The following is a 72,089-nucleotide window of genomic DNA, read 5'->3' as shown; positions in this document are numbered from 1 at the left end:
GAAGCATTGGTGTGGGAGAAGGAGGCTTCTCTGGTGGAGGAAGGTTGGACAAAGGTTAAAGGTAAAAAACACAAACATTCCCAATAATCATCAGATTGTCTTCTTAGATCTCACTCTTTTGGGAGTTGGAGGTCTTAACTATTTTGAGTTGTAATTGGTGGTAGAAACATACTGTGATATTTGCAGGGCCGTCTTGGTCACCCTTTGTTAGTTGGTGATTTGTTTCTCCTTTTATCTGTGGTATCTCGGGCTCTATTGAAAATATTTTGTGTAAAGGGTTTCGAGCACCCTTAAAAACCTATTTTCCTTAATCAAAAACTATTCCAAATGCTCATGGGACATAGATTTCTCACTCATGTCTTGAGATACAGAATGAACAGTTTGTTTGAGAGATCATGAGATTTTGTTACAGCAGATGGAAAGTTGTTCAAGAGAATTTGTGCCATGATGGACCCTTTTGATTCACTTTGTTGTAGTCTATTTATGATTGCACTCATGTTATCACTATTCTTGATGTACTCTTTATGTACAGTTATACTCCTAATGTATAGAATATGAATAGATACTTTCAATGAGAATTATATTATTATCATCAATTACATTGATGTAAACACTTAGGATGTAACAATTATTAATTCTATAGGTACTTTTCTAGATCATTTATGTATAATAGCCATAGTATTTTATCATTAATATTTATATTATGACAAGATAGGCATGAGGGTCTATGTCACATAAATGGGAAAAGTGGATCAACCCTCTCTACTCTAGCATTTGTGATACTAGAACTAGTAGCAACCTTCATGGTAGTAAAGTAGGTTCAAGGGGAGATTAACCATCTCGGGCCAACTTAGAGCGCTTATAAATTGTATAATGGTGTAGAGGCACCCTTCCACCATGAGGAAGATTGTTTCTACTTTACTTTTTCAACCCCACATGCAACGTGAAATATGCCATGACATGAAGCATTTTCTACATCTGAAAGGGATTCCCTCATAGTCCAAAGGTTGGATTCAAGAACCTTCTTGAGACTTGAGCTAAATTTCAATCAATAGCTCCTTAGAAGCATCAATATCAACTAAGATCTAAGAAAAGGTAGAGTGCATGATTTTAGAGGACTCCTCATCTACCATAAGAAAATCCCCAAGAGCGTCACCCACTTCCTCAATGAGAGAATCAACCTAAAGATGAGGGGGGTCGAGGGCAACGAGGTAGGGAATCCTAACCCAAATGGGCATCTTGCCAAAGGATTTCGAAGAGGATTTAAATCCTCATTCCAAGGCTTCGTCATCAATGGGAAACAATTCTCCCAATTGAAATTTTTTTCGCAAAAAGAGTTCATCTATCTTAAGCATCTTGAATCTTGGCAACAAAAAAAAACAATAGCTAAAAGAAACATGTGTACCATATTTGAAATGAGTGACTCTTAGTGCATGGAAATCTAATGATGAAGACCAGGGAGAGAGGGTCAATAGCCTCTAAATCTACAAATGATCACCTAGGATGATAGGTCAAATATCAACTCATTAATATCTACCATAGTATCCACTTCTAATACAATAAATATGTTTACAAAGGTAGTATCATGGGGGAGAAGTTTTAACTCTTTAGCTTTGATTGATGTTTTAGATTGAAAGAAAGCAAAATATAGCAATAAAGTCCAAGGTGTTTTTCATTCCAGTGGGAACTATCGAGTCAACGGTGTTATGATTAGCCTCCAAGTAGGAGGCTATAATTGTGGAGCCTAATTAGTCTCCAAGTAGGAGATTGTTGTTATATGGAACCTAATCAAAATTGATGGTTAATTTTTCTACACTTTTATCTACAAGATTTCCACCTAAATTTTTCTGCAGGGGTTAGGGAGAAGTGCCCCTAAGATGGGGTCATTGCGAGGTAAAGAGGTAGAGCCTAAAATAACTTTATTATTTTAAAATGCATCAAGAGTTCTTTCTTTCTATTAGATGACATATTCTTTATAACTAATATAAGTCTTGTTAGTATGGCTTAGAATTACAAATTTTCACAATGAGAATTTAGTAGCTTCCTGTAGCGATATTCAGTTGCAAGAGATTGCTTCTCTTAATCAAGTGGATTCACTAGATAATAATATTGAACTCTCTATTTGGTGGATGTAGCATGTGATTGGGTAAAACACATTAAATACTTGTATCTTCTTGTTCTATTTTTCAAGCCCTAACAAGTGTTTTATGAATTAACTAAAAACAACTATGTATCAAGTACACATGCAAAGGAAACTGTAAGTACAATTCAACAAACAAGAATTTTATTTCATTAACCTATATAATTAACCTAGATAACTATAGGATGTTGCCTATTGATTAATGTTTTGATTTTTCATTGCTAATGTTGTTAATGCTTTAGAATATTGAGAATGAAATTCACCAAGTATAAGTACTAAAGCTAATAATATACATGTGATAGTTGTATAGTACCAAACTTCCTCGCTATTAGGAGGTCAATTATGAAATTAGATGTTCCCTTCTTATAGTGGTTTCTCAAAATACCTAACGTTACATCAATAAAGCAAATATATGTGAAGATCAAGAAACTAATATGCTTAGGTCTCATATATAAATTGTATTAAATAAAGGATTCAGCTTACACATCAAAATGAAAATTCAATATATTCACAAAATTGTGATACATAAAAGAAAGCACATCAAGAAGAAAAAAAACAATTGCTTCGATTACACCGCAATTCCCACATGAATACACATAATTTCCATAGAGGGTATAAATGACAGCATTATATGCCTTGAAAAGAATGCAACGTGTACAACACTGATGCAGGAGCATCCTAGGGTTTCTTGCAATCCTGCATGTTGGAGGGATTTTGGTTTCTAGTTGGGTACTTGGTCACCAAAGAAGTGGTGCTCAGTTGTTGTTGGACACAGTTTATGTTGGGAGATTAGCATGGTCTATAGGGCTTGGCATGGTCTATGGAACTCGGCATGGTCTTGGAACTGAACACTGTGAGCTCGGCGATGCTTAGGAATTTACTAGAGTTTGGTTTGGTTTTGCTGACACTCAGTTTGGCCTTGGTTCATATTGGTGCCGAGTTTTGTATGAGCCGAGTTTTGGCATTTAATTTATGTATGAGTATTTAATTTATGTTGTAGCTAACTTGTGGCTCAACATATATTTAATATAAAAGATTTAATTTAGTTTGTAATGAACTGGGTTGACTTGTGGCTTAGTTGGGTATAAGTAGGGGGTTTTATGGAGTCTTTAGAGAGTATGAGTAGGGGCATTGTGATCATCCAACTTGCAAAAGGGGATGAAGTGTAGATGTGAATTTTGAAGAGCTAGGGCTGCAACTTGAGATCCAGAGGATTACGTGGTGGACTTGAGGGTACAAGTGTGGATTGTTCTTGGTGTTCTTATCCAGTTGTGGATTTGAACTAGTTATGATTGTGTTGTAAGTTAGATCTTGTGAGATCTTGCAGAACTAATTTTGCAATTGTTGTTTGTATTTGGCCCTAACACGAAAGGCCTTATAGTCAGGCCTATTACATGTAATCAGTTATTTTATGTATAAAGAAGTTATGATTTGGTATTAGATCTTGCATTATTGTTATTGGTTGTTGTGTTTTCGTTGTGTGGTTATTTGTTGGGGGTTTGGACATCTCCTTTGGGGATTCTCCTTCCTTGCATTGCATCAAGTTGTATCAGAGCCAGGTTGTTAAATGTGTGTGTTGACAGATTGCCGAAGTTGAGGCAATTTACACCAGGATCTTGGGTTAGAGAAGGTTGATCTTGTGGAGCTAATTGATCTTCTCAATTGGTGGATCTATTGCTTAGGGTTTGTGAAAATTTTAAAAGATGCCTCCAAGAAGATTGGACCCTTGGGCAATTGATGATCTTAGCGATGTTGTGGAAGAAATGATCTCAGAAAATATTAGAGTAGAATTCAAATTTAAGATTACATTGATGAAGAGTGACATGATTACTAAAATTGTGAGTGCTTTAGGTGGTGTACCTAGGCATGTGGGTACTAAAGGTAGTTATGAGGAAGTTGTAGAAGACTTTGAAGTTGTTGGATCTATTGATGAGGACAAAATTGATCATGTGGAGAGACCTATTAGAACTAGGGCTGGTTAGTTTGCTAGACATGGATCTCAGTTGAAGCTAAAGCATAAGATGGAGATTTATAATTTCTCAAGTACTTTGACTCCTGAAGCCCTGATTGATTGGATTGGTGAATTGGAAGACTACTTTGAGCTTGAGGATATTGAGGATCCACTCAGAGTGGGTTTGGCACAAACTAAGTTGAAAGGACATGTTGCTCTTTGGTGGAAAGAATTGTAAAGAGACAAAGAGGAAGAAGGTGAAATGAAGATCACTAGATGGAGATTGATGGTAACTAAGTTGAAGGCTAAGTTCATTCATGTTGATTACGAACTTGAGTTGTTTAAGAGGTTGCAAAATCTGAAGCAGAAAGATATGACTGCAAAGGATTATACCGAGGAGTTCTATAATTTAACTATTTGGTCTAGTCATAGAGAATTGTCAAAGGCAAAGGTAGCTCAGTACAGTAATGGTTTGATTCAATATTCAGGGTAATGTTGGTATGTTCAATATTTCTTCAGTTGAGGATGCTTCTCAGTATGCCTTGAAGGCAAAAGATAAGTTGAAGAGGAAAAGTCAAGGTAATGCTAGAGGGAAGAAGATGAGGGATAGCTCGACACAAGCTAAACCGAGTGCATAAGGTGAACCAAAACCTGCTGATCAAAAAAGGAGGATAGATAGAGGTGAATTCAGAGGTAATTGTTTCAAATGTGGTAAAGAAGGGCATATATCTTTTGAATGTCTGCATAGTAGGATAGCTACTATTGTGAATGAGATTGCATTCCAAGACAGTCAGCCTGAGCAAGGAGAGAGTTTGCTAGTTCGACGAGTACTGGTTGGTTAGAAGACATTGGATTCTTGTCAAAGGACTAGTTTGTTGAGGACTTGTTGTAAGTCTAGTGGTAAAGCCTACAAGGTGATTGTGGATGGTGGTAGTACTGATAACCTTGTTGCTAAGGAGATGGTTCAAAAACTTGGTCTCAAGAGAGTGAGACATCTGTATCCTTATAGGATTGGCTAGTTGCAAGGTAAGCAAGCTTTGGAAGTGAGGGAGCAATGCTTTGTTGATTTCTAGATTGGGCAATATAAGGATCAAGTGTTGCGTGATATTGTGGACATGAACAATTGTCATGTGTTACTTGGTAGACCTTGATTGTATGATTGTAGGGTTGTGCATGATTCTGTCAAGAATGTGTTTACTGTTGAGAAAGGTGGCAGGAAGTTTTTGCTAATTCTTTTACAGAATGAAGAGCTCGATAGGAGGAACCTGAGTATTGGTAGCCAAGTTGAGTTGGCAGATTCTAAGAAAGTTGGAGATTAGTGTGAAAAATAGATCCGTAGCACACCTAGGATGGATGTGAAGAAGTAGAAGAAGAACAAGAGAATGAGTGTACAAGTTGAAGACTCAAGAGGATGTGTATGTGAAGAACTAGTTTGGGATTTATGTGTTGAATCCCAAAAGATGTTCTTCCAACTACTAGAACATCTTTTCGAACTTGGGCTATATGATGTAAGATCATCCTGGGCTTTCTTTCAATCCTGAATGTTGGAGGGCTTTTGGCTTCTAGTTGGGGACTCAGTCACCAAAGAAGTGGTGCTCAATCACTATTCCAAATATTTTATGCTTGGGAACTTGGCATTCTCTGGGAGCTTGAAATGGCCTTAGAGCTCGACATGATCTATGGAGCTAGGCGTGGTCTATGGAACTCAGCATGGTCTTGGAGTTTGACATGGTCTGTCGTGCTCAGTTTGCACTGCGAGCTCGATGATGCTTAGGAATTTACTGGTGTTCGACTTGGTCTTGTTGAGACTCAGTTTGGTCTTGGTTCGTATTGGTGTCGAGTTGTCTGTTAGTTGACTTTTGGCATTTAATATATGTATGGGTATTTAATTTGTGTTGTAGCTGACTTGTGGCTCAACATATATTTAATGTAAATGATTCAATTTAGTTTGTAATGAATTGGGTGGCCTTGTGGCTTAGTTGGGTATAAGTAGAGGGTTTTATGGAGTCCTTAGAGAGAGTACGAGTAAGGGCATTGTGATCATCCAACTTAGAGAAGGGGATGAAATGCAGATGTGAATTTTGAAGAGCCAAGGTTATGACTTGAGAACTAGAGGATTGCTTGGTGGCCCTGAGGGTACAAGTGTGGATTGTTCTTTGTGTTCTTCTCTAGTTGTGGATCTGGACTAGCTAAAATTGTGTTATAAGTTGGATCTTGTGGGATCTTGCAGAACTGATTTTGTAATTGTTGTTTGTATTTGGCCCTAATCCGGAAGGCCTTACAATTGGGCCTATTGCATGTAATTAGTTATTTTATAAATAAAGAAGTAGTGATTTGGTATCAGATCTTGCATTATTGTTATTTGTTGTTGTGTTTCCCCTATGTGGTTTGTTGGGAGTTTGGACATCTCCTTTGGGGATTCTCATGCCTTGCACTATGTCAGACACGTCATAAACTTACATATATATGTCTTAGATAACAATATAATGTGGTTAGCAAGAACATCGTTCTTCACTTTTTGTTATGAATTTTGGTGGTTTCCAAAACATTCTTTTACCAATTTATTAAAGCAAACCTTCATCTTTTGCACACCATAATTGGGTTAGTGAAGTCTTCATACAAAACAAGAGATGTGTATGAGCTTAAGTCCTTGCCTTTTGTTCGAGTAGCAAGTAGGATTAGAAAGAGAAGAAATTGTTTGCATAATTATTTTTTATGATTCTTATAATAAGTCGCCACACAGAGAAGACAGTTGATAGCAAAATAGGATGATTTGTTTGATAGTTGTTTTGAGGTACAAAATAAGTAGAACTCTTGTTTTGAAGATTAGACAAAACAATTATTAATACCAAAGTGGGTCTTCAGTCTATTGCATGATCTATAACATACATGAACTTGGTGGGTGATAAGTTCTATATAGACTAAGAAGACGAAGATATATCAAGGAAAGACGCAAATTTAAACAACACATTTCTAGAGTTCTATTGCTAGTAAACTAACATATTTGAAAATGAACATCATTAAAATCATTGAAAACAAATATTACTCCCAAACCCAATTTCTAAATTTGCTCATGCCAAAACATCCACATGTAGCAACGGTGTGGTAAAGGGAAAATATTGATACAAAAATCTACACAACTTTTTTATCAAAGGTCACTCAACAGTGAGAACAAATATACAATAAGGATCAGAATAAACCGATATAACATTGAAAAAGATTCTAAGTTTGAGCGAGCCTGACTTGCTACTTTGGGAGCAGTTGTGGAGGTCTTTGAACCACGTGACAAGTTTGCAAGCAATCTATTTCCTAGCAAATGTTGGCATGGGAGAAAAATGATCTTATGAACAATATAAGAAGGAAAGAGGAAATGAATAAACCTTGACCTTTATGAGCTTCCGCTTGGCAGCCTGCATCAGCTTTTATTCTGAACTCTGCTCAAATGCCTTATTAACTTGAATGTGCTTTAGAAGTTAGAAAGGAACGATCCTTATATTAAATAAAGTTATATTAGATTATATTCTTTCTTTAATTCAAGATTCTTTATTTGTTATTTAGCTCTAGTTTACTTTTGAAATATGCTAAGTAGTTTACAATTTAAGGTTATAGATATATAGGATTTTTGTTTATATATCAGTTAAGTTTACAATTATATTTAAGTTGAGGTTTATATAATAAATTTAATTACTAATTAGTAAATTTATAAGTTTATTGTAATAGAATTAGCTAGAAAGAGCTTATCAAGTATTTTATTAATGATATTTTTAATATAGTTTATTATTGTATTAATAATATTTTATCTAATCTAATTGAATGATGAAGTTAGGTAAGAAAACAATTAAGTTATTATATTAAATTACTTACTATTGTGATTCAACAAGGCATCTAACATTATAATTGGCCATGTCAAATTACAATTACAATATTAGGTTATTTAAATTTAATCATTTTTAAGTCATCCATTTACGTCTGGTATAATTTGTAATGTCTAGTCTAATATTTAGTTAAGTGATCATATGAGTATTCAATAGAGTTTCTTTGAATGAAATAAGGATTTGCTAAAGCAAATGGTTTATCTCATGAATTTAATTAATGGATATAATATTTGTTTACAAACTAGTATAGATATCTTAAATAAATCTATTAATGGATATAATATTTGTTTACAAACTAGTATAAATATTTTAAATAAATCTACCTAAAGAAATGCTCATAGATATCCACTACAAAATTATTATAATTTCATTTACTAATCTAAAATTATTTATATTCCCTTTATCTCTATTTATTTAGTTTTTTTATTAACTTAAGCTTTTTATTTTAATTTCTTTAAAAAAGGATGATTTAATCTCCAAATATTATAACTTAAATAGATATTTTATGTGGCATTTTTAAAATTATTTTTTAAAGTATAATCTATTTATAATAAGATTTAAATTTTTGACATGTAAATGGTTGTCAAATTTAATCTAGAAGAATAAAAGTTAACATTAACACACTCACATCATCCCACTCTCCCATTTTGCCATTGTAGAATGCCTATCGGCATTAACTATGAGTCCAATAGCAATGTTAGATTTTTTTTTTTGATGGAAGTCATCCACAAACAAGTTCTAGGTACCTAATACGAGCCCACGCGTGTCTGAAACCTCTTCGGCTAAAAGCCAAGGACTAAGGAGCATCCACGTTGCCAAATTCGCCTAAGGCACAATCCCGGCCTCATCCCTTATGATGTCTTTGGGCCTTGCACTCAGCGAGACTTGATCTCTGGTGGGCTCTTTGTGAGCCATTCAACTTCACCTGTAGACCAGGGGCCCATTGACAGCAATGTTAGATTTTCACTTTAGGAATGGTCCTAGATTAACAAACCTCACATAGCTATTTGTGTTGAACTATTTGTGTTCAACTTCATTCTGCTAGACACATGTTTTTGGTCCAATATATGTCAATCTTTACTTTAGATGGAAAATACTAGAGACTATTTTATTATTTCCATTTGATTGTCTTCCTGTGCATCGTAGCTCATTATGGCCCATTTTGTATTGGCTGTGACAAAGCAATCAAATGATGCATGAAACCACAAAATATTTATTGTTTTTTTTTAACTTCTTCATTCATTGAATCCGGCCACCTATATTTTGAGCAGAAAATTGGGGAATATGTATATTCGACGGGGAGTTTTTTTTCAGAAGACAGCAACTGCGATGACGTAATTCCACAACGGAGCCAAGAGATCAGATTCGCAGTAGTCTGCAGTAGCTTGGCTTTGTGTGTCGATCGAAGGTGCAGGTAACAAGAAGTTGTGAACAACCCCCACTTGCCTGAAGAGAACTACAAGACTGTTTCATTCCTCGGCTAGAAGACTCAACAGTCAGTCTTGTTTTGCTGTTCAGGCAATTGAATCTATTCATGGTTGAACAGATTAGAAATCATGCCATACAGACCTTTGCAAACGAACTTGAGGCAAAAGCATGAAGATGACTGATTGCCTAAACGAACTGACCTCTGACAAAATCTGGGAAAACACTTCATTTGCTCAGCCCTTCACACGAAGATGAGTTGTTTTTTTCTAGTGTGCGAATACACAGTGGAGAAGCTGTAATGGGCACCCAAGAATGCCCAAAAGCTGAACCAAGGCTGAAATTATATTAATGCTAAAAATGTTGCAATCAATTACAAAGAGATGTATTCCAAAGGCCAAACCCTAAGGGAATGACGTCTAGAATGTTACAACAGAGAATGAACGTCCTCTATTGCCAAAAAAGAGTGTGATTCACACATTCAAGCTGTTATCAAATGCAAGGTATAATCATCCGATACAATAATCCCATGCTAAACAATGAGACTTTCACCCCTATTTATCCTATTCCTTCACCCTTCTAGAAAGAACTAAAACATTAATTAATTGCAAGTGCTAGAAGCTTCCCCCTTCCAATAATTAATGCACTCTCTAGAAACTCCTCTCTTGCAATAATTAATTGTGCTTCTAGAGGCTTCCACCTTTCCAATAATTAATACACACTCTAGATGCATCTCCTTTGTAATACAATAATTAATTTAATTAATTAAATATAAAGCCACCTTTTAATTTTAATTTATTTAATGACTTTATAAGAAATTAATTTAATTTTTTCTTATCCTCCACTTAGACTTTGGAGAACGTGAAGGCAAAAGATGGGATCATTACAAATCCGCCCTCTTTGAAATTGCTTGTCCTCAAGCAATTAAGTAACATAATGAACTTCATCCTCCTCCTGGATCCCAATTGTAGTAGTATGTGACATCCTTGTGGACATTATACCAACTACAAATCAGCATCATCAGAACCAACCACATGTCGTGCAACCTAGCACCCAATACTTGTGATGATGGTGAAGAAGTTAGAATGTCACCAAAAGGTAACTTCGTATAAGATCTATGAAATCTCTTCTTCCCAACTACTGCAATACAAAACTGAATATTTGTAGATGGTGAAAACAAAGCCCAACTCCACTCAGGAGAGTGATCAATATCAACCTCAAACATCAATTTGTCATAAGACAATGTGGCATCCATGTTGAACATAGTACTATCGCAGAAGTGAACATCTACACTTTGTTGATCAATAGTATAATATGACTCTGTCACTATATCACTCACTTTGTTAGCAATAATAGGTGTACTATCATCAAAGCACACATCTACAATTGCATGCATACTGCTAAACTCCTTGTTGGATGGTTCAATGGACACAAAAGTGGCTGCTGATAGGATAGTATCCTCGTATTCTCCTAATCCCATTATTGTTGCATCGCCATCCTCTGACAAAGCTTCATATGTGGACTCCTGACTATCACCAATAGCATAGCTCGGTGGTGTCTCGATCCCATTTGAAGAATCAACTACCTTCTGCGCTGGAGCAACATACGAATCGTCAATGTTGATGCCCCTCTGTCTAGCCATAAGTTGCAACATCATATCCATTCAACTATTATGCTCCTGTTGCATCTGATGCCCCTCCTCTAATGAACTAAGTAACCTAAACATTGCATTTTCTTGATTTGGACTGGTATACATTTTGTCAGACTCTTTTCCCTTTATCTCGCTGTTCCAATTTCTCTATAAGAACTCCACAGGATGGTAGGACTAATAGCTCTGATACCACTGTAATGGTTACCCTAGAAATAGCTCTGATACCATTGTAATGGACACCCAGGAATGCCCAAAAGCTGAACCAACTGCTGAAATTATATTAATGCTAAAAATGTTGCAATCAATTACAAAGAGATGTATTCCAAAGGCCAAACCCTAAGGGAATGACGTCTAGAATGTTACAAGAGAGGATAGACGTCCTCAAATGCCAAGAACAAAGCTGCAACTCACACACCAATTTCTTCTCATATTCAACCTGTCTAATGAAGCTACAAATGCTTCCTTTTATTCTATTCCCACGGGTCCATTCAACTCATATGGGCAATGTGGGATAAAGATGTGTAATATAAAACATATATTAAAATACCCCTTATGTCTCCCTTGGGTACACATCACCATAAAATAAATATTAAAGTAACAGTTTAATATTTTACAATTAAATTAGACGTTACTTTAATAAAACTTCAGGCATTAAAATATATTAGCAATCGGACTCCGAATAATGCGAGTGATAGCTCATCGGAAAGCTCTCACTGAGGAGCATCGAATCCAATCACCAAAATTGACCTGCACTGTGTCCTGCCGACTTACTAAAAATAGTAAGTATGCCTGAAACTAAGTAAATCAACTTCGTTTTGGCCCTAATTTTTTCTTATCCTCCACTTAGACTTTGGAGAACGTGAAGGCCAAAAGATGGGATCATTACAAATCCGCCCTCCTTGAAATTGCTTGTCCTCAAGCAATTAAATAACATAATGGACTCCAACCTCCACCTGAATCCCAATATGTGATATCCATATGGAAGTTAAACCAACTGCAAACCCGCATCATTAGGACCAACCCCTGTAGCCTAGCATTCAAAACTTGTGCTGATGAAGTCAGAATGTCACCATAAGGCAACTCCATAGAAGATCTATGAAACGTCTTCTTCCCTTTATCCATCCACATAATATATATTGGACTGGAGTGCATATTATCACCATCATGCATTGGAAAAGATGTAGTTGTAGGTGAACCATATGTACTCATGCTAACTGTATCAACAATAGGTGTTGCCGCATTGAAATATATGGACATAGGAACAACATTAACTGCTGCAACAGAAAATTGAATTGAATTTGTCGTTGATGAAAAATCATAATCATTAACATGTGTGGCTTTATTAGAAAATACATCAACCACTGCATTTATACCATTAAACTCCTCATTGGATGCTTCAACTGACATAGAAGTGGCTGCTGATATGATAGTATCCTCGCATTCTCCTAATTCCACTATTGCTACGTCATCATCCCCTGATAAGGCTTCATATGTGGTCTCCTGACTATCACCAATAGCATAGCCCGGTGGTGTCTCGATCCCATCTGAAGAATCAACTACCTTCTGCGCTGGAGCAACATACGAATCGTCAATGTTGATGCCCATCTGTCTAGCCATAAGTTGCAACATCATATCCATTCGCCTATTATGCTCCTGTTGCATCTTCTGCCCCTCCTCTAATGAACTAAGTAACCTAAGCATTGCATTTTCTTGATCTGGACTGGTATACATTTTGTCAGAGCCTTTTCCTTTTATCTCGCTATTCCAAATTCTCTATAAGAACTCCACAGGATGGCACGACTTATAGCTCTGATACCACTGTAATGGGCACCCAGGAATGCCCAAAAGCTGAACCAAGGCTGAAATTATATTTATGCTAAAAATGTTGCAATCAATTACAAAGAGATGTATTCCAAAGGCCAAACCCTAAGGGAATGACGTCTAGAATGTTACAAGAGAGGATAGACGTCCTCAAATGCCAAGTACAAAGCTGCAACTCACACACCAATTTCTTCTCATATTCAACCTTCTCTAATTAATTAAATTAATTAAATATAAAACCACCTTTTAATTTTAATTTATTTAATGAATTTATAAGAAATTAATTTAATTTTTTCTTATCCTCCACTTAGACTTTGGAGAACGTGAAGGCAAAAGATGGGATCATTACAGAAGCAGGGCACACCTGAAGCTAGGCTTCAGTATTTTCCGCTCACAGTCATTCGTGAAAACAATCGTCTCTGTCATTTACTGCTCTTCCCACCATGGTGGCAGACTCGGTTTCAGTGCCCTCGAGATGGAATATACCTGAAGAAGTTGTTGGAGAGTTTTGGAAACAAAACATAATTCCTTTTATTTTTTAAGTTTAAAATTTTCAGAAAAACATTTTAAAAATAAAGATTTTCACAACGTTAGACATAGAATAATCAAATTAATTAAAAGGGAGGCATGGGAAACATTAGTTCACTGCCTTATAGATAAGATAAGGCAGGGACTAATAATAACAATGAGTCCAGAAACTGTCCAAACAACTGGAAATGCAGTTAGAAGTCCACAATTTTTGGATTTTCAGCTATATCGGTTACAAGATAGAGAGTTTAAAATTACTGGACATTGAAGTCTAAACTTAATCTCATTCCTCTACATATAAAAGTTTTTAGTCCGAATCTCAACCGGGTCATTACCTAATAGAAGCACAAAAATAGATTCAGAGACTTCTGTTAGCCCCATCACCCTGTTCACAGAGGGAAACGGTAAATTTATTTCATGGAGATGATTAAAAATATTTGAATATATTTCAGATATTGCTAACAAGAAGAAATCATTAACTGTATAATTTTATTGTAAAACTTACGGAGTACATAAAGTTGGCCATAACACTCCTAGTTCATAAAAAAAACATATGCAACCCAAAATAAAACAATCTTTGTGCAAAGAAGACAAGAACATACAGTTGATCAACCACCTGCCACGAAGGGCCAAATGAGCATTTGGTCACATTAGTATTATAGTAACTCAATACATGTACTCCCCTCCTAAAGAATGTTGTAATTGTTGGCAATGTCCAACTATAATTCACGAGCGTGATATCTGTTTCTAAAATTGACATGCACGTTGAATCTCAAACTTCATCTAAATAATAAATTAATTATATAGTTATTCCTCCAAAAGAAATATTACCTGATCTTCAAACATTCCAAGTCATTCTGAAACCCTATCACTAAAATAAGTTAAACACTAGAAAACCTCCCATCATAGAGTACAGCAGGAAAAAATCCCACCTAACCCCACCATCACAGTTCTTAAGAAAGTATCTACCTTTTAAATGCTCAAGTTACCTTTTTCCCAAAATTGAATCAAGGAAATCCACAAACCTTCCTTGTAAACTGATATATATGAGATCAAAAAGTTACAGAACAGAAACAAACTTCTGGTTATTTTATCATCAGTCTTCTTGCAAACAATATTACCAAGATGGCAGCCAAAACCCTTAATGGAAAAACATTCACAATTTCCTATTGCACATCAACCCTTATCTTCAACACGACTGAACCATCTCTTGGAAATCTTCTTTCAATATAGCAAACTATTAAGCAAAAAATTATTTACATACAAAAAACCCTAATCATATAGGATAAATATCTCTGAATACAGAGCTTTCTGCGACAAATTGCTTAAATAAAATCCCTGGATTCTTTTCCATGTAACTGCCAGTGAAAAGACTTGAGATGTAAGACTTGTAATCAAGACAAAAAAGGGGGAAAATGAAAATTGTTTAAACAAGTTTTATTTAGACTACAGTTTCATCTCAGTCAAAAACATCCATAGAGTATATTTGAGTAGGAGAAATTATATTAGTTTTATGAGGTGAACTTTTTTCCATTATTGATCCAGGAGAAACAAAATCTCCAGCAGATATTGAAATTTTAGAAACTAAAGCTTCCATGAACAGATTTTTATCTTAATTAGCATTTTGTTAAGATTTCAAATAGTTGGTCGTTTTTATATTTTAAGAAGTCTGTTCCATATTTTGTGGATGTGGAAATTTCGTCTTTCTGTACATAAATATTGTGAGCCTTCGAGCTTGTAAGGGCAGATAAGATGTATAGTACTATTTATTTATTTTCTATGTAGCTTTAAATGTATATGTGAGTAGATAAATTAATTGTGTTTGAGTTTCTACAGTTTGTAGATTGTTGTCTAAGGTAGAGGACTCATAAGGGGGGCGTAAGCTCTAATTTTAAGAAAGAAGGTTGTCTCAGGAACAAAATTATATTTTGTCAATGGATTATTTGGAAGCTTCTCCTCAAAGATAGGAGTGCCTGATGGGTGAAAAAAAGGTGAGGCTAGATATCGCCCCATCAGCTAAAAGAAATTGATTTCTGAACTATGAATAAAATATAAAAGACAAGTTATTATTTTCATGAGACGGCTTAATTTCAAAAAAATTGGAGCTTAACTTCTTAAGTTGAACTAGACCACATAATTCATGAGACGACTAGCTTTAAAATATTCCTAAAAAATAGCAAAGAAGTTGCAGTTCTATTTTTTAGGAAGCCCCCTTTCTCATTATTTCATATGCTGTAGATTGTCTGTCTGAAAGTGATGTTCATGTCACTGCCAAAAGAATGTATGTCGGTTGTAGATTTTCATGAATGACCAGTCTAAAATTTCTGCAACGGTTGGAGGAAAGCTTCCCCAATCATAGCATTTGCATAAGCAAATACAAAGAACCCAAAGTTGTTAGAAAACCATTGAGTCTGAGGGAAAGAATCACAACATTTCTGAAAAGCATTTGTCAAGGCTGCCTTTGATAAAAAGGAAAAAGGTCGCAGCAACTTATTTGGGAAAAGACAAAAGTACAGAACATACCCTTCAAGGAGATTATAAACTTTGTTAGCAGATAGTGTTTCGAATAAAAGAAATGTGCATCTATGTTTGCAGCTAGAAAATAGATCAGTATTTTGAAGATTATCGACCACCAAAGTTAAAGAGTTCAGAGATAAGCACTCATTCTAAAGAAGGTCACAGAATTTGTTTCAAGCCCTTACCAAGGGAGGCACCAAAGAAGTTGGCACAAAATCCACAGATGAAAAGGGGTATTGCTAATTTATATTGGCAAGCTGAAAGAGAGAGCATAGCTCTTGATCTTTTCTGCCAACAGAAGAGAATCAATGTCCAAAGGAAATCGCCAGCCAAAAGAAAAACAAGGGTGAAAGAGGTCATCAAATGATCATGGGTTAAAGAGTCGTGAATATAAAGTTAGATTTTAGGAGAGTTTTCCCAACTGCAATTGGAGAAGTGCAGACTCAATGATTACATCGAACTTCTGGGTTGAAATCATTGATAATTTATACTCATGAGATGATCACGACCAAGGTGTGGTTAAACGATGATGAAAAATGCAATAGAGGTACAAATAGTTAAAACTCCATTTGTCAAAGGACCGTTCAAAGATCTAGCTGTGTAGAAATTTAAGTTGGATTTTATTTTGCTATTTCATGGAACAGTTGATTTCTGAGAATCGATTGGATGTAATCGGACCTGCCGAGACACCTGACAGTGTAGTGGGAGAATTATTGAATTTAAAAAAGTTTAATTTCTTGTACTATTTAAGTGTTAACTTATTAGGTGTGTGAACGGTCACAGTTCAGGCATAAAGGAAATCAATAATGAATATGTGCTTTGTAGAAGGTTGAATGAGATTTAAATCTCATGGTCAAGGAGAAATTGAGGGTGGAGCATCAAAGAGACACATCTTTGAGGAGCAACAAAATATTTAACTGATTTCTATGATCATTGTTTGGGAACTTGTCATAAGATTGCAGCTTGCAGTTTTAATATTGTAAAGAAGTGGGTATAAAAAGTGTAACTAGTTGGTTGTGCAACAATTGAAGATTGATTTAGATGCTGGACGTTGACGTTGAGTGCAAGAATGACTGTCCATTCAGAAATTCAACCAATGGCTGTGATATTATTCTATGTTGGCTGTATAAATCACGAATGTCAGTTTAAGGTCAAACATATTAGAGCCAACTTATGCCACTGCTCTTTAAAGTTGCAGACTCAACTATAGAACTTGGAGATTGATGGTAAAGGGAAAGCATTCCAGTGCAAGAATAGAGAGGAGGTTTAAATAGTCATTTTGATATTTAATATTGTAAATATTGGACCATTGATAGTCATAGAAGTAACATTGGTGATTGGACAATCAAGTGATTTAAGGAAGAGAGGTCTGGTAGCAACATAAAATAGCAGTTCAGATCAGGAAATGTTAAACATGATTCTGGTAGCACTTTGATGTTCCATTAGTCATTATGTGATTTCTCCATCATTTATGTAGATCTGGTAGCAGAGATTTAAACTTAAGGTTATGGAAGGTAAGATATAGTTCTATTTATTCTTGTAGTTAACCTCTTATTTTGATGAACTTAATGATCAGGTTTAAATACTTGGCGAGGTTTTAAAAATCTATTATTGAACTCATAGTCTAGCTTTATAGCATTTTGAGCATGTGAGTGTGCGTTGATGAGAAACATCTGGAAATGCAATTTATTATTTTGTTTAAATTAAATAAAAAGGGAGAAGAATTTAAGGATCTAAATACAAATCTGTTTTCTATTAGTAGTTATGGGAACTCCAATTTTCCTGTAGCCAAAAGTTGAGGGAGGAGAAATTTGGAAAGCGGAGATTGTAGAAGCGTGCAGCCAAAGTCCAGTCACTGTATAAGAGTTGTTAACAACAACTGGAAAGCAACTTGAGAAGATTGGTGACAGAATGAGTCTTCCTGCATTGCAAATCAGAGAACTCAGAAGTGTTTCTTGCTTTTGAAGTTTTAACCATTGAATAAAGGATGTTTTTTAATGCAGGTAACAGCAGAAAGAGAAAGGCAGTTGTGGTAATCCTTCCAGAAGAGGTCGCATAATTGAGAGAATAAAAACATCCAGCTGAGGTTGGGTCAATGTTGTTAAGATAGCACCACAATTACAGATGTGGGTAGAGTTGTCCAAGGAAAGAGCAGATGAAGCTCTTTAAAGTGTATAGATTGCAGAAGCCTAGAGGAGCAGATGAAGCTCACAAGCTCTAAATGAGAGAACCAGTGTTACCAAAAAGGTAGCTCAGAGGAGACAAGCATGGTGAGGTACTTGTGGCAAGCTGAAACAGGCGTGCTGGTATAAAGGCTTAGTGCAGCTCATAGGTGGACAAGGAAAGTTCACAAAGAAAGAGTGAACATAACTAATAATAGTCAAGGGTACGAGTAAAAGCCACAATAGAATGGAGGAAAATGGAAAAGAAAATACCATAAAAATGAGAAGGATGAGTAAAATTGAATTTGAAAGAGAAATTGTTGGGATGAATGAATAACTCAGTATAATGATGATGCTACTACAAGAAGGTGAGAGAGATCAGAGATATGGATGAAGAATAAAGAAACAAGCTATATGGCCTATTAAGAAATTATTTGTATGAAAGTTAAGGAAGAAGCTGAGACACATGTGGAGTGCTCAGTTGAAGGGAGGAATCGGAGAAATTGAGTTTAAGAGGAATAAGTTCAGTATTGTGAACCAAAACATAGATCATTCCTCCGAGATGATGATGATAATGGTGATGAAAGGCTTCATGAAATTTTCACAGATCGTTTGGAAAGTTCAGATCATCAAGAAGATCGGCCAATAGAGAAATCAAATGGGGCTAGAGAACCTTACGTTTTAAAAACTAATAATTTGTGTATGCATGGAGGCATAGAAGATGATGGACAATCATTAAAAATAGTCAAGTATGGATGATGAAAAGAGTCAGAACCTTGTTGCTAGAGTAGGAGAGGCGGAATTGCCTTGTGATGGCAATCAAAGTGGAAAATATACACAATTGACAAATATAATTATTGGAGAACAGTTGTGAGAACCTATTGTAGCAGTGAACAAGGACATGTTGGCATATGAAGATAGCAAAAAGAATGATCAAAGAAAAAAGAGAAGATTCCAGCATGTAAAGTGAGGAGTTACAACCCTGGAAATGTACATATGAACATAGAATTGAAGATGTTAGAGGGGGGATAGTCAATTCAAAGATTAAGTACTCCAAGGAGGTTACAAACAAGGAGCATGAAAAAGAAGAAAGAAGTAGATGTCATCAGCAGATTATAAAAGAGGAATTAGAGGTTCAAAGAGAGACAAATGCATGTGGAGGGACAATCGACCACATATTTGTAGACATCAAGAAAAGGAAAGAAGCACACATTCTCAAGATTGATGGTGATTTTTGAAGATATAATCTTTACCGTGATACATTTTTTTCATGTCAAGACACGGCAAAAAGTGAGAACGTGTAGAATCTAAAACAAGGGAACAACCAGGGCAGAACAAAGAAAACAGAAAAATACACATATTTCGCACAAATTATACTCACAAATGTAAAGTTTCTGCAAATTCTATGACTGAATCAGAGATTAGATTCGACCTTCTTCCTCTCCTTGTTGCTTGTTGTGAATAACTTCAAAGTATTGTCTTGAATTAAATTAGAAATATAATTCTGAAAACTGTCTTTTCTTCTGCAAGTTGTATATGGGCAGTATTCACTAAGGAGCAGACTATTTTGTGTTCTTGTGTGCTCTTAGACTTCAACCATACGAAGTCTTCTCCTGAAGTGGTCTATCTTCACTCTAGATAGAGGTTTGGTGAGTATGTCTACTGTTTGATCTGCAGTGCAAATGTATTCTAATTTTACAGAATTCCTGTCTACCATATCTCTTACATAATGGTAAGGAATTTCAATATGCTTGGACCTGTCATGAAAAACTGGATTCACCAAAAGCTTGATGGAACTCTAATTATCACAGTCAATAATCATAAGATTCATAGCTTGCCCAAATAATCACACAAGTAACTTCCTTAGCCAAACTGCTTCTCGAGCGACCATTGCTACTGCAATGTATTCGGCTTCTGTGGAGCTTTGAGCTACTGAATACTGCTTTCTGCATATCCAAGATATCATTGCTGATCCTAAACTGAAACAACATCCTGAATTACTTTTTCTGTCTTTAATACTTCCACCCCAATCTTAGTCGGTGAATCCATGCAAATCTAAATCAACTCTCATATTTGAGCCCAAAATAAAGAGTGCCTTATAAGTATCTCATAATGTGTTTAACTACAACTAGGTGAATCTCCTTTGGCTCACACATAAACTGATTTAAGGCATTAACAGCATAGAAAACATTAGGTCTTGTATTTACTAAGTGCATAAGGGACCCAATCATCTGTTTATAGAGAGTAGAATCTATGGAAGGTGATTCTGTTGCTGCTTCTTTAAGTTTATGTAGATTGGTCTCCATTGGAGAAGACTTAGACTTGTGATTCCACATTCCAAATCTCTTCAAAATATTTAATGTATACTTCCCTTGATTAAGTATGATACTGTCAGAATTTTGTCGTACTTCCAGTCCTAGGAAGTAATGGAGTCCTAAGTCTTTCATCTCAAATTCTCTAATTAGATCTTTCTTGCATCTATCTATGAGATGATCATCACTTGTTATTAGTAAATCATCAACATATAGTATCAGAATTACCATATCATCTTTATCTCTTTTATAATATAAATTTAGATTGGCTTCATTCTTAGAAAATCTTAAGCCGATGAGATACTTATCAATTCTTTCATACCAAGCCCTTGGAGCCTATTTAAGCCCATAGAGAGCTTTCTTGAGCCTGCAAACAAAAACGTTAGGATCGTGAGTTTCAAATCCTTCAAGTTGCTCCAAATATAATTCTTCTATAATCTTTCCATTTAGGAATGTTGTTTTTACATCCATCTGATGTACTTTCCATCCCTTCGATGTTGCAATCGCTAGGACTGCTCTTACAGAGGTATATCTAGCAACAGGAGCAAAGATTTCTCCATAATCAATCCCTTCTTTCTAAGAGAATCCTCTCGCTACAAATCTAGCTTTATATTATTCAATGCTACTGTCAACAACATTCTTTATTTTAAATATCCACTCTGAAGAAACAAAAAAATTTCCTTTAGGTCTTGGAACAATTTCCCAAATATCATTCTTCATAATAGATTGGTATTCTTCTGTCATAGCTTCTTTCCAAGTTGTATGTTTAATAGCATCTGAAGGATTGGTTGGTTCTGTTTTGGACAAATCATTTATGTTTGTTGTATAACTAGAAAATCTTTTAGGTCTTTTCCTTTCTCTGACTGTTCCAGAAGGTGCAACAAAGCCTTGTGCTTTCTCAACTGTTTTAATCGCCCAAAGTCGTCTTTTCTTTCAATTTTGAGTTTCTCCAAAATTTAGATTTTGAATTTCATCTTCAATTTCTTCTATGTTCTCCCTCTGAGACTCAGACTCGATATTTCTTCCAGAATTAGGTAAATGACCCTTCTTTCTAAGAGAATCCTCTCGCTACAAATCTAGCTTTATATTATTCAATGCTACTGTCAACAACATTCTTTATTTTAAATATCCACTCTGAAGAAACAAAAAAATTTCCTTTAGGTCTTGGAACAATTTCCCAAATATCATTCTTCATAATAGATTGGTATTCTTCTGTCATAGCTTCTTTCCAAGTTGTATGTTTAATAGCATCTGAAGGATTGGTTGGTTCTGTTTTGGACAAATCATTTATGTTTGTTGTATAACTAGAAAATCTTTTAGGTCTTTTCCTTTCTCTGACTGTTCCAGAAGGTGCAACAAAGCCTTGTGCTTTCTCGACTGTTTTAATCGCCCAAAGTCGTCTTTTCTTTCAATTTTGAGTTTCTCCAAAATTTAGATTTTGAATTTCATCTTCAATTTCTTCTATGTTCTCCCTCTGAGACTTAGACTCGATATTTCTTCCAGAATTAGGTAAATGACCCTTCTTTCTAAGAGAATCCTCTCGCTACAAATCTAGCTTTATATTATTCAATGCTACTGTCAACAACATTCTTTATTTTAAATATCCACTCTGAAGAAACAAAAAAATTTCCTTTAGGTCTTGGAACAATTTCCCAAATATCATTCTTCATAATAGATTGGTATTCTTCTATCATAGCTTCTTTCCAAGTTGTATGTTTAATAGCATCTGAAGGATTGGTTGGTTCTGTTTTGGACAAATCATTTATGTTTGTTGTATAACTAGAAAATCTTTTAGGTCTTTTCCTTTCTCTGACTGTTCCAGAAGGTGCAACAAAGCCTTGTGCTTTCTCGACTGTTTTAATCGCCCAAAGTCGTCTTTTCTTTCAATTTTGAGTTTCTCCAAAATTTAGATTTTGAATTTCATCTTCAATTTCTTCTATGTTCTCCCTCTGAGACTCGGACTCGATATTTCTTCCAAAATTAGGTAAATGAGAAGGTTCTTCAGAACTTAGGGCTCTTTTGAATACTAGATCTTCTTCAAAAATTACATCCCTACTAAGTTCAATATTTTTCTATCAAGGTATGAAAATCCTGTATGCTTTGAAAGTTTCACTATAGCCTACAAAAATACCTTTCCTCCCAGAGGGTTCTAACTTAGTTCTCTTTTCTTTTAGAACATGGATATATATGGGGCACCCCAAAATCCTAAGATGACTTATATTGGGTTTAACCTTAGTAAAGACTTCTTCAGGAGTTTTATCTCCAAGGTAAGAGTGAGGGCTTATGTTTTGAATATAGACAATAATACAAGAGGCTTCTGCCCAAATATTATATTCTAGATTTTGATCAAATATCATAGCTCTAGCAGCTTCTATAATTGTGAGAAAAATTTGTGAGCACATTAGCATGGATTGTGAAAACCTAATAGATCTCATCTTCTATAATTGTTTTATTCTTTCTTTCTACTACCCCATTTTGTTCTAAATTATAAGGAATGGAGTACTCCCTCCTAATTCTTGTTTCTTTACAAAACTTTTTAAACAAATCTGAGGTGCATTCTCCTCCATTATCAATCCTAAGAGTTTTAATTTTATGTCCTAATAAGTTTTTAGTTAATGTTTTGAATTCTTTAAATCTCTTTAGGATTTCTTCTAATTCTTTGCACTTTAAGAAGTAAATCCATGTTTTCCTAAAGACATCATCTATGAACAAAATAGAGTACCAGAATCCTCCAAGAGAAGGAACAGAATAGGTCTACACAAATCTGAATGAATTAATTCCAAAACATTATTTGTTTTTCTAGCGCTCTCATGAAATGGACATTTGGTGTTCTAACCCAATGCACACCTTTTGCATATGCTTGAGTGGTCTTTATTTAGTTTAGGTAAACCAATAACCATCTTCTCCATAGTTGATAAGGTTTTGAAATTTAGATGTCATAATCTTCTATGCCATATTTCATTTATGTCTACAACTTCATGAATTAAGGCTTGAATAGGTCAACTAGATTCTGAATTTAATTCATACAAACATCTTGTTCTCTGACCAATCAACTTCGCTTTCTTAATTGAAGAGTTCTTTGCCTAGGTTATTACTTTACCGTCCACGAATGCAACATTATGCCCATCATCTTCAAGTGTTGTAACTAAGATTAGATTTATTTTTATTCCTGGTACGTAGAGTACACCTTTGAGAATAAGAGAATTTCCCAATTTTAGTTTCAAGGTGCAATTTCCAATTCCTTCGACAGAATGTGTTGAATTATCACCAATGGTGACTTCCTCATTAACCTTTTCAGATATAGAGTCTAGTGCTTATTTGTATCCTGTTATATGTCTAGAAGATCCACTATCAATTACCCATGCTTTACTTGAGATTTCATTTGATATTGACGAATACAATACATGATTCTCGAGATCATAGTTATCTTCTTCCCTAGTAACATTTGTACAGTTCGCTTGTTATTTAGAATTCTTAGGACAACAAGATCTGTAGTGTCCAAACTTTTCACATCTGAAACACTTTAATTTGGAAAGATCTTTCTTGGGTTTGCCATTCTTTTGATTTCTCTTTTTCTTCTTGAAACACTTCTTCTTGCCCTTATAGGAGTTTGTATTAAGAACATGAAGTTCTTCATCTTTTGCTTTCAGTTTCCCTCCTTTCTTTAATTTTTTAGATTCTTCTTGAAGACAATCCCCCTTAAGTCTGTTAACGTCAAGAAGTTTATCTCTGGCACTTATTCCTTGTGCAAAAGTTTTCCACGAATCTGATAATCCATCTATAGCCATTAGTGTTAGTTTCGTATCACTAATGGTTCCTATACTTAATAGTGCATCTCTAATGTCAGCAACCCTTAGGAAGTAAGAATTCATTGATTCTCCTTTCTTTATTTGTATGTGATGTAGTTGCCTTTTCAATGTGAGAACTCTAGTTGCATTGTTGACCTCATATGCATTTAGTAATGCATTCATCATATCAAATGTTGTCTGATGTTTTGTTAGCATAGGTACAATATCATTCTTTACTCCATCTAATATGATCTGAATGGCTTTTCTATTTCCTTTACTCCATATAGTTTTATGAGGTTCAATACTAGGTTGTTCGGATGCTCTATCAACAAATTGTTTTACATCATTTTCTTCAAGAATCATCATGATTCTGAATTTCCAGGCACCAAAGTGTTATTTCCCATCAAACCTATCCTCGGGTTTGATTGTGTATGCCATTGAAGATAGAAGATAGATGCTAGATATATAAAAAGTCTGATTACTGAATTTTGCAGAGCCTAGGTTCGACAACCAAAGCTCTGATACCATGTGCAGTTTCTGCAAATTCTTTGACTGAATCAATGATTAGATTAGACCTTCTTCCTCTCCTTGTTGCTTGTTGTTAATAACTTCAAAGTATTGTCTTGAATTAAATTAGAAATATAATTCTGAAAACTGTCTTTTCTTCTGCAAGTTGCATATGGGCAGTATTCACTAAGGAGCAGACTATTTTGTGTTCTTGTGTGCTCTTAGACTTCAACCATACCCATTATAAATAGAGAGACCTAGGGCCATGTCCCTTCCAAAACATTCTTTACCTCATCCTAGAAGTCGGTGACTTTTCCAAGAAACAATAAGTTTATATATAACTTAGCACAAAATGAGTTTAGTTAAATCCAAACTAATTCTAACGATAGACACTGAAATCCCTAAGAGGATAATGTAAAGATTTTGGATCAATCTATGTCATGTAAGAACAGATCAGACTGATCTGTTATCAGATCAGTAGGATTATAAGTTACAGAATTAACAACAAACACTATAAAACTTTGTTGATCAGCCACTCTGATTACATTCTTGCACGCTGTGCTCATTCTATTTTGCAGTGTATCTAAAAAACTGTATATCCATAATAAATAAAAACCTATGCTAACTCCACCGCTTAAAACAGCAGTTTACATAATGTATGAACTGCTCTTATTACATGCTGACAGTAAAAGGTTATGGTGGGAACAAAAGTCTTTAACTAATCTAAACTAGACTTATTAAACTCATGCAAATCGAAACAGCCTATTGCATGTAACAATCATGCTTATTAAAACTACAATGAACTGGAGAATTGGCGGTGCTTTGATGATGACTGCAGTGCTTGACGGTGACTTCAACATCAGTTTTCAACAAGTTTGGAAGATAAAAGTTCACTTTTAATAAAACAACCATGGAGGAAGCAACAAGGTGCCTTCAACATTTTCAAAAAAATGTCTAGTGAAAAAAGAATGGAAGTTAAAAAGTAAAATGGCAATGGAGGCCATACAAGTTTTGAATTTTAGAAGAGCTCCAATGGAAAAGTGTCAAAAGCATGGATCAGCATAGACTTAAGCATGGGTCAGCATAGAAGTATGCTAGATATTGAGATTTTTCAAAAGCATGGATCAGCATAGACTTAAGCATGGGTCAGCATAGAAGTATGCTAGATATTGAGATTGGGAAGTTATGTCAGCCAATGAAGAAACTGCCTGAAAGGAAGCATACTGAATGAAGAAGACAATCAACAACACAATATAATTGATCTCAACAGAATACACCTACTAGATGAGTGGAGTATTGCAAAGTAAAGTATGGAAACCGGGAAGATTAAGGAGAGCTATAGCATATCAAGAGGTAAAGAGGAAAAAGTTAATGAAAAGGTTCAACACCAAAATTGAAGTTGCTGAACGTAGTAAGGCAAGTGGGCAATGAAATAAGAAAGTTTGGCATCAAGGCAGAAAATAAGTTGCAGTTAATGCACTTGCAATTTGAAAATGTGACACAAGGTACAACCAGCAAAAGTAGCTTGAAAAATCATGGACAGGAGTCCACAAACAAGTCTTTTTGTGTTCCTTGAGAATCAGATTTAAGACTTATGACCAGGAGGTCATAAAACTTTATACCCAGAGAGTCTGATTCAAGCGATAAAACCTCCAGCAGATATTCAAATTTTAAATACTAAAGTTTCTGTGAACGGGTTTTTATTCTGCTAAGATTTCAAATAGTTATTAGCTTTTATATTTTAGGAAGACTGTTCCATATTTTGTGGATCTGGAAGATTCATCTTACTGTATAAATATCGTGAGCCTTCAAGCTTGAAAGGGTAGATTTTCTATGTAGATTTGGATGTTTATGTGAGTAGATAAATTAATTGCATTTGAGATTCCACAGTTTGTAGATTGCTGTCTTATTGTTTCATCAATTACAAAGAATTTAAGAAAAGTTGAAAGAATTATATTAATTTTATTTTGGTACCACCAAAATTTTGGACAACTAGAACTTTAGAGTTAACAAGAAAGTTCATATAGGATGGCCCATCGGTGAAACAAACCGACATCACTCAGACGTTCTATGGGACAATTTTAATTTTTTAAACCTTTTTGTCAGTTGTTACTGATCATCAAATTCACATAAGTATATGTTCTCTTACAACTTTCGCTGGTGATACAAAAAGGTTAAATATCAAACTAATTCCAATAAATTGAAAGGTTAGCGTGCAAAATCAACAGTTTTGAAGGAACTGCTGAGGATGTTAGTTTGGAACCTTAACAGCATTATTGTGCAACAAGCACAATACAAGAGCTGTTAGGTAGCTCAAGTCTCTCAGTAAAGAAGCTATATATGGGTGCGCTAAATTGTTTGACCCCATCCTCGCCATTAGGAAGATGATGAATAAATACACGAAACCATTTCAGGATTATCCACACTACATGTTTGACACTGTAGAAGGCTTTCACAAGCAGGCAAGTTTTGGTTGTTTGAAAACCTATTAAATATTAAAAACAGATTATTTCTACTGATCCATGCACTAGCTTTTCAAGTGATGTGAACAGAAATTGTGGAGAAGTTATGAAACTTGTTGTTTGAGTTGATGTGTTAGCTTACAGACATGTTCGTGATTTGGAAAATAAAAAAATGGCATCACTTGGCACCAACAATTTTTAATACGGGCCCATTCCTCAGCAAGAGTCAATTTACATGTAATGTATGCACAATTCTTCATTATAAGCTTATCAACATGTATGCAAAGCGAGAAAATATGGTGGATAATCTTAAATTTTTGGCAATCTACTAGAATGTTATCTTACCAAAAACATGATTCTCATTAGCACTAAAAAATTGCTTCACCAACCTCATCAAAAAAGTGTCCAATTTTTTCAGTTAATCACTGGTAACATACAAACAGCCTTTAGCAAAACAAGAGCTCCGGAATTGGGCAAGGTTCAGGAAAAAGAATTTTTTACTAATTTCTAACTTTCTAGAACAGAGAGACATGAGACCACTGTTTTAGGATGGCAAAATTATTGGAGACAACAATTAAAACTAATATAAAATGAACATATTATAGACTGAATATATAATCCTTAAAGCTTTTCATAGGTGCCAAAAATCCCGCCTCCTCCGTGATACAATTCCTTTGTAATTTAGCGCAAAAATAAATTATATTAGCATTCTATATATCATGTACTTGCCAGTAATTCCAAATTGACAAGGAAGGCAAAACCATGGTCATCAAGTTTAGCAGTGGATATGATTTCACAATATGGCAGAGAAGATCTCCAGACTTCAACAAGAGGGGATCTCCTCCTGGGATTTGATGAAAAACTACTTGCAAAATATTTTTTCAGTGTAGCTGATACGACAGACTCCATTACTCTAATAAAAGGGAAAATAAAAGAATTTTATTGTCTATTTCTCCCAGGTAGTGGATAAGCACATTTACAAGAATTCTCCAATTTTATGGATAATGGCAGAATAGAAGTGAATAAGAAAAAAATCAAAATTGGAAACAGGGCAGAGAAAAGGACATGCCTTTCACAGTTGAGGCACAGATGCTGAAGAAAACCCCAGGAAATATTTTCGCTGTCTCCAAATCGAACACCCAAATCCCTTCTATCCATTAAGCCATTCCCAATTCATCCCAAGAAAGGACGAGAACCAATCTCAAACGGTGTTAAAATCTCTGAGTTGCCTCTGACGTTGAAAACCTACTACCAGGCGGGTTTCTGGAAAGCACCCAAACTAAGGAACGCAGTGCGACAACCCCAATGTAATTCATGAGATCATTCCTTGGAAACATTGACATACCATCTGAGAAAATGCTGCTTTGGATAAAACCCTTCTGAAGGACATATTTTGATTTGGCCGTAGCAAATTAATAATGGGTGCTGATGCAGAGGATTGGCATCCCTCCCTGCTTTCAGAAGTTCCTCAGATTCTCCAGATGGTATTACAGCTTATTTAAGAAAAAAGGTAAACTCGGTGTCGGGGCTACCAGTCGGAGTGAAGAGGAAAACTGTCCAACCCGGTGATTTAGGGTTGATGGCGCAATATCAACTGAATAATGTCTATAACTAGGGAAAAAGAAGTATATATCAAAATTTAAAGACATTATTTCATACCTTGCATACAAAATTTGAAAGCACGGAGCAATTTGAATGAAAAAGAGATCCTAAGGTGATTTAAAGAGAAATCTGAGGCAAAAGATTGATCGAGTGAAGATTTGAGTAGTTTTCAACTATATAGAGAGAAAAAGTTTTTGAATCCTATGATGAAGAGCACTCCCCTTAATACCATAAACCCATAACATAAACAAAGAAATAACAGCAAATGTGAGAAAAAAGTACAGACTTCTTATTATCACCGCAAATGTGGAATTATAAAATTCATAAGTACAATATGCTAATCCATGCATGGGCACCTTCATTACAATAATCTGTATGACAAGCTATGAACTATCACCTGCAGTTGTTCTAGACAATGTTTAGGTCTTTCCTAAGTAGGCGATTTTATGTTGCCTGGGAAGGTTCTAGACATTCAAACTTAATACCTAGGGCCGAAAGACGCTAACAATACATATAGAGTTGGCCAAATACATCTGTGATAATTTTTTTAGAAACTTTGGGTATCCCAACTTCGGAAGGCCATAACTCTCAAACCATTGCTTTGATTGGCTATTATAGCCACTTTTTGGAAACGCCAGATCCTGATCTGCAGGTTCTAAGCCGCACAAGTGCCCTTCCATTAAGTTTTCAAACCTCATTTGGGAAATCTAAGGCCTCAAATGGTGAGCCTAAATATTTTTCTCCTAAATTTTCAACCAAAAATCTGCAATAACTTCTCTGATACTTCAACTAGAGAAATGAGATTTTTATTGTAGGCTTATAATTCTAAAACAAACCTTCATGTAGAAAATGAGAATATTTTGAACTTGTATGACAAACTTACTAAAAATAGTAAGCTCCCAGAAATAGTAACTACCTTATCTATAGTCCTTATTAAAATAGAAAAGACTAAAAAGAAAATATTTTTTGGTGATGTAAGATTGCTGTTACACCCAAGATGCTCCTACATTAGACACCTAGGGTGATTTGAGAAGTGACTCCATCATGTCTCAGGTGTTTAGAGGAAAACCAAGATGGTTAACCTCCTCCTTTGCTAGCCATGATGAATCCTCTACTGGCCTCCCTTTCCATTTGACCATATATTCCTCATAAGTTTTGTTCCTTGTACTTTTGCCAACACGACTGTCTAGTATCTCCTCAATCTCCTTCGTAGCCAAACTAGTTGTTAGAATACTCCATTGTGCTTCTACAACTTCATCTTCATCACCTCCTTCATAATACTCTATCAAATTAGAAATATTAAATACTAGTGAAATATTCAATTCAGCAGGCAACTCCGCTTCATAAGCATTTCTAGAATCATGCCTTTTTCACTATCTTGCATGGTCCAAACATTTTCATCATCAACTTATTATATGTACCCATTGGAAATTGCTCCTATATCAAAGGAACCATGACTTCATCTCCATTCTAAAATTCTTTATAGCTCCTTTTCACATCTACCTTAGCCTTATACTATGTATTCATCTTTATGATGTGCTTCCTCATGTCTTCATGGAGGTTTTTCAAATGTTCAACAAAATCTTCTGCTTCAGCAATACTTGTCACTCCTTTATCCAACCTCCTCAATTCAAAAGCATTTCTAGGACTACTCTTGTATACAATTTGGAATTGTCATTTACCAATACTCTTATTGACAAAATCATTATATGCAAATTCTACCTATGGTAAAATCATATCCCATCTTTTTGGCTTTTCTACAACCAAACATCTTAGTAAATTTTCCAAACTCCTATTCACTACTTTTTTGTCCATCAGTCTGTGGATGATGCGATGAACAAAACTTCAAATCTGTCTTCAATTTCTTCCACAATGTATGTTAGAAATACCCAACAAATTTTGTATGTCAATCTGGAACTATACTCTTCAACAAACCATGTAGTCTCATCACTTCTCTAAAAAATAACTCTGCTACATGAAAATCATCACTAGTCTTCTTTCAAGGAATAAAATGTGTTATCTTTGAAAATCTATCAACCACCATAAAGATAGAGACATGTCCTCATTGTGTCCTCGGTAATCCAAGAACAAAATTCATGCTAACATCCTCCTACAACTTCTCTGATATAGGTAATGGCTGATACAACCTGATATCTTGGTTCACACCTTTCACCATCTGACATATTCTACAACTCTATACAAAATTCTTCACATCTTGTTGCAACTGTGGCCAGTAATAATTCTCAGCAACCAAAGCTATGGTTTTTTATACAAAATGTCCAACTAGTCCTCCACTATGTTTCTCCTTGATGCGATTCTCTCTCATTGAACTTCTTGGAATGCACAACTGGCTTCCTTTGAATAACATACTATCCTGATCATGAAATTCAACCAATTTGTGTTGTCCACTATAATAGGTTCTATACAAGCCTTCCACACTTCACCAAAATTAGGATCATTTAGATACAAAGTACTAAGTTTCTTAAACCCAACCACCTCAATTTGCATTTTTGTCAGCAAAAGTTGTCTTCTGCTAATAGTAGATATCCACAACTCTGTTAGACTTCCCACTCGTATATTTCAAAATAAATGTATAACTTTGCAAAAACTCAACCCACTTCAAATGCCTTAGGTTTAATTTTCCTTCACTATTCAAATATTGCAAAGCTTGATGATCAATATACAAAAAAAAATCCTTAGTCCAAGAATATAGTGTCTCCACTTCTTTAATAGCCTAAAATTCCTGATCATAAACATAATATTTTATTTTTGCATCATTCAACTTCTAACTAAAATAAGCAATAGGTCTACCTTCTTGGCTCAAAACAATTCCTATTGTAGTACCACTAACATCACAGTATACTTGAAACACCTTGTTAAAATCAGAAGTGATAAAATAGGTTGCTCAATAACATTTTTGTTTTAGTAGATTAAAACTCTTATTTTCTCCTACTATCCACTTAAATAATTTTCTATCCCCTCTCATTTTTTCAGTCAAGGGTCCATAAAAATTGCTAAAACCTCTTATGAGCTTTTTGTAAAAACTACTCAATCCATGAAAAGATCTTACCTGTATTGCACTCTTTGGAGTAAGTCATTCAAGGATAACCTTCACTTTCTTTGGGTCCATTTTTAGAACTTCTTCTAAGACTACTAACCCAAGGTACACTAACTCCTATACAAAATTACACTTCTTCAAGTTTATCAGCAACTTATCTTCCCTTAACTTATCAAACACCTTGCGAATATGGATCAAACGCTCCTATAATGTCTTACTAAAGATAAAAATGTCATATAGGTAAATAATGAAAACCTTACCCAGAAACTCCTTTAGTACCTCATTCATGAGCCACATGAAAGTGCTTGGTGCATTGGTTAGCCCAAAAGGCATGAATAACCACTCATATAGTCTTTCCCTTGTCTTGAAAGTAGTCTTCCACTCATCACCTTCTTTGATATGAATCTGATGGTACCCACTCAAACAGTCCATAATATCATCCATCTTGGTAATGGAAATATGTACTTGACTATGATATTGTTGATAGCATGAGAATCTGTGCACATCCTCCATTCTCCATTCTTATTTGGTGCTAATATGAATGGTACAACACATGGACTTAGACTCTCTTAAATCAACCCCTTATGCAACAAATCACTATTATATTATGATTAAAGTTATTGTTTTTCCTTAAGCTATGGACTAGAATTAAAGTATACACCTTAGCTCAAGCCTAACTTAACTATTACTACCCCCAATACTAAATTAATCCTAAATTACAATAGTGGTTTGTAAAAGACTTATTGATAATTTTACCTCCTTTAGCTATTTTTTTTCACATATTTATAACTTTTTAAGATTATATAATTTAAGAGAACTTGACCCTATACTTGAACATTATTTTAAAATATATTCATCTTTACTTCTCTTTCACTATACTTCTATCTCTTTCAATTATACTTTTTAGTTTTTAATAATAATTTTAATATTTTTTAGTCCCCGGGACTAAAATTTTCAACCTCTTTTTTTTTCAATTAATTCATTCTTTGAAATCAGTACACAACTATTTTATCATATGGTGCTTGTGAAATCTTGTATTAAAATGTAATTTTCCCATTTTATTTCCTTTTTGTCATTGGTTGTAATTTCTTTTCTCAGCGGTCTTTTCATATTTTCTTTCAAAAATTTACAACAAAAAGGAGGAGGGATAATGTGGCATACTACATGAGCTTCCAAAATTAGCATGTGTACTATAAATAATTGACATGGGTTATTTTTGTTGCCACATTTTGCCTACATGCATAATAGCATGGGTAGCTATCTTCACTCTCTTTTGTGTTGACAAAAAACTATCTCCACATTTTGATTTTGAAAACACAAAGGAGAAATTATGTTTAATTTTTATGTTTTAGGATGAGATCATCATTACATCAAAATTTATTTTGAGGTGCATTATTTGAGCTACAAGTAAGGTTTAGTGTTTGTTATATTATCTTTTTGCATTGGATTCACTAAAGGTTTTAATATTTTGGTTGATTGGAGTTGCATATTAAGTGGGTGTCATGGAGAGAATGGTTAATTTTGAAGATCTAAAATAAAAGCTCTTATGCTATACTAATAATAATAATAATAAATAGAGCATAAACAACAAACAACAAGATCAAAATAAAAACTTTATTTTTATTGAATGTATGTTCTGAAATTAAAGAGTGTACATTAGAGTATAAACAATGAAAAATAGAGGTCAGAATAAAAACTCCATATTTTTATTGAATGTATGTTCTAAAATTAAAGAGTGTACAATATAAAGAAAACTAAAATATCTTCTCCTTGAACACTGATGGAGAAAGACAATGTTTGCTACACTCTAAAATTCTAAACAAGAACATGCAAAGAGATTGCATGATAATCACAGTTTTGCATACTATGCAAACTATTTTTAAAATAATTAAAAACAATGCCCACGAAGCTAACTACAGAACTAACTTTTATTGATGATTTCTCACACCACACATGAGTTTATTTGTTCACTGAAAAACTTTCTCAGTATTGCTTACCAAGAGCATATCCTGAACAAACTTCTTCTTTTGCCTGAATGGCAGGAGTCCTCTCACAATGTTCTTTTTATGAAGCAAACTTAACCCTGGAAATGCAAATGACCATATCTTTGATGCCATAACCATGAATCATTATGATTACCTTAAGAGCATGCATATTAATGGAAACCAAAGAGTGAATGCACCAAGTTGTGGTGCGAAAAAGATGACACCTTTTTTGAATTTTTCAAATTTTCCTATAGCATGTATGCACTATAGTGCAGATGCGCTATGTGTGCATGCACTATGGCTTGAGACCCCAAGTGTACACGTGCTACATGCTATATGAAATCACATAACACATACGCGCTATGTGACATCACATAAAATAATTTAGCAATGTACATGATATGGCTGAGGCTGTGGCTGTGGTTGTTGTAGGCTCGTGACGTCCATGAAGTTTGTATACCCTTTCTCTGCAAGCAAGAGGAGCATACCAGCATCACCAATCGCGAAGATAATGAAAAGTGGCTCCTAATTGAGGAAAACCAGGGCGTTGTTCTTCACATCTCCGGAGAGCAAGGGTACAATGAGCATTCCCTTAATACCCACCCATAGAATAAGGTATCCTTGCAGAGGCAAGGCCATGGACAACATTTACTGGAATTGGTAGTAATTGGGATGGAATACAAAGAGTACCTTGAGATTTCTGAGATTACTTTGTAGCAAGGGGCGCTTGCCCGCTTTTATAGAAAGGATGAATAGTAACCAGTGATAAAGGATGGATGTTTTCATCCATCCTTTATCATTGGTTACTATTCATCCATCTTTTATCGATGGTGATACTCTGTCGCGCAGAGTATTCATCCGTGCATTAATGGTGACAGATGCTCTTCTCTTTGAAGTTGTGCCACAATTTTCTTATAAAAGTGGGTGAGCGCAAGTGGTGTTCATTCACTAATAATCCGATGGAATACATATTCCTTGTCTAAAAGTATCGATTTGCCATTCTTCCACATGGATGGCGATTTCGTGGTTGCTTCTTCACTCAAATAGCAACTCACTTGTATGAAACTCAGTGGGTGGAAATGATAGCTAACAAATACTTTAATTTATTATTAAAGGGTGTAAATAAGATCGTTAATGGCCAAATATGATTGGTGATGGCCAAACAACGGGAAAAGGAAAATGTTCACATCTGCTCTACAAATATATTGATATTAGGTTAAGATTACATTAGCTTTTGGTTTCGACACTTTGACATTGTATATAAATTTGTTTGTTCTTTCAAATTATTTTTTAAAAGTATTATTCAATTAATTTAAAAGCTAACTAGGTTTGTTGTCATGGTTTTTGTACTTATTAAATTGCGAAAATTGTATCTATATTTTGAGTCAAAACAAGTTCGAATGTATAAAATTTCAAGCTTTGAAAGGACCAATTATCTATCGCATTTTTAATAGTTTTCTGACCTTGATGCATCCATGTTGTCTCTAGCTACATCCAGTACTTCAAATTTTTGAAATCCGATTCACAAGTCTCAAGTTATCAAAGGTTAATGAAGCATCCCAAAACACATTTTTCATCTTAAAATCTTAACCTCTCCATCAAAAAGGTTAAGATATGTTTCCAAAATATGTGTTTCCAAATAAATCATTAACCATTAACCTCATCTAAAAAGGTTAAGGTTTGGGGTCCAAAATACATGTTTCAATTAGAAATCTTAACCTCTCCATCTAAAAGAGGGGTTAAGATCAACTTCCTGAACACATATTTCTGAGACGGTTATTAACCTTTCAGTTGATAAAAGTAAAAGATTGAAAAGTGGGGACAATGGATTAAATACAGAGCCAAAGAGAAGGCATCCAGTTTTGACAAGCTAGCATCACTATTTGTATATGATGAAGAGCTCCAGATGATTCAAAGAAAGTGTGTGCTTGATGATCTATGTCTCACCTCCAGCCTGTGTAGACACCTAAAAACCTTTAGAAAATAAAGTATTTTTATTTTTTGAAAAAGTCCTGATGACATCATCATTTATTAATTAATTAATTAATTAATTAATTAATCCCTTTATCTTAATTAAAAATATTTAATTAAGGAATCCCTCCCAAAAATGTCTAAATCTTATTTAAACATTATTTCCTTATTTATTAATTATTTAATTAATAAATTGACCAAAAAACCCAAAAAAAAATTTAAAAAAAAAATTTTGCCCAAAAGTTGGCCAATTTCCTTAAGACCACTAACCTCTTCCAAAATCTTCTAATCCTTCTTTAATTTTAATTAAAGGCTAATCCCATCATTTCCTACACCTAATCCCAACTCAAAATATTTAATTAAGATTAAATATTAATCCTCATGTTTATTAAAAAAGTTTTAATAAATATCTCCTCAACCCAAACCCTTGAAATAAATAAAACTTTATTTATTTCCTAAAAATCTAATTTATCCTCATCCTAAGAAGTTCTAGACTCTTCTAGAAAGTCTTCATCCTCATCCTAGGAAATTCTAGACTATTCTAGAAAGTCTTTATCCTCATCCAAAGTCTAGACTCTTCTAGAAGATGTCTTTAAACCTAATCCTAATCCCCTCCTAACCTTGTCACATTCCCTAAACATGGGTTAAAACTTACTAACCCAAGCCAAAGTTAACAAATATCTCCTCCTTCACCCACCCTCATTAAATGCCATCCACTTGCCTATCCCTAAGCTAATCCTAAACCATCCTAATCTATCCTCTAATCATTTGTACAAGCCTAAGCAAGCTTAAAACCTTCCTAATCAAGTCCAAGTCGAAATTGCTCTCATCTCCCTCAAAATATCTCAACCATAAAACTTTATGAAGTCCACTAGGCCATAAATGACTCTTCCAAGGCCTTTTATTGCTCTTACAAGTCATTATGAGGGTCTTTATGAAGATTTTATCCCTTAAGCCTCCTTTGTTGACTCATCCTTCCCCTTTCCTCCATCCTCTCACCATGTGACATGTGTCACTCCTTGATTGGCTATAAGGAAGCACAATCCATGTGCTCTCCTCTCATGCAATCTGAGCCCTCCATAAGCTTTTTCCCATCCTTGCATCTTAGCCCTCAATCCCTCAAGCCTCTTGCCTATAAATTGGATCCTTCTCCTTTGCAAAATAACACAATCCATGAAGTAAAGTCATAATGCCATTTTGAGAAGCCATTTTACATCAAAACCATACACTCACACCCAAATTCCAACTCCATTTGAAGCCCTTTTTGAAGCATAAAGCTTGAGCATACATCCTATCTATTTAGACAAAGCTACTCAACAAGAGAGCTTCTCATTGAGAGAGCCCATTAATGGCTCATATTCTCAATTGAGAGCTCATCTTAGTCTATCTTGAAGTTTATGAATTTTGTTTAGTTTGTAGAAGCTTTATTTAAATTTGGTTTCTATTAGCATACTAACATTGCTCATATACAGCTTGAGCATAGAAAGATTGGTTAGTGAATGATGGATCAAGTTGGCAAAGACATTTTGAATGCCAATTAGTTATTTCATCTTGTTCACGAGCTCTCAGATCCTTCTCACAATTGGTGTTGAATGAACCCAAGACCATACATGTGATTCATGGAACATCATGTTTGAGGAAACATGGAGAGCATAGGCCAAGTATTTGACATAATGCTCAACCCAACTTTAGATATCAGTCAGATCATGAAATAAGGTTCAAGCAATATAAGGTAACACATAGTAAGAATGTGGCAATCAATGTGGAAGAGAGACCAATGATCCAAATCTACAATGGCATCTATATAAGTTGGCATGATAAAAGTAGCAATTCCTTTAAAGGCTCGCACCTGGTGGAGAAACTCCCAATACACTTACTCATCATACTTTAGTCCAAGCATAGACAAACCATACAACCCATTCAAAAACATAGACAAGGTGTGTGACCCGTTAGGAAAAACTATCCCTCATTTCTCCAACTTGCAACCTTGATGGGAGTATAGAACTAGTAGTGGTTGTTTGACACAAAGCATTGATAGCAGTGGAGTGAAGGGAGTGTACAAATTGTCTAACAAAATGGTCCAACCTTCAACCCATGAATTTGGTCATGAACGCTCATCAAACAAGCATAGATAAGACACATGAACTGAATAAGCATGGACAAAGCACCAATTGTTTGACCAAGTGCTTGACCCCCTCAATTAGTAGCATTCACTTGGAATGGGTAATCAAGCATGATAAATAGTTGATAGAACACTTGGGTTCCCAACCATCAACATGTTTAATTTGCAACAACATATAACTGACTCATGCATGATTCCCAATTCACAGTGATGAGAAGAAGTTGGTGATCTATTTTTCAAATGATCTTCATTAAGGGTGACACTACATGCAAATTGATTGACACAATGTGTTAACCTTTAGTTTGTAATATGGAGGAGATATCATATATTTCCGGTGATAGAATGCTCCAAACCAGTCTGCGGCCACATATCATGTTAAGAAGTTGGAAAATCGCACCTGCTTGAAAAAATGTGCCACATAAATGTCATGAAAATGAATGAAAGTATTGTGATCAAGCATGGTCATGAATCAATTCATGTTAGCACGAAGATTTTCATCGAACTCCCTAAGGTGAGAATGCTCTACTATGTGTGCCACTACTTGCATGTAGACACCTAACAAGGGAAAATTACTGAATCAAATGCATTGCAAAGAGCTCACCTCATTGAACCCAGTAATTCATTGAAAAGCTTCTAGAAACTTTCAAATGTAGATATATTTGCAAACTTTTTGGATGAACAAACAAGACCAAATCATTTTTGTCACAATGGTTCTACAGAGAAATCATCTACAATGAGGAGAATATCCATAGTAGTGTCTTTTATGAAGTTGATTTGCTCAAATGGGAAATTTTGGATTGAAGTGCTTCAAAAACATTCTATAACAAAACACATTAAAAAAATAGTGGGATGCAATGAAGTGAGTCTATCATTCAATTAAATTCATTTAGGAGAAGAGATTTCTAGTGAATGACTATTTCTACATGTCAATACTCAAGATGTTTAACTCTAGCGGAGATCACAAGGAGACTCGGGCTTAAATGGTTCACTAAAATCAATTATTCAACCTTCTGAAGGTAGCTTCTAAGCCAACCATTTTAGATCATGAATTTTGTTATTTTTGGTTAATTTTTGTAAGGTTAATTAACCTCTCTAAAAATAGGTAAAAGGGAGTTGGTTATTAACCATGAAAGAGTAGTTCTTAACCTCCATCTCTATATAAGTAATCATCTTAGCTTTGTAAAGGGACTTTTTAGATTTTGGAATAAGGGAACACTTATGCTAAAATTTTGCTAAGAAGACAAATTTTGGAAAGTATGTATAGATTTTGCCTTTGAAATTAAAAATCTCAGTTATATTCTTGGTGCAAGAAAATAAAATGAGTGATGTGTTTGGGTTCTTTTTCTAAAATCTAGATTGTTGCAACATAAAATTATTGATTCTTTCTATAGTGAATATTTTCACAATATTGTATGAATGTTTATGAATCATAAATCAATGTGGTAATCATGATCATTTTCAAGTGTAGTTCTTGGTTATCTTCATTATCAGTTTATGTTAATTCAAGAAAGTTGTGAAGTCATGTGGTGCATTCGTCATCAATAGTTTTCTCTCTATCTTTCAAAGTTTTAATTCATTTATGTTGAAAAATCAAATACACCTATCATACGAGGGAGCTACCCCTCTCAAATGCAGAGGAAGATTGTAATCTAGTAATGATCAATTTCAATCTCTCCAACTATTGGCATAGTTGTCACTGTTCATAGGGCAAACAAGGCTAGTTTCAGAAGTAACTATCACCATAACAAATCTATTTACCAACAGATTTAAGTTTTAGGATTAGTATAATGATTTTTTGTTGAGTAATAGTAAGAAAACTATAAGATATATAAGATATAACTTGTATTGACTAACAACATTTCTAATGAAGGTTTAATCAATTATATAATTGTAAAATGATTGTGTAGATATCAATTATAGATTTGTAGGATTCTATAAATTAAGATTAATATTAATTTTAGAATTAAGTTATTATTACTAGAGTTCATTTAGTATATGAGTAGGATTATCATAAAGATTATTTTTTCAACACATCACTATTATATTATGATTAAAGTTACTATTTTTCATTGAATCTATGAACTTGAAGCTATGGACTAGAATTGAAGTCTCCACCTTAACTCAAGCCTAACTTAACTATTATCTCTAGTGCTAAATTATAACAATGATTTATAAAAGACTTATTGATAATTTCACCTTCTTTTAGTTAAATTTTTTTCACTTATTTATAATTTTTCTAATAAAATATACATCAATATACAATTAAAGACATAATTCTATAATTTATAAATAAAAGATTAAACATCTATATGAATTTTTTTTTAATTATATAATTTAACGAGAACTTAACCCTATATTTCAACATTATTTTTAAATATATTCAACTTTACACCTCTTTTACTATACTTTTTTATCTCTTTCAATTATACTTTCTATCTGCTTTACTCTCAGTTTTTTATAATAATTTTAATATTTCAAATAATTTTTTAGAAGAAAGTTTATTATTAGTTGTGAGTTACTTTCTTTTTAATGATTGATTTTATCTTATTTACCAAAAGAATAATTATCCAATTCATGTATTTGGTTGAAGATATAATTTTATGATATAAATTAATTACTTTAAAGTAAACTAAGCTTCTCATTATAGAATAAATTTAATCTATTTTTAAATTAAAGATTTAAAAATCTTTTATCTTTTAAATAAATGGATTCAATGTCTTTGTGCTTTCATTAAATTTTTATGATAGTATGAATATTTTTAATCTATTTAAAATTTTCAGATCTGTTTGATTTTTTTGAGGTTTCCAATTTTCTATAAAATAAAAATTACAATTTTTAATGTTATAATTTTATCAATAATACAAAAACAAAGGGGAGTGGAAGGGAGAGAAATAGAAAGAGAATAGGAGAGAGATGAAATGAGATGATGATAAAAAAAATATAAGGTGGTGGATGGATAGTTGATAGATAGAAAGATAGAGTAGATCAAAGAGAAATAGAGGAATAATGATATGGAGATAGATGAGAAAAAGATAAAGAGGTGTAAGAAAAGATAGAGATAGGGAGGGATAAATGAGTGTCTATGTGCATGACTAAAAAAGATATAAATATGGAGGTAGGGAATTAGATGGAGAGAATCAATGGATAACTATTCAAGAACATCATCTATAGTACAGTCACATCAATAGTCACTATTCTTAAATTTTTGTAAAGTTGTTTGGGAATTTATTAGGAATTTATTTGCTAATTTTGAAATTTAAAAGTATAATAAATTATTTATCATGGTTTCCATTGTTTAGGATGCAGTAAAGAAATTCTTAATAAAGTATGATCATGCCTCGAGAATAAACCCTTAATTGTGGTTGTCAACTCTTTTCCAAATTAGAAAATAAAATAAAATGTGAAATCTATTATCTTTAGTGCATACATTGTCATTGTGTTTTTCCAAGTGAGACATAATTGTTGGTATCTCTAACTATTGTTGTCTATTAGAGTCAAACACTTAGTCATATACTAGGTAGAGTCAAATGATCATCACTGTGACCGAGCTACTCTATATAGGCTGAGTCATGAGATAGACTTATATTTAAACGTGTATATACCAAGCTCTATAGGAGCCGAGCAAGTATTTGGTCACTGAGTATTTTCAATGTAAGCTAAGTCTAGATAATACTTACCAAGCACTTCGAGCACATTGAAGCCAAGTTACATAGAAGGTGTCAAGCATAATAGAGACCAAGTGTTAGTAGCATATACACTGAGTGTTGAGTATCAAAAGCACTAAGTGTCGAACAATGAAAAATTAACATTCAAGTTAGGAATGATACAAACTTCTAGGTAAACCATTTCAAGATGACATGGACAAGATATTTAATACTTGTAGAGATTGTCATAGAGAGTTTTATTCATTTTATGACGTGGATCACATATCCCTATGTTCTATGATGAAGGAATCAAATGAAGAGGTGAAACAAGGAAGCTTCTAAAAAAATCTTTATGTAATCTTTAAATAGAGTAGATCTAGACCTATTTCAAACATAGAGGTGAAAAGAGAAGAGAAGAGATTAGAAGAGTATGGTGACGAGGAATGAATAGAATATTCATGTGATTCAAGTGTAAATGTGCAAGCAATGCAGAAGAGGAAAAGAGGTCAGAGTTAGAGAAGCAACCTAATGAAATCATTGAAGGATAGAAAAGATAAATTAGATAAGAGATCATATCAAATTGCAAAGAGGAGAACCAACATCATCTTATTAGAGAAGAATGAGGATCGAGTACTGAATCAGTTTTAATAGATTGAATTAGGGTAAATCTCTTAATAGAGTGGTCTTAGTTGATCTCTATAGATCTCTTAACAGAGTCCTTACTTTGTTGTAAGTGTAAAATGCTTTAACAAGGTGAGATCTAATAGTCTCAAAATCTTTTAACAAGGTAGACCCCTCATAGGGTAGATCATTGGATATGGTCAAATATTGTAACCCTAATAGGTTAACTTTATTACTATAGTAGTGAAGATTTGTGGGTGTCATCCCCACACTAGTTTTACCTTCATTGTGGAGGGTTTCTAGGTAAGAAAATATTTGTTCATGTGTTTGATAGATTAGATCTATATGTTATTACAATTTGATTATGCATGCAATTGGATATGAGATGGTAAGTGTGGTGAATACACTAGTATTGTGAAAAAGTTACAAGTGTTACGGATTTTGATTCACCCCCTCCCTCCTCTGCCCTCTTAGTATCTTCATTTCCAACTAAGACTTCCAACAATTGGTAACATAGATGAGTTCTCTTGGAGACATTTAATAACTTGGAGTTAAGATCTTGGAGATGGAGGCTTATAAATTGGACAAAGTTATTGATAATCAGGTGATTGACATCCAACTCATACTACAAAAACTTGAGACAGTAAGACAAGAATTGAAGAAATCCCTAAATAGAAGAAAGAAGTTGACTATTCAGATAAAAGAGTTTCATTATGAAGAAGTTGAAACTGAAGGATTGTTTGAAACAACAAGGTTAGGTGAGAATGATTCAGCACCTACAAAACTACTGGAAAAGAAGAGAATCCTGAATGAAGAAATTAGAGCACTAAAAAGGGAACATGAGATTCAATCAATGAAGTTATGTGAAGTGATCAAGAAAAAGAAGAAAGCTGAGGAAGATAAGGTTGTCGATTGGGAAGACAAAAGGAAAATGACAAATAGACTTGAAGAAAGAATATCTAATTTACAAAATCTTACCAACACTCAACTTAACATGATGAATCAATTGATACTTGCAAATCAGGACTTGAATAGAAAGGATGTGGAAATAGTGAATATGATATCACAAAAGGACTTATTGAAGAGTTAACTAAAAATTGAGAAAGAACTTGTGAAAAGATTCAACAAGCCTAATGAAGCAATAAAATACTTTGAATAACTTATGAGGTCATCTAATAGCACTATTGGTTTACAACATTCATTTATCAAGCAAGGAGAATCATCCAAGAGCAAAGAACAGAGAAATGCAAAATCAAAGGGAAAACCAACATGTTATCATTATGGCCAACTTGGCCATACTGCAAATATCTGTAGGAGCACAAATGGTATGCAAAATACTAAACCTAATTTTACTAGTTATTATTTTTACTACAAGAATTGAGGACATCAAATACATGAGTGTAGATGAAGAATAAAGAATGTATCTACTACACCTAGATTTGAAGGCTATTGTTATAACTATCAAAAGTATGGACATAGAGAATATGAATCTAGATCATAGATGAAACCCTATTGAACTAATCAAAGGAAGAATCATGTACCTAACAATGTATGTTCCAAATGTCACAAATTTGGACATTCAAGCAAATACTACAAAATAGATAATGTCAGTAAAATTGTCTATATTGGCCAATAATTGCAATATGGGCTGAGTAACTTAGAAGCTAAATTGATATATACATCGAGTTAGATGGAAGAGACCGAGTTGTAGAGTGAAGACCTAGTTAGATGGCGCAATATCAACTGAGACAATTAGCTTGAACCTACCTAAGTGCACATCATTAAAAGAGACCCTAAATCGAACAAAAAGAAGTATATATCAAAATTTAAAGACATTATTTCATACCTTGCATACAAAATTTGAAAGCACGGAGCAATTTGAATGAAAAAGAGATCCTAAGGTGATTTAAAGAGAAATCTGAGGCAAAAGATTGATCGAGTGAAGATTTGAGTAGTTTTCAACTATATAGAGAGAAAAAGTTTTTGAACCCTATGATGAAGAGCACTGCCCTTAATACCATAAACCCATAACATAAACAAAGAAATAACAACAAATGTGAGAAAAAAGTACGGACTTCTTATTATCACCGCAAATGTGGAATTATAAAATTCATAAGTACAATATGCTAATCCATGCATGGGCACCTTCATTACAATAATCTGTATGACAAGCTATGAACTATCACCTGCAGTTGTTCTAGACAATGTTTAGGTCTTTCCTAAGTAGGCGATTTTATGTTGCCTGGGAAGGTTCTAGACATTCAAACTTAATACCTAGGGCCGAAAGACGCTAACAATACATATAGAGTTGGCCAAATACATCTGTGATAATTTTTTTAGAAACTTTGGGTATCCCAACTTCGGAAGGCCATAACTCTCAAACCATTGCTTTGATTGGCTATTATAGCCACTTTTTGGAAATGCTAGATCCTGATCTGCAGGTTCTAAGCCGCACAAGTGCTCTTCCATTAAGTTTTCAAACCTCATTTGGGAAATCTAAGGCCTCCAATGGTGAGCCTAAATATTTTTCTCCTAAATTTTCAACCAAAAATCTGCAATAACTTCTCTGATACTTCAACTAGAGAAATGAGATTTTTATTGTAGGCTTATAATTCTAAAACAAACCTTCATGTAGAAAATGAGAATATTTTGAGCTTGTATGACAAACTTACTAAAAATAGTAAGCTCCCAGAAATAGTAACTACCTTATCTATAGTCCTTATTAAAATAGAAAAGACTAAAAAGAAAATATTTTTTGGTGATGTAAGATTGCTGTTACACCCAAGATGCTCCTACATTAGACACCTAGGGTGATTTGAGAAGTGACTCCATCATGTCTCAGGTGTTTAGAGGAAAACCAAGATGGTTAACCTCCTCCTTTGCTAGCCATGATGAATCCTCTACTGGCCTCCCTTTCCATTTGACCATATATTCCTCATAAGTTTTGTTCCTTGTACTTTTGCCAACACGACTGTCTAGTATCTCCTCAATCTCCTTCGTAGCCAAACTAGTTGTTAGAATACTCCATTGTGCTTCTACAACTTCATCTTCATCACCTCCTTCATAATACTCTATCAAATTAGAAATATTAAATACTAGTGAAATATTCAATTCAGCAGGCAACTCCACTTCATAAGCATTTCTAGAATCATGCCTTTTTCACTATCTTGCATGGTCCAAACGTTTTCATCATCAACTTATTATATGTACCCATTGGAAATTGCTCCTATATCAAAGGAACCATGACTTCATCTCCATTCTAAAATTCTTTATAGCTCCTTTTCACATCTACCTTAGCCTTATACTATGTATTCATCTTTATGATGTGCTTCCTCATGTCTTCATGGAGGTTTTTCAAATGTTCAACAAAATCTTCTGCTTTAGCAATACTTGTCACTCCTTTATCCAACCTCCTCAATTCAAAAGCATTTCTAGGACTACTCTTGTATACAATTTGGAATTGTCATTTACCAGTACTCTTATTGACAAAATCATTATATGCAAATTCTACCTATGGTAAAATCATATCCCATCTTTTTGGCTTTTCTACAACCAAACATCTTAGTAAATTTTCCAAACTCCTATTCACTAATTTTTTGTTCATCAGTCTGTGGATGATGCGATGAACAAAACTTCAAATCTGTCTTCAATTTCTTCCACAATGTATGCTAGAAATACCCAACAAATTTTGTATGTCAATCTGGAACTATACTCTTCAACAAACCATGTAGTCTCATCACTTCTCTAAAAAATAACTCTGCTACATGAAAATCATCACTAGTCTTCTTTCAAGGAATAAAATGTGTTATCTTTGAAAATCTATCAACCACCATAAAGATAGAGACATGTCCTCATTGTGTCCTCGGTAATCCAAGAACAAAATTCATGCTAACATCCTCCTACAACTTCTCTGATATAGGTAATGGCTGATACAACTTGATATCTTGGTTCACACCTTTCACCATCTGACATATTCTACAACTCTGTACAAAATTCTTCACATCTTGTTGCAACTGTGGCCAGTAATAATTCTCAGCAACCAAAGCTATGGTTTTTTATACAAAATGTCCAACTAGTCCTCCACTATGTTTCTCCTTGATGCGATTCTCTCTCATTGAACTTCTTGGAATGCGCAACTGGCTTCCTTTGAATAACATACTATCCTGATCATGAAATTCAACCACTTTGTGTTGTCCACTATAATAGGTTCTATACAAGCCTTCCACACTTCACCAAAATTAGGATCATTTAGATACAAAGTACTAAGTTTCTTAAACCCAACCACCTCAATTTGCATTTTTGTCAGCAAAAGTTGTCTTCTGCTAATAGTAGATATCCACAACTCTGTTAGACTTCCCACTCGTATATTTCAAAATAAATGTATAACTTTGCAAAAACTCAACCCACTTCAAATGCCTTAGGTTTAATTTTCCTTCACTATTCAAATATTGCAAAGCTTGATGATCAATATACAAAAAAAAATCCGTAGTCCAAGAATATAGTGTCTCCACTTCTTTAATAGCCTAAAATTCCTGATCATAAACATAATATTTTATTTTTGCATCATTCAACTTCTAACTAAAATAAGCAATAGGTCTACCTTCTTGGCTCAAAACAATTCCTATTGTAGTACCACTAACATCACAGTATACTTGAAACACCTTGTTAAAATCAGAAGTGATAAAATAGGTTGCTCAATAACATTTTTGTTTTAGTAGATTAAAACTCTTATTTTCTCTTACTATCCACTTAAATAATTTTCTATCCCCTCTCATTTTTTTAGTCAAGGGTCCATAAAAATTGCTAAAACCTCTTATGAGCTTTCTGTAAAAACTACTTAATCCATGAAAAGATCTTACCTGTATTGCACTCTTTGGAGTAAGTCATTCAAGGATAACCTTCACTTTCTTTGGGTCCATTTTTAGAACTTCTTCTAAGACTACTAACCCAAGGTACACTAACTCCTATACAAAACTACACTTCTTCAAGTTTATCAGCAACTTATCTTCCCTTAACTTATCAAACACCTTGCGAATATGGATCAAACGCTCCTATAATGTCTTACTAAAGATAAAAATGTCATATAGGTAAATAATGACAACCTTACCCAGAAACTCCTTTAGTACCTCATTCATGAGCCGCATGAAAGTGCTTGGTGCATTGGTTAGCCCAAAAGGCATGAATAACCACTCATATAGTCTTTCCCTTGTCTTGAAAGTAGTCTTCCACTCATCACCTTCTTTGATATGAATCTGATGGTACCCACTCAAACAGTCCATAATATCATCCATCTTGGTAATGGAAATATGTACTTGACTATGATATTGTTGATAGCATGAGAATCTGTGCACATCCTCCATTCTCCATTCTTATTTGGTGCTAATATGAATGGTACAACACATGGACTTAGACTCTCTTAAATCAACCCCTTATGCAACAACTCATGAACTTGTATGTTCAACTCTTCACTTTTTGGTGGCATCATTATATGTGTTGCCTTGTTGGGAAAACTGGCTCCTAGAACCAAATCCATCTAGTGGCTAATCTTCCTCATTCACAGCAATCCATTGGGTACATATTTTGATACAATATCAAAAAACTCTCCCAACATATCAGCAACTTCTGCAGGTGCCTCCTCTACTTCTTCTTTACCATATTTTGGAATTATAGAAAAACATGTATGCTCACACTTCATACCTTTGAGAAACTCTTTTCTGTCAAAAAAACATATTCTGGTAGTACTACATACCTTTTCTTCTTTCTCCTTCAATGGATTCAACTTATGTTTCACTCTATCCTTGGTTATAGTGGTGGTATTTGCTCACCCATCATGTACAACATGTTGGTCAAATGTTCATGGCCTACATAGCAGCATATGACATATGTCCATAGGTATGATATCACACGATAGCTCATCCTAGTAACTTCTAATCTTGAACTTCGCTAAGCATTGCTCATTGACCATGACCTTGTGGTCATCTTGCACCCAAGCAATATAGTATGGACGCGGGTGTTTCTATCTTTTCTGCTTCAATTTTGTGACCATCATTTCTAACACCAAATTGTCAGTACTTCCACCATCAATGATCACATGACAACACTTATCTTCACATCTGCACCTTGTGTGAAACAAACTCCTTCTTTGATTAGTTTCATTCTCACCACTCAGTAGGACACTATTGTTAACTAGGACTTCTCCTCTTTCAACATCTTTAGAATGTGATGATCTAACATCTTCATCAACATGTGCAACTCTAGCCTGGCCTTCTATTATTTGATCTATCCTTCCTTGGCACTAGGAACATTCAAATGCTTGATACCCTTCTTCTCTGCAGTGAAAACATTTCCCATGGAAGCCTCCTCTTTTAGATCCTTGTCCACTGCCTCTTCCTCTCTAATCTCTATTGTTATAATCATGAGAACAATTGGAATTATTTCCCCTCTAGTTCTGACTACTACTTCTAGTCTCATCCTTGTTCTTTTGATCATTATTATAGCCACCATAAGATCATCTGCTAGATCTTCCACCGCAACCTCTTCCACTATTCTTTTTGTCAAACTTCTTACTCAGTTTCTCCTCAACTCTTAAGGAAAACTGGTATGACTACTCAATATTTTTCATTCATTCTAGAATCAGCTTGTCTTGAATACTTGGCCTTTTAAGATAATGACACAATTTCTCCTTATCAGCTTTTGCATGGTCGATTCTAATGAGAACTCAGTAGAACTCTTCAATATACTCTTGAATAGATTTTTCCACTTGCTTCAACCCTTGCATTTTCTTCAATAGATCAAGCTCATAATCCATAGGAATGAATTTTCACTTTAGTTTAGCTATCATCTGATCCCATATGGTGATTTTTTTCCTTTTCTTTTTTGTTTCATTCCAATTGAACCTCTTGCCCCCAAATCTTTCCATGTCCCTTCAATTTTGCCTTTGCAAACTTGACCCTATCAGGATCCTCAATATCTTCATGCTCAAAGTACTTCTCCAATTCATTGATCCAATCGATTAGCTCCTCTAGGTTAAGATTTCTCAAAAATGTGGGAACCTGAAACTTAGGTCTTTTTCCAATCTTGGAGATGGCCTTAAAAAGCCTGTCTTCCTCTGAGTTTAGAACCACCTCTGGTTTGGAATTTTCTTCTTCTTCATCCTCATCCTCATTTTCATCTCTTATGGGAAGATTTATTCCATTATGCATTTGTTCTTCCAATGCTTGTATTTGTCTTTGAAACCCTAAGGTGTAACACCTACAACTCTTCTGCTAATCTCTTCATGAAGGAATTTTTCACGCTTTCACTAAAATCCTAGTGTAAACTACCTCATGATTGGTGATCTATCTACACACTCAACCCAAACCATGGTCCTAGTGTGAATTGCCTCATAGTCAATGATTTATCCACACACTCAAGAACTCTAGCTCTGATACCACTTGATGAAGGGTGCTCCCCTTAATACCATAAACCCATAACAGAAACAAAGAAACAACAACAAATGTGAGAAAAAAATATGGACTTCTTATTATCATCGCAAATGTGGAATCACAGAATTCACAAGTACAATATGCTAACCCACATGAGTACATACATTACAATAATCTGCAAGACAAGCTACGAACTATCACCTAGAGCTATTCTAGACAATTTTAAGGTCTTTCCTAAATAGGTGATTTTTTTCTGCCCAAGAATGTTCTACACATTCAAACTTAATACCTAGGGCCAATAGACCCTAAAAATATATATAGAGTTAGCCAAATACATCTTTGATAATTATTTTAGAAATTTTGAGTAGCCCAACTTTAGAAGGTCATAACTCTCGAACTATTACTCTAATTGGCTATTATAACCACTTTTCAAAAACACCAACTCTTGATCTACATATTTGGAACTATGCAAGCGCCCTTTTCTCAAGTTTTTGGACCTCATCCAGGCACTCTAAGGCCTCCAATGGTGAGCTTGAAGCTTTTTCTCCTAAATTTTCCACCGAAATCTATAATAACTTCTCTGATACTTAAGCTGGAGCAATGATATTTTTATTGTAGGCTTATAATTCTAAATTGAACCTTCATGTAGAAGAATGAGATTGTTTCAAGCTCATGTGACAAACTTAATAAAAATAGTAAGCTCCCAGAAATAGTAACCACCCTATCTACTAGTCCTTATTAAAAAAGAAAAGACTGAAAATAAAATATTTTTGGGTGATGTAAGATTGCTTTTACACCTAGGATGCTCCTACATCGCCCTAATAGAGAAATATGTCATCTTCATCATCCATGAGAAAGATTCAAGGAGTAGAGGTTAGTAACATTAAATTCGTCAAGAATGATGCATGTCCACCTAAATTTTGTGATATTCCTAGAATTGTGATGAATGGTGACTTAATGGGTGTATTATCCTCAATACCACCCAAGGTAATCATGATACACAATGTAAAAAGTTTCTACATGAGTAAGATTGGAGAAGTAGATGATTATGACATACACCAAACTTATGAGAAATTGTGTGAAGAAGGAGTTGAAAAGGAGGAATTAAAAATTGTTGAAAGAAAAGGGTTAAGTTGTGCCCTAGACTTTCCACATAATCTCAAGATCAAATGGATCAAGGTTGTACTAAGAAGGATCCATGATATCATTTTTGGGCTATGCAATGGATTAGTTGAGACTACCAAGAAGATGATCCACAAGGATACTAGTTATCCCACCCTAATTAAGAAGAATATGATATGATGCCTAAGTTGAGAGGAAGTTGAAGCTAACACAAGATCCCAATGAAATGGATGAGGGTTGTCCATCACAAACATTTCTAATCCATTGATCAAATTTGGAGTAAGATTTATTGTTCACAAATTCTATCAATCAAGCAGGTTGAACACTATTTCATGTATGGTAGTAGATCAAGCATGAAATTTTGTCATAAAAGATCATAATTATGACCTTGCCAAGTTGCAGAAGCTTCGATTCGTAGAGAGCTTGATATCCATCAAGAAGGAAAAGAACTCAATGTGTAAGTTTAAATCACTTGTCATGTGTATTTTATTTTATATTTAGAAGTGTTTTCCTAGTATTAGTAACATTTTTTGGGAAGAAGGAAAGCCATTGATACGTCAAATCAATAAGTATATAACTTAATTAGGAGAGAGTTTTGAAAATTTCATGGACACCTATTTTGAAGTATTCAAAAAAAGAATGAGAATGAGAATACTAGAAGAGCTAGAGATGAAACACTATGGTGATGTATGTTTCTTTGTGGATACAGATAACACATTTGTGTAGGTAGTGAAGCTAAAGAAGGTATGGCTAACAAAAATTGATTATGAGGTTGATGATGAAATATTGAATGCAAACATTACTGCATTATTGAAAGAAGAAATTGATACTGAGGTTGAAGCTTTTAGAAAATATGAAGAAGCTAAAGCAAGAATTACTACAGATATGAGTATAGCTTCTAAGTGAAAGAAGAGGAACAAAATGATTGAAGAACTAGAGGTAAAGCTAGGCACCTAAGGCAAGAACAATGAACTTTTGCAAATTACACAAGGTTTTGGAGAAGATGAAGAAATGGGTATTGGTGATGAGGAAGAAGAAGAGGAAGATAGAGTCAAGGGTAAAGCCCTAGTAGTTGTGAAACCACCTAGCAAGAAGGCTAAATGAACTAAAAATAAGTTAGTGGTGACAACCCTCTCTCATCTACCACCAACCAAACTAATGACCAAAGCAGTGGCTAGTGTCAAGTAGTTTGCAAAGAAAAGATTAGTAGAAACTACCAAGTCTAGTGGATCAAAACCAAAGAGAAGAAGATTAGTGAAAGGACCAGCAACAAGAAGAACTAAAACTATTGATGAGGTATGTACTGACTATTGATCTTATGGTCAAATCATTTCTCTATTAGTGACTTAATTCTTAGTCAGTTGGTTTCATTGCTACCGAGCTCTATAGTTGCTATCGAGCTTATCATACTTCTAGCAGTATTAACGAAGTGTTTAGTTGCTACCAAGCTAATCAATCAGATTATAGTTCATGTCAAGCCTTACAATGTCTACCAAGATTTAGAGGCAAAGCACAGTGTTACCCAAGCATAGTAGAGTCTACCGAGCTTTCTAGTGTAAGTGATGAAGATCATTGTGTTAACTAAGCTCTATAGTGTTAACCAAGTATATCGGTGTCTACCAAGCTCACAGTGTTAACAAAGTGAATAAAGTCAATGTTGACTAAGCCATGTAGTGTCAACTAAGTAATTCACTATCTACTAACTTTCTCAATGTTCATCAAGTCATATAGTACTGACTAAGTTCCTTCTACTCAAAGTGATAAGTATGGACCGAGCTTCAATGTCAACCTAGTGCCAGAGTCTGATGAGTGTTGATAGTGTTTTTTGAGTGTTAGAACATCATCAAGTTGTCTTCAAAACCCAAGTTGCAACAGTGGGTTGACTTAGTGAAATATGATGAATTTGGTATTGTAGCTAAGTCCAGAAGGAAATTAAGTGGATTAATATATATCTAATGTATTATATCATATCCAAATAATTATGTGAACAAGTAAAAAGAAGATGAGTTTGAATTAAAGAAGGCTGCATTTAGTATAAGGAATAGTAGAGACTTATATATCATAGCAAGGTGATCATTATAATTCAAAGGAATATCATTTGGCGAATCAGAGTTGCAGATCAAAGATCAACCACTGATTCATCCTAATAGGTGCATCATTCAAATCGTCTAACAAGGTGGACTTAATAGTCTTATGCTAAATCTCCTAATAGAGTGCATACTTCATTATATGTTTGTAAAATCCATTCACAAGGTGGACTGATAGTCCCATTGCTCTTAACAAGGCATATCATTAGAAGTGATCAATTGTAAGCTTTAAAATGCCAACTTTATACTACAGTACTAAACCTTGTGGGTATCATCCCCACCCCAATTTTACTTTGTATTTGGAAGGTTTTTGGGTTACCAAATATTGTGTCAAAGTGTTATGAAAGTTCTATTGCTTTCATTCTTTCATGCATGCAACTAGATCAGATTATATGGTGATGGTTTAATTGGTGAATTAAGTTTAAAGATTTTATTGGTTCCTGATTCACCCCTCCCCTCTTAGTAACCTAGTCTACCTTATATTTCCAACAATTGGTATCAGAGCATTTGGTTATCACATTAGAATTTTAACAACTTGAGAAAAGATCAGAGGTAATGGAGCTATACAGGCTAGAAAAGGCTATTGAGAATGAGAAGTTGGATCTGCAATTGGATATAGGACAACTCAAGAAAGAAAAGGAACATCTCTCTCAATCCTTGCAAAGAAGGAAGGAACTAGCAATACAACTGAATGACAGTCTCTACATTGATGAAAGAATTGAACACTTGTGCCCAGACAAAAGTTCAGATGAAGTTGATGAAGTAGTCAAAGACCTACTTGATAAGAATCTCACTCTTCATGAAGAAATCATAAAGCTAAAAAGAGAGCAAGAAATCCAATTAGTCAGAATGTGTGAAAACTTGGAACAAAAGGACAAATCTAATATAGAGAAGATATTGCTTATTGAAAAGATAGAAGAGAAGGAAAATGAAATCCATCAACTATCCCTTCATCAAGTAGATTTTATTGATCAACTCAATGATGCAAATCAAGATCTTATGAACTTAAGAATAGAGAATGAAAGACTACAAAATGATCTCAGCATAGAAAAGCAAACCAATGAGAGGATGATTAAATCTCAAGAAAGCATGAATTAATTAAATGAGAAAAATTAATATAGACACAAAGGTAAAGTTGGATTAGGATACATAGAAGAAGGTGAATTGTCTCAGAAAGGAGCTCAAAAGAATAAAAGACCTACTTGTCATCATTGTGGAAAGATAGGTCATATGTCAAACAAGTGTTGGAATGATGGTAAATCAAAGTTCAATGGAAAGTTCTACATTGGCAACAAGCCAGGATATAGAGAAAGTGAATGTAAAGAGAAAAATAAGTTTGAATGAAAATGTTTCAATTGCAACAAGCAAGGGCATAAATATTTAGAATGTAAGACCAAGAAGTGGAACCTAATAGAACAAATTGTGAAATCAATATTTGGTTAGGATTACAACTCATGGTGTCGATGTCACTATTGTGGTGAGTTTGGACACATTGGACAAAATTGTATAAAACATCACATAAGGAGGAGAGACACTACAAAGAGGTGTTTTGTATGTATAGAACTTGGACATCTTGCCAAGAACTGTATGAACAAAGGAAGATTTGAAGCTGAAAAGAAAGAAAAGGCTAACAATATCATAAAACAAGTGAGGCAGCAATGGGTGTAGAAATATCTAGAGAATACAAGCAAAAGTCCTAAAATTGTTGACACCCAAGTCAATGAGTTGGGTGACTCAACTATTTCAGCCTAGTCCTCCATGGAGATTACTTAAACTATGATTTAGAAGAAGACATCTCACATTAGTTCCAATCAGCAAGAAGACAATCCATATCAACATTCAAGATGCACAAGGATCATCGAGTTAAGATGACAGCTGAAGACCTCACTGAGCAAGGTTGGGTTGGAAGACCTTATCGAGCAAGGTCAGGTTGCATAAGCTTACCAAGTTTTGGATGTAGATGCCAAGTCGGTGACTCTACTAAGTACCAAGTTCAAACCAAGTGGTGGTAACTCTATTGAGTTTGAAGTTCTCTCTAAGTTGGTAGTTCCTATGAAGTCAAGAAACTTTACCGAGTTGAAGGTGTCTTCTAAGTGATAATGACCAAACTGAATGGAGGACATCCTATCACTAAGCAGACATTTATACAAAGTATTAATGGTGATTGTAAAGACTAAATTTATTTAAAAGGAAGAAATCAAATGAATCATTTCACTGCAAAATTTTAGAGCTAAGAGAGAAGGGAAATTCTAGAGCTCGAAGTGATTTAAAGTAGTTGTCATTGAAGTTTACTTCCATGTTCAAAGTTTAACTAAGTGAATGTCATCTTCTAGTAGCAAGGTGAAGAAGGGTTCAAAAATATTGATTCAAGGAGTTGCTTGTAAGGCTTCTGTGTTCAAGTTGAGTCCAGTAGTTGCAAAAGTACTTGACCCTATCAGAGCACAATCACATATCACTCTAAAGGTACTCCTTATACATGATATATGGTCATTTTCCACTATTAAATTAAGAATTGGGAACCCTAGATATGAACTAGGCATACAATGAGTTGTGTGTGGATGGTGTTTTGAAATTCGAGAAAAAACATTTGGAAATGAAATGGTTGATGCGTATTTTACATATGCCAAGGGATTTCCAAGGGAAATGGATTAGGTTCATCTTGAGCCAAGTCCACAACATGAGTTTGTGGTTGGATCATCCAATTTAGATTACATAGAAGATGATATACAAAATTACTAGTTTTTCAATGTTAAACAAGGCAAAGACCGCAAAAACCCTAGGTCGGCTTGAATTGGTTAAGAGAACTCTTGCTGAGTGGGATGGTAGAGGCATGAAATTGAATGAAGTAACTAACATGGAGATAACGTTTTGCATTCATATTATTACACAAAATATTTATAGCTCAAGTCATCTAAACTACATTTCATGTGAAGTTGTTGACCTAGCATACAAGGTGATGAAGAATAATATATCCTTTGACCTTGTCAAGCTACACTTGAGCCAATTTAGTAAGAACATGGAAAGCATCAAAGTCTTAAAGAATAATCCATGTAAGTTTGGTTCTCTATTGACTTGTTTATTTTTCTATGTGAAATTTTTTTCCCTTCAAAAGGAACTATGGTGTGGAAAAAGGATACACCAGTTTTATATCAAATAAATGAGTTTATAACAAAGATCGGTGAAAATTTTGAAAGCATAATGGATAACTGCTTTGAATCCTTCAAAGATAAAATGCAAAGCAAATATGAAATTCCAAAGAAGTTGGTGGAAGACTATGAACAAGATATATGTTTTCTTGTTGACTGTGACAAGGTCCATATCCAAGCAATTAGACCAAGAGTTGCATGGGTTAAGCCTCTGGGATATGAGGTCAATATTGATGACACCAAATATATAATTGAGGCTCTCTTGAATGAGCTAGTAGATCCCAAGGTACCATATTTTGGCATCTATGAGGAAGAAAAGGTCATAATTGAATTGGAAATCAAGCTTCCCCAAGCAGTGATAAGAGAAAGAAAGAAAGTAGAGAAAATACTTAAGGATACAAAATCATCTAGTTGTCCTCTCATGTTGATTGAAGGAAAAGAAGATGATCTGGTGGAAGAAGAAGAAGAGGAAGAAAATGTGGAGGAAGAATAACTTGAAGAGGGGGAGCCTCCCAAGAAGAAAGGGAAGGTCATAATCACCAAACTTGCAAAGTCTTCCCATATTGTGTTCACTAGAAGATTAAAAAAATCAAGAAAGAAACTAAAATTGGTTGATGATGATGATGAAGATGAGAAGATCATATTCAAAAGGTCTTTCCCCACCTTTGAGAAAATATTGAAAAGACTTGAAGAAGGTGGTGGTACAAGTGATTTAATATTTTTGAAGTATGAAGAAGAACCAAGGAAGAACATAAATAGATTGAAGATGCCCTAGTGGCAAAGATGGCTAAGTGGAAGTGTTCACCTAATTAAATAAAATCAAAATTTCCTAATGACTTACTAATGACTTACTGAAGGTAGTAGCACCACAATGGGAAAATGTAATGAAAGTTTCTCAAGACATAAGAGAGAAAACTATCAGAAAACTTATGTCAAGTCTTTCTTATAAGGAAGTGAAGGAATCATTAAAGGTAAATGAATATAAGCTAATCCCTAGATTCAATGCATTCTCGATCCTATCAAAAGACATAGAATATGTTATGAAATCAAACATTTTTGCATGGAAGAATATCTATGGGTTGCATAAACCTAGTGATCAAGTTGTGCAAATTGATGACAAAGATGATGAAGAAGAGGATGTAGAAGAAGAAGATGTAGAAATAAATGACGGGGAAATAGAAAATGTATAAGGAAATTATGCTAAAGATGAAAAGGATCAAGAAGTTATAGGAGGAGATCTTCCTAAAATACAAAGTATTAAGACTCTAATGCAAAGAAGATAGCAGTAGAGGTTATGGCCTCTCTTCCTCATTCTTCAAGCAAAGTCATAGTGAAACCCAACTTAGAGAAGGCTTATACCAAGTTGGTTGAGGTAAAAACTGTTTACACTAATTTAGTATGCAAGTAAACACTTAACTTAATGAAACAAAATCATTAACATTAACTAAATTAACATAAACCTCAAGATAGACAAAGAGAAGCCCTCAAATGAGAATATGATCCATTAAGGGGCTCTCTCAATGAGATTGTTCTCTTGATTTATAGATGTGTTTAATTTGGATATGGATTTAGGATGTATGCTCAAGATACTCAAACTAGCTTCAATGGATTCTTGGAATTTGGATGTGGATGGATGGATTTTTGATGTAAAAACTTGATCTCAAAAATGGCATTATGGCTTTACTTCATGAGCAAAATGGCATTACTTTGTTACTATGGGTGATTGTGTTAAAATGGCTTGGGAGAGGATTCCTTAAATAGGAAAAGGACTTGAGGGATCAAGGGCTAGGATGCAAGGATGGGAGAAATTTTATGGAAGGTTTAGATTGAATGAGAGGAGAGCACATGGATTGTGCTTCCTTACAGCCAATCAGGGAGTGACACATGTCATAAGTTCATTAGTTAGAGCAAGAGGGGTTGAGGGGTCAACAAAGGAGGCTCAAAGCTCATAAAGACCCTCATAATGGCTTGTAAGAGCAATAAATGGGCTTGTAAGAGTCATTTATGGCTTTTTGGGCTTCATTTATGGCTTGGTGGTTGGGATATTTTGAGGGGATAGACTTTGGCTTGGCTTAGGAAAGTCTTAAGCTTGTTTAGGATTGTGCAAATGATTAAGGGTAGGATTAGAGATGGTTTAGGATTAGATTAGGGATGTTAGAGATGGGCAAGTGGATGGCATTTATGAGGGTGGGTGAGTTAGTAGCTAAGCTTGGTTAGTATGGGTGGATGGGGTGGATTAGGCTAAATGGGGGATTAGGGATAGGCTTAGGATGAGGATGAAGACTTTCTAGAAGAGTCTAGAACATCCTAGGAAGAGGATAAATAAGTTTTTTAGAAAATAAATAAAGTTTATTTATTTTAAGGGTTTGGGTTGAGGAGATATTTATTAAAACATTTTTAACAAACATGAGGATTAATATTTAATTTGAATTAAATATTTTGAGTTGGGATTAGGGTAAGGAAATGATGGGATTAGCCTTCAATCGAAATTAAAGAAGGATTAGAAGATTTTGGAAGAGGTTAGTGGTCTTAAGGAAATTGGCCAAGTTTTGGGCAAAAAATAAATAAATTATTTATTTTGAGATTTTTGGTCAATTTATGGATTAAATAATTAATAAATAAGGAAATAATGTTTAAATAAGATTTAAACATTTTTGGGAGGGATTAATTAATTAAATATTTTTAATTAAGATAAAGGGATTTAATGGCATAAAAATAAATAAATAAATAAAATAATTAATTAATTAATAAATGATGATGTCATCAGGGACTTTTTCAGAAAATAAGAATACTTTATTTTCTAAAGGATTTTTAGGTGTCTACAAAAACTACATTACCAAGAACCCAACCAATGTCTAGAGAAACATTAACATGTACTATGATGAGTGAAGTTTCCATCACTTCATCTATCTAGCAGCAGGCTCTAATCATTCTAGCATCAGGCCTAACCGAGCTATAACAAGGTATTTCAAGCATTCTTATTGTTCATATTTTTTCTCCTAAATTTGTTTCTATTTCTATTATTTCCACTATTGTTTCAATACGAAGTGTATCTACAATAAGTACAATGATAGTTGAGGTTAAACCTCAACCGAACATAGAAGTTAAGAACAAAGGAAAGAAAATTGTTCCTTCTGCTATAGAAAAGGATGGATAAGGAAATTATTATTCCAAATTGGGATACCTCTAACCTGACTCCTAAAGAAATGGATATCATTGGTGAGTTGTGAAAAAAGAGGAAAAATAGAAAAATCTCAGAGAAGAAAGGAAAAAGCAAAATCAAGTGCTTAAGGATATAAAAGGCATATTCATTAATGCACTAAGTATTGAGGTTGAAGAGAAGAAACTGATTTTGGATCAACTTGTTGAAGTTGTTTGCAAGTATAATGAGGAGTTGAATAAACAATATAAACTACTACAGAGGGCAAAAATAAAGTTTGAAGTTTTGGAGAACATAGCACAGAAGATTTCTATTGACCAAGTAATATTATGTACTATTCTTTCTACACTTGAAGTTTATGTAAATAATGTTGTTTATTTGTTTTTCAAGTTAAGTGATACATCTATCTTCACTAAGGAAATAAAGGATAAACTATCCAAGATAGATGAGGACATGAAGGCAAGTGCACATCAATTGTCACTTGATCCTAGTTGCAGTTCTACACATTTTGTAAATATTGGGTACTTGATAGATCTACAAGTAGAATTTTTAAGGGAAGAAGGTAGGATAAGGGCCACACTTGCAGATATTCAAGACACGATCCTTCCCAACATGGATGCAATGCAAAAAAATATTGCACATGCAAAGACATTGATCCATGATAACAATTTATCCATAGCTAATCATTTGATGGAACTTTTAGTAGAAGTGCAGATAGCCTTGCATGCATCAAAAGTATTGCAAGAGAACTGAGAGAAGACAATGACCATCATTTTGAAGATACACAACAATTTCTTGTCACATCTTGTAAATATTTTGCATCTTTGGCATTTATGTCAAAACAGGGGAGAATATCATCATACTCTAGATATATGTATATGAGAGTTGTCATAAGAAAGAAAACACATGTAAAGATAGCAGAAAATATCTTTACAAAACCAATTTTGAAAAATCAAAAAAATAGAGTAAGATGTTACCAAGCTACAATAGTAGACATCAGTCAAAACTAAGTTCAAGACCCAGATTGTTGATAGGGGGAGTTTTGAATTGTATTTTGAGCATTCATATTTTTGGTATGATCAGTGTTTTTTTCACTAATGCCAAAGGGGGAGATTGTTGACCTTATGGTAAAATCATTTGTCTATTAGTGACTTAACACTTAGTCAATTGGTTCCATTTCTACTTAGCTCTACAGTTGCTACCAAGCTTATCACACTTATAGCAATGTTAGCCAAGTGTTTCAGTTGCTACCAAGTTAATTAGTTAGATTACAATTCATGTCAAGCCTTACAATGTCTATCAAGATTTAGAGGCAAAGTACAATGTTACCCAACCATAGCAGAGTCTACCAAGTTGTCTAGTGTAAGTGATAAAGATCTTAGTGTTAATCGAGCTCTGTAGTGTTAACCAAGTATATCAATATCTACCAAGCTCGCAGTGTTGACAGAGTGAATGAATTTAGTATTGACTGAGCCATGTAGTGTCAATTGAGTAATTTAGTATCTATCAAGTTTCTCAGTGTTCACTAAGTCATATAGTGTTGATCGAGTTCCTGCTACTCGAAGTGATTAGTATGGATCGAGCTTCAACATCAACTAATTTCTAGAGTCTAACAACTATTAATAGTGTTTGTTGAGTGTCAAAACATCACCGAGTTATCTTCAAAACCTAAGTTACAAGAGTGTGCCAACTTATTGAATTATGATGAATTTGGTATTGTAGTCTACTCCAGAAGGAAATAGGTGGATAGATGTGTGTGTGTGTTGTATTATATCATATTCAAATAAGTATGTGAATAAGTAAGAAGAAGATGAGTGCGAATTAAAGAAGGCTACAAGTGGTATAAGGAATAGTAGAGACATATCTATCACAACAAGGTGATCATTATTATTCAAAGGAATCTCATTCAAAAAATTAGAGTTGTAGATCAAAGATTAGCCACTAATTCATCCTAACAAATGCATTAGTCAAATCCTCTAACAAGGTGGACTTGACAATCTTATGCTAAATCTACTAATAGAGTGCATACTTCATTGTATTTTTGTAAAATCTTTTCACAAGGTGGACTAATAGTCCTTATTGCTCCTAATAGGGTAGATCATTAGAAGTGATCAATTATAAGCCTTAACAAGCCAACTTTATACTGTAGTACTAAAGCTTGTGGGTATCATCCCCACCCTAGTTTTACTTTCTATTTGGAAGGTTTCTGGGTTACCAAATATTGTGTCAAAGTTTTATGAATGTTTTATTGCTTTCATTCTTTCATGCATGGAACTATATCAGATTATATGGTGATGGTTTAATTTGTGAATTAAGTTTAAAGATTTTATTGGTTCCTGACTCACCCCTCCCCTCTCAGTAACCTAGCCTACCTTATATTTCCAACAATGCCATATGTCATTCTATAGGTATATCTAGTTTTAGAAATGTAAAATATGATATAGTAAATAATGAAGACAAATCTAAGATTGAAGAAGCCATGGTGGATGTGATGGAAAATCAAAAGTTGGCTACTTCTAAATTGATGAACAAAATTCCAATATATATGTACAACAAACTTGATAGCAGGTGGTAACAGGTTGTTGATGAAGATAAATATATTAGATGTGGCACATTAGCTAAGGTTATTCTTGATTTTTCACAAGAACAAAAAGGAACATTTTTGGAGAAATATAGGAACAAATTTGTTCCTAAATTCATAATTTCTATGATCTTGTAAAATAAGACTAAAGTTGTAAATCAGCAAAATGAGCTACTTTGAAAAAAGTATTTTTGGTCTCACAACTAAAGTAAAGGATATTGAGATAGTAACTATTCAAGATGATGAGAGTGATGAAATGACTTCAGGTGTGCCAAGTTTGCAAGGCATCATGTAATCAATTCATGTTGACACCCCTACCACTCTAGAGAATCCCTTAGATGTAGACAAGGAGGAGAAAGATGCAAAAGAAACTAATAAAGAAACAAGTGTATAAATTTCTAAAAAAGGTCAAGAAGGACCAAATGTGTCAGAACCTCAAATTGAGGAGAATAAGAAGGAAAACATAACAGTGTTGTGTGTGCCTATTACTGTTTCTAGCACTAATGTACAAGCAAGAATGAGTGGTGATATCCAATCACCATCTCCCAAAGCAATGTCAAATAGAAACACTTCATCTCTCAGCAAAAGTAAATCATTAAAGGACTTCTTTCTAGATATTCAAGTTAGTCTAGATGAAGTTATTGAGATGCTACAATTGGATTTGGAAAATCTCACTCTTGAACACACAATTTTTTTGCAAGAGATTTTGGCGAAGAAGAAGAAGAAACAAGAGGATTTGAAAAGAAAACATCAACAAAAGAAGGTATTACATGATGTTAACAACATTTTTGTAGAGGCATTTGATATACAAAATTTTGATGGACAAGACCCAATCATTTCTCAGCTTGTAACAATTGTTGAACAAATAAATGTTGGAGATATAGAAACCAATCAGAGGCTGATAGATTGGTCAACAAAGAAATTTGAGAATAATGTTGTAAAGAAAGTCTCAACAACCATTGCCAAGTAGAAAGTTCTATTGCAAGAATATGTATAGAATATAGTAGTACTTATACATAAAGTACAACATTTTGTGTGATGTGCCAAGATTTACTAGTGCTCTTCAAGCAAATATCTAGCAAATTCAAGTTGATATGAAGACAACAAGTGGTACTATTTTGCAGTCAGTTGAATCTAGTTCAATTCACTACAATAAGTTGTTGAATTCTCAAGGCAAATTGGTCAGGCTTTAGGCAGCTAATAGCAGCATGAGATCAAAACTAATCTCTATCCAGTCAATGTTAATAACTTATTTGGAGCTTATACAAAGAGAAATGAAATCAGCAAAATATCTTATCAATGAAAATCATAATCTTTTGGTTGCTGGAAGTTTGATTGATTTGGTAGCTAGGTTACTATTGCAAAATCACATTTTGGACTTAGCAAGAATCACTTGGGATCATGCAATTTCTATGATCAACGAAGTCCAAAAACCTTTAATTAAAAAGTATGATTTGATTCCACCCATTCAACCCCAACATAAGACATAAGTGATAAAAACAAGGGGGAATGTAATGATGATAACATATTTTGAATGTAGGTAATGATAGAAGTAAAGAAAGGGGAGTGTACTATAATAATTAGAAGGAAAAGTTAGATCAGACAATTTAGAATGAATTAGAATTCAGATATCAACATTCAGAGTTTAGAAGGCACACAAGGTATGACACTAAAATAATCATACTACTTAGAGTCATATGTATTGATACATTGTTCATTGTTTGAACTAAGTCATAGGCCGAGGGGGAGTACCCATATTATCATTGTAATAATGTAATAATGACAAAATATTTTTTCCACTAATGTCAAAGAGGGAGATTATTGGTATATCTAACTATTCTTTTCTATTAGTGTCAAACACTTAGTCATTTACTAGGTAGAGTTAGACAATCATCACTATGACCAAGATACTCTATATAGATTAAGTCATGAGGTAGACTTATATATAAACATGTATATACCAAAATCTATAGGAGTCGAGAAAGTAGTTGGTCATTGAGTATTTTTAATATAAGCCAAGTCTAATACTTATTGAGCAATTCGAGAACATTAAAGCTGAGTTACACAGAAGGTGCTGAGCATAATAGAGATTGAGTGTCAATAGCATATATAGTGAGTGTCGAGCATGAAAAATAGTAAGTGTTGAGTAAAACATAATTAACATTCAAGATAGGAATGATATAGACTTTTAGGTAAACCATTTCAGGTTGACATGGACAAGATATGTAAAACTTGTAGAGGTTGTTATAGAGAATTTTACATTTTTATGATGTGGACCATAGATCCCTATGTTATTTAATGAATGAAATAGATGAAGAGGAAAAACAAGGAAGCATCTAGAAAACTATTTATGAAATAATTGAATAGAGAAGATATAGACCTATTTCAAACATAGAGAAGAGAAGAGAATAGAAGATTATGGTGATAAGGAGTGAATAGGCTATTCATGTGATTCAAGTGTGAATATGTGAGCATTGCAGAAGAGGAAAAGAGGTCATAGTAAGAGAAGCAACCTAGTCAAAGAAGTAAAGGAAAGTAAAGCTAAATTAGATAAGACATCAGATCAAATTGGAAAGAGGAGATCCAACATTAGCTTATTAGAGAAGACCAAGAATTAGGTACTAAATCATTTTTAATAGATTGAGTTAGGGTAAATATCTTAATAGAGTAGTCTTAACAAATATTTGTAGGTCTCCTAATAGAGTCCTCACTTTGTTGTAAGTGTAAAATCCTCTAACATGGTGAGATATAATAATCTTAAAAGCTTTTAATATGGCAGGACCCTCATAGAGTAGATCATTGGATATGGTCAAACATTATAAACCTAATAGGTTAACTTTATTATTGTAGAAGTGAAGATTTGTGGGTGTCATCCCCACTCGAGTTTTATCTTCACCTTGGAGGGTTTTTGGGTAACCAAATCTTTGTGTCATGTGATTACTTTTTGTGCATGTGATTGATAGATTACCTCTATATGTTATTACAATTTGATTATACATGCAATAGGATATGAGATGATAAATGTGGTGAATGCACTAGTCTTGTGAAAAAGTTAAAAGTGTTACATATTCTAATTCACCCCACCCCATCCCCCCTCTCAGTATCTTGGTTTCCAATCAAGACTTCCAACAATTATGACTAGAGAATGATAGACAAAAATGGCTAGTCATGACAAGAGTGGTTTCATAGGAGAATAAAAAACTTAGTGTAATACATAAGTGTTCAAGATGTTTAATCCCTCCATTAAATTCTTGGTAATAGTGAGTTTGATGGAAAGAAGAAATTATTTTATTTTTCATGCAATTGTATCAACAAGAAAAAGTATAAACTTGCAAGAAATTATTACAGGTTAAATATAAACAATCCAATGGCATTTTTTACTTGGAGGGCCAACATAGACTGCTAGCATGTTATCTCCCTAACACTTGTCTAAAACACATGTAAAGTATGCCATAAAAATGGAAAAATGATTTGGAATGTACTTATATGTTAAGAAGAATATCTAAAACACAAAAAGAGGAAGACCCAACTCTCATATAGAATATGTGAAATTCTTTTAAGCTATTATGGAATGTGATATAGGAGAACAAGAAATGTCTCATATGTCACAAAAACTACCCCTTGTTATTTGTAGTCAACCTTTCATCTCTTTGAATGTTGGATGAAAATTGTACCATCACATAATAAAAGTATAGAAAATAAATTTATTTGACCTAGCTACCTACATTCTTATATAAGTAATCATCTACACTTTGAGATAGTAACTCTATTTCAATTTACAAGGTCATTTTCACATGTTGTAAATTGTGGAGGATGCAAATGGAAAGAATGATTGACTATAAATAAATGCAACACAATATGATATGTGATATATTAATCACACTATTGATTAGAAAATAAACTCTAAAGAATTAGATGAGATGAGTTAGTGTACACAAACTATGGTAGTTTTTTCATAGATTGGAAAAATTGCCTAACCAAATATATATATGTTAACGAATTAATGACTAGAAATTACATATGATAATCAATTAATTACATACGATAATAAATTAATTCATTGAGTGCTAACCAATTTAAAGAATGTTTTTTCAAAAAAATTCCACTTTTCCATAAATGCAGTAGGAGGTTCCACATACATGTCATCCTATAGATACCTCACTTTCTTATCACTCTTTGATTTAATACTGAACATAATCTTTTGATAATCTAAAAATTGATTTGAAAAACATATGATTAATTTCTAGTCATTAATTCATTTAGTGCTAACCAAATCTATATATGTTAATGAAGATTAGCTTGTCACTTCCCTTTTTGAGGGAAACCACAACTATTTTTGGTATAGTATATATATATATATATGAAATGTAAAGCAAATACAGAGAATATAATGCAAATAAACCCCTTTTTGTTGATATTTGATATTTCATTGACATGGTATTTTCAATTTGGGCTCTAGTTATTTTACATTAATTATATGATGTATTTAATTAATTCATTCCAAATTTGTGTGAATCATAATTTCATTTTCTAGTAAATTTTCTTACTGATTAGTCATAGTTTACAGTACACATGTTGCATGTAAGCAGGAATTAATGTCTTAATTTATGGCTTTTTGGGAAATATTTTAAATCACACATCATATCTCCAACATACAGGTGTAATCAATAACATCCATCTATACTAACAAACTACTGTCTGATGATAATATATCAATGGTTGAAGGTTTATTTCAGGTCAACCATATCAAAGGAAGCCTAAACCTTGTTCAAGTCTTTGGAATGGTGACACATTTCTTTCCACCCTATACCACTTGTAGTGGATATCAAATATATGTGTTTGACTGTTAGTGACATTCCCTCTTCCATCGGCTTCACACACATTACAACTTTTTTGGCACAAACTTGCATTTATGTTGAGGATTTGAAAAGATTTAACCATTTAAAATAATTTAACTAGAAGTCAAACAGAAAAATGTGTAGGGACCATCACGCATCCACTCAACTTATTTATGGGCAATTGAGCTTCTTATTTCATCATTTCTCATCTTGTTTTTGGTAGTTAATAGTTTTGTATACTTGTAGTGCTCATTACATTTTGGTGTGGTTTACTGGGTGTGGTAGATTGGTAGTCATTCTCTATAGTCAGTAGTCTATAGTCATTGTTGTATAGTTTATTATTTCATTAATTGTGAATCAATATGAACACTCCAATTTGTCTGACATGAAAATTGGAAGAGGAACATAAGGCCTTATTAGGTGACATCACTAATGAAAAAATCTTGTCAATTTGCAATGAGGTTGATCTCACTATGCATTTCATTTTTCATGTTATGAAAATGGTTCTGGGGCATGAGTTTTTGGAGAATGAGAATAAGTATCGTGTCAACACAGAAATTACGTAACAGTTTCTAGCATCTCTACTTGACCTTGGTGTAGAAAGGGTCAATTTTTGGTTGCTCTTGAGAAATAATTGTAAAACATAATGCCTGGATGATGACATTGACATTGTTTCTCATTCAAAATTGGGTGTGGAGATCCCTTGGGTGGGTGAAATCCAAAAGCTTCTGGAACCTTGATAGAATGTGGCCCTACAACAATTTATGTTGGGCTTGACTATTGGACAATTGATGCACTATAAGAAATGGGCATGGATTGGCTTGTATTTTCTCTTAAAATGGTATAATCTAGATGAAGTGGCACAGGATAACCCATGGCTACAAGAATTTACATCCTTAGTCAAGTCTTGTGCTTTCTACAAAGACTAGTACAATAGTACTAGGGTTTTCCCCTATAGTCTGGTTTCACTTTCTATTTTATTTTATCAAATTACAATATAGTTGTACATGTGTCTTCCACATATTGTAGTTTTCAAAGAATGTTAATGAAAATTTTGAAATTCCACATAAAATCATAATTTTATTGTTACACTTATGCAATGGGAATTTTTGAATGTTTCCATTAGATTGTTAAGAAACAAAATATAACATTTAATATTGACTTTAGTGTTCAGTTTTAGTAGTATAGAGTAATAGAATATGTGGAACAAAATTGATAGTTACTTTTAGAATCAAATTTAATCCTCCATTGGTTAGGCTTATTTTACAATCAATTTTAAAGTATCATTGAAAAACTATTTTATTTTAAAAATTAGAAATATTCTAATTTATTTAAGAATTATGTTAGTAATATTATAAAGGTGATGTCACAATTACCATTGGATGAACAAAGATCAACTACCCCAGATTTTTTTTGGACCAAATTCGGTAACAACTAAATAGCTTTTCCAAATATCTTAGAAAGAAGACACATGAAAAACATCTATCAAGTGTGAAATCACTATGCTCATAGTAGCACTATTTTATCAACTTAGATCAATGAGTAGAGATGATTTTTGGCAAAATCTTGGGAATGCTCAACCATTTTTATAAATGCACCCGAAAGGAAGACCCATGTCAACTCTAGTCTCTAATACCTAATAAATATGCTATGAATACTCAATTATACATATTGTAATGACTTAAAAATTTTAATTAAAACTTTAAGTATGTTATATAAATTAGAATAATTTAACTATAATGTATTAGGTCCTTAATTATAGCCTTATATTATAATATAACTATTGAAGTAGTTTTCTAAGTTCTAACATAATGGTCAATATATTTAATATTTATAAACTACTCTATTTTCATATAAACACTTTTATTATAACATACCAATTTTTTATTTTTTAATCATCATCAAAAGCATAAAATAAGATCAGTATTTTGTTGCCATTCTCACCAAAAAAAAAGATAATTATTTTGTTAATATAAATGATTTAGCTTGAAATTCAATGCACACATACATAGATTCCTACTTTTATTTAATTTTCTATGAGTATCTTCTGATGCAATCACAAACTAATTTAAAAAAAAACAACACAAATAAGTCAAATTGTTTCTTAAAATAAAACATAAAACATCTTTATTCAATTTATTTTTATTTTGTAATTTTTATCTTTGACAAGAGTTATTATGTAATGTTTTTATTATTATAATATAATAATAATTACTATTATAATTATAATTTAATATGATATCACAAGTGTTAATATAACAAAGGGGATGACCCAAATACCATTGGATAAGCATGAATCTTGATGACTCGAGATATATTTTAGGTCGATTTGGGTAGCGCTCAAATTGTTTTCCTAAATCTCCCTAGAGAGGAGACATGTGGCATACATGTATCACCTATGACTATTCACTATTCATTTTGACATGGATAGTGGACTTGTGGTAAATATCATAGTGACACACATGACTGGGTGATAGGGTATCATTTATGTTTTACAAAAAAGAAACAAGTCAACCAATGTTCGATCAACTTAGATCAAAAAATCCAAATGAATTTTGGGTTCATTTTGGAAATAGTCAACTTGTATTCCCATATGCCCCGGAAAGAGGACATGTGGCATACTTTATGTAATATCTATTGAAGCATCAAAATTCTTTTTATATCGTTCAGTCAACAAAGATCGAATGGGCCTAGTCGTACTTCAAGATGATTTTGGCAAGAGTAGTCTTGTTTTCTCAAATATCACAAAAACAAGACATGCTTCATATACATTTCAAGTGAGAAAGAATACATGTCAAAATGATGTAGACTATGGTGTAGTGAAAATACATGTAAAGAGGTGACTGTCGATGCACCTACCACCATTGGAACATCAAAGATCGATGACTCAAGATTTATTTCATGACAATTTTGGCTACCACCATATTTTTTCAAAATTTCCCTAAAAAAGAAGTCACCGACTCTTCATAAATTAGAAATAATTACTAGAGTTAATCCTAAATTTACTATAACATTGTACATTTACAATTTCACAAATAATTATAATACCAACTATACATTTTACAATGTACGTAAGAATTAATATCAAACACATTCTTGATGCTGCCAATTTTATAATTTGTAAAAATTTCTTTTGTGTAGATCGTAAGGTTAAGTTTTCATTCTTCAATATTGGAGATTTTCACAATGTACCAATCCAAGATTCAGGAAAATCATTAAAGCATTAGAAAGGGGTTACAAATCACAATTTGCAAGTTGCAGTGTAAATCTAGTCTTCCAGGACAACTCACAACATGTCATAGAAAATAGTTTTCAATTTGAGTTTCAACTTTCTGACTAAGATCATGAACACATTTTTTTGCTAATAGTTTAGAAACTAGTATTATATGTAGAATTCAAGGTTTAATTTTCATCTTTTCATGCATTGTAATCCTAAATCATCTACTTTCTAGTGGCTAGGAAACTTGCAAAGGTAAATATTAGAAATATAATTTAGGGTTTAAATGTTAATCGTATCTGTAAATTGTATTTTATGTGTGTGTGTGTGTGTAGTTTTGTGAATTTGTTAATGATGAATAAAACATACAAGAGGAGTGGCACTGGTAGTGATAGTGGAATTGCAACCCAAAATAAAATGCAAGGGACCAAGAAATTGTATTTTGACATGCACAAACTGGTTTAAAAGCTAGGTTTTACTAATGAATTCCATTATATTTGAGATCTTGTTATCTATAGAAAGAGTATTAAGACAATTAGATATGCAATTGAAGACAAGTGGAATGATCCATAAAAGGAGTCAAAATATATTAAATCAAATAGCATGATAAGGTGCATTATAAATAAATTTGTAATGTGACTAGGGGAATCACCTTCTTGGGGTTCCCTCAAGTATTCTCCCATCCAGAATTCATAATGGTTTGTGCCAAAAATAATGATGAAAATAGAAAGGCAATTATCAATCAAAATACTTAAGAGGTAATTTCGTTGATCACACAAAGTGAATTTGGGAAACTATTGGACCTAGGATATGAAGCACAAAACACAACCCACATTGACCTGGAAAAGCTAGAACAAGCATATGACAACTTGGGACCAAATAAAAACTAGTTTATATTAGAGGGTTAGTAGATGGATTCAATCTACCTTGTGATCATAAACCTCCTTATGAATTGGATTTTTTTTGCAATGGGTTCAAGATATTATATCTCTTCTATCAATGTTTTTCATTTTGGAAAGTAACGAGAAAGTGGGTGCTAGTGTTTTGGAAATAATTTTCAATATTCGTTTGTCTAAAATAATTGATAAATATAATTATATTGGGAACATTATACATTACATGCATGAAAAAATTTTATTGATGAAAAGAGGGTCAAACCCATTGTCACATAAGACATTTAGATACACATCCTACTTGTGTTATTTTTTGTTTCAAAGAATCATCAAAATTTTAAAACAAACTAGCTTTATCTTAAGTTTGCTAAACCAATATTTGAATGGACACCTATTATTAGGATGGGTTATCTCCAAGGGAACTACAACAACTTTGTAGATTTCTTTTCGGTACCACTCTATCATAAAATCACAGGCACTTCAATGACTAGATTGTCTATCTTGTAAGTAATTAATTTAACTAGAAAGTCAAATTGAATTGACTAACATGTACTTTATGAAAGAGTACATTGTATTAAGATTTTATAGTTTAGTTGTAGAACTCTACAAACTTCTAATACATTTAATAGAGAGGGTATTTGCATTGGAATATGTGCAATGGGTGGAAAGCACAAATGTACTCTTTCATGGTCAGCAAAAGAAAATTAATTTTCCTTCCTTGCCTATCGTATGTGGAGGGTTTACATTTGAGAGAAGAGCATTCAATGTGGTACAATATTTTTTACAATTTTTAAATTTGATGTTTCCAGGTACTAGTAGTATGATACACTAAACATGGTGCAAAGCTTGTACAAAAGGGGAACTCCACAAGAAAATGTCAACATGAGAGTATGTCATTGATTGAAAGATTTATAAATATGGACTCATGAGAAGAGGTCAAAATAGAGATGGATAAATGCACCAATGAAAATAATATTTCAATACAAGAATTGTCAGCACAAATTAAAGAATTGCATAGACAAAAATAAAAAGTGCAGCCCATGAGATCCTACAATTTCTACTAGATAGCGGATCGTTTAAGTATAAATCATCTTCCATATGCCATAAATAAAGATTGTATAGCTGCACATTAGTGTCGATCAAAAATTAATTCTTTTTGGGAAATGAGAAAGAATCTTGGTGTACCTAAGACCTCTGTAGATTTTAAAGACTTACCCGAGGATGAAAAATTTAGCAAATTATTAGGTAATGAGAATTTAGATGCAGCAACAGCACACCCATGATGTAGATGATGAAGATAATGAGTATGAAGTTTGTAAGGATCCTACATCCACCGCCATAGGTACTGCCACTAGTTCTATTGAATCCATTGCTCTAACTACTACTAGTAACTTAGTACATTTGATTCAACTAGACAATATATTGTACTTAATCAGTAGAAAAGGGAAAAATATGGCATAGGGGAGAAGATTATAGAAA

The 72,089-nt window shown here is 33.7% G+C and overlaps 1 long non-coding RNA gene across 1 annotated transcript; it reads right to left on the bottom strand.

The window, feature by feature from the left end:
* Positions 1 to 13,453: 13,453 nt before the first annotated feature.
* LOC149558058 (uncharacterized) lies at positions 13,454 to 28,839 on the bottom strand. The gene is made up of 2 exons (XR_016364972.1): positions 28,209 to 28,839; positions 13,454 to 13,776 (listed from the first exon to the last, which is right to left on the bottom strand). It is a non-coding gene; the product is annotated as an uncharacterized LOC149558058 (long non-coding RNA).
* Positions 28,840 to 72,089: the final 43,250 nt, after the last annotated feature.

This window comes from Cupressus sempervirens, chromosome 5 (assembly GCF_028749045.1).
Source record: "Cupressus sempervirens isolate cs-2001-9-10 chromosome 5, ASM2874904v1, whole genome shotgun sequence".
Lineage (NCBI taxonomy): Eukaryota > Viridiplantae > Streptophyta > Pinopsida > Cupressales > Cupressaceae > Cupressus > Cupressus sempervirens.
This window is presented reverse-complemented; position numbering and strand designations above follow the sequence as displayed.